General features: G+C 37.8%; 2 protein-coding genes and 1 long non-coding RNA gene across 3 annotated transcripts in view; 2 read left to right on the top strand and 1 right to left on the bottom strand.

Moving 5' to 3' along the window:
• Window positions 1–7,714: 7,714 nt before the first annotated feature.
• LOC139728306 (tetratricopeptide repeat protein 12-like) lies at window positions 7,715–26,052 on the bottom strand. Its single transcript, XM_071639255.1, has 17 exons — window positions 25,923–26,052; window positions 24,074–24,240; window positions 23,502–23,538; window positions 22,207–22,406; window positions 21,200–21,392; window positions 20,365–20,553; window positions 19,597–19,663; window positions 19,145–19,242; window positions 17,793–17,961; window positions 17,175–17,267; window positions 15,640–15,703; window positions 14,899–15,036; window positions 14,240–14,413; window positions 12,823–12,924; window positions 11,952–12,057; window positions 9,794–10,013; window positions 7,715–7,787 (listed from the first exon to the last, which is right to left on the bottom strand). Exons 1-17 carry the CDS (start codon window positions 25,972–25,974, stop codon window positions 7,715–7,717), a joined length of 2,142 nt encoding a protein of 713 aa, XP_071495356.1. The 5' UTR covers window positions 25,975–26,052.
• Window positions 26,053–26,444: 392 nt separating this feature from the next.
• On the top strand, window positions 26,445–58,014 carry LOC139728307 (uncharacterized). The gene is made up of 9 exons (XM_071639256.1): window positions 26,445–26,594; window positions 48,405–48,554; window positions 49,095–49,376; window positions 52,286–52,351; window positions 52,970–53,446; window positions 54,379–54,482; window positions 55,207–55,386; window positions 56,453–56,601; window positions 57,965–58,014. The coding sequence occupies exons 1-9, from the start codon at window positions 26,445–26,447 to the stop codon at window positions 58,012–58,014; spliced, it is 1,608 nt and encodes a 535-aa protein (XP_071495357.1).
• A 9,689-nt stretch (window positions 58,015–67,703) lies between these two features.
• Window positions 67,704–72,089, top strand: part of LOC139728316 (uncharacterized) — a 4,477-nt gene continuing 91 nt past the window's right edge. Inside the window, exons 1-4 of the long non-coding RNA XR_011710801.1 lie at window positions 67,704–67,750; window positions 69,393–69,443; window positions 70,854–70,904; window positions 72,075–72,089. The exon at window positions 72,075–72,089 is cut by the window's right edge and continues 91 nt beyond it. This is a non-coding gene — a long non-coding RNA (uncharacterized lncRNA). The remainder of the gene's footprint in view (window positions 67,751–69,392; window positions 69,444–70,853; window positions 70,905–72,074) is intronic.

Raw genomic sequence — 72,089 nt, forward strand, 5'->3', positions numbered from 1 at the left:
GATCGGTAAAGACATGGTCTCCATGGCGACCGTAGATGGCCTCCGCTGGAGGATGCGGTTGAAGAAGTTTGCAAACACTCCAGGCTGGAGGACACGTAGAAGTATGGCTATTACCATCTTACTCGTAACTATTGTCGTTTTGATGGTGCTCAATTAGATAACGCTTGAAGTAGAATCATCCCTTATATGGCGACTGGTGTGCCTCCTTTATATCGCATTAATCTTCCAATAGGTCTACAGAGAACGGTTTCACATGATTGGCAAGAAAGTGTGATTGCATGGTTGAAAGTTTGATGGCACAATCTGAGAAATGTGTTGAGTGTTAATTAATATGCATTCCCTGACTTGGATGGCAAATTCGGTCTAGAAAGCGATCATGTGAAAGGCAATATTTTGTGTTTGACTTAAGAATGACCGTTTCCAGCACAGAAGCCTTAGGGCGCGTTTACGCCGAGCACGGTAACGGCAACGGTCCGGTTTATGGTGCGTCAAAAGGAACCATGTCTGGTTCTGTTACAATATCACTTCAGATCGAACCAGACATGATTCCGGTCAGTAGTTGCCATTGGTTGCCGTTTAGGGCGGTGAGTTAGCTCAGTCGGTATCGTGTCTGCCTCACGATCCTAAGGACCCCTAAGGGAGACGTTTTCATTTGACGTTTGACTAGGTGCCCAATAGTTTCTAAAGAACATTTTTATTTAATTACAATACAATCTAACCCTTGGCCCCAATCTCTGACTTTGGGCGCGTGTGCCAACAAGTTCACAGGTGAAAGCTTCGCTTACTGAAACATGCATAATGTCAAGTGTTATGTTGATAGCTCAAACGGTCCCCACTGAAGAAAATTAATTAATATGGATAGATGGATGGAAGAAACGGAAGGACGGACTGACGGACCCCCGAAAACATAATGGGGCAATTCCGCGGTTAGTAACGTTACATTTGAACAAATTTAGATATTTGTTTTTTCTACTGAATTACCATTTATTCATTTCAAGCCAAAATTATGTCAAAAACATGTTCATCATTCCCAGGTTTATGATACAGAAAAGAATGAATACAATCCAAGAAATAATAGCTTTGCTATGGCAACTTAAAGGGCTGGTTAGTAACGTTACGAAAAAAGGACATGACAAAAAAATCAATGTCTTGTAACAAAAAAGTGTGCAAAAATTCAAGTTACTTCAAACAAAGTGTTGCATTAATTTCAATTATTGCATCATGACAAATGTACACACAATGTTTTTTAGCAGTTCGACCAATAATTTCTTAGCTAGACCCCCAAAAGCATGGTTAGTAACGTTACGGTTAGTAACGTTACATTTGTCCGGAGTAATTCCGCAGGTCATTTCACCCTTTTGTAATTGACAAAATGTCACATGACTTCTGGAGTATTTAAATGTATTTATCTTTTACCCTTTAGCAAAACTTTGAGGAAAAAATTTCAAAGGAACCCACTGTAATTTGCATTTAAGTGAATTTCAGCATCCCCAGTCCCACATGTACATTTTAAATGATGGTTTTAGATCTCGCAAAATCAATCAATACGAAAGATAAAATCTACTGACTTTGAAAGACCTTTATGATTGGTGAACATCCATGGCATTATTTGATACCTAGATCAAAGAGTAAGATAAAGAGGCACATTTCTTTTATCCATGTCATGTCCACCTAACTGCGGAATTGCCCAATGCCATATCGGTAACACTTCGTGGCTGAGGTATGGCGGAGTGCCCCAAATGCCCCCCCCCCCCCAAAAAAAAAAAGAAGAAAAGTACGCAGGGAAGATTCTATGTATGAAAGAGCGACATTAATTACTGTACACAGTATAAGAAAAGTGGATGACTGAGATTTCAGGAAAATCAGGGCATTACAAAGCAATTTCATTTATTTTTATGCATGTTAGCCACTCATTTCTACCTTTTTTATGTAAACTCATCATTAATTTATGTCGTATTACATATTTCTGCATTATTGTGACAAACAAAACTTGTTTCAGGAATATCTAAATTCATGCAACTATCTATGCAAATATTCATATGAATTATTTAGTGTATGATTACTTTTTCATAACAGTATGTCATGGGCATTACCTACAACTTCTGTAGCTATCTTCAAAGACGGGTAGATTTAACGGAACAACCGCAAAGCTTCCCATTTAATACCTCATATTTTTCATTATGTGGGTATGATGACTGGTTCCTTGAATTTACAAATATTAGTTGCCTTTATTTCATCACTCTGTCTTTTCCGACGCACCGCTTGTTTTGTTTTGTTTTGTTTTTTTTCTATTTCAGTCACTAGATATCAGAAGAATGATAGCAACTCATCTTTTTTATTTCGATATAAAATCATTCTTGGGCCAGTTTGTTCATTATTCCATTTCAACACAAAAAACGGCTTTGAAAGTACAAATGTGTACAAAGATTTTATCAAAGAAAATTCGATTTTTTTTTTCAAACGAGTTAAGAGTTTTTATGAGGTCTGCTTTCCCTTTACATGTTGCGTTTTGCTTGATGCTTTATCTAAATTATACCTATTTAATTGTACTTCTGATTTACCATAATCGCAGTTACATTATATTTCATGCATAGGAATATGTTTCGTGTATGCCTTACATACATATGCGTATATATGGTTTACTTGCAAGGATCTTATGGATTTGCTGAAAAAAAAAGTCAGCTGAGAGGCTATATGTGTTACAAGTACCATGAATATCGTGTGTGTGATGTGAATGTGTATGTGTGCATTTACGACGGTGCACATCGACAATTACTACACTGTGTAATTATCATTTTAAAGTAACGAAAATAAAAAAGTCAGCTGAGAGTAATATATATGTAAGTACCATGAATACCGTGCGTGTGACGTGAGTGTGTATGTGTGCATTTACATCTGTGCACATCGACAATTACTATAATCATCATTTTAAAGTACAGCTGTACTATTTTTTTTATAGTTGCCTTTTTGTGTATTCATAAGAAGCTGTATAATTATTGTTACTTCACATTGTTGAAACTTTGCATGTCTACATGTATGTCTGTCTTCATATTGAACTATTTGATGCATAGTAATTAAACCATTGGATTACTATTTTGCTTTTTTTTTCAATAAACCATTAATCAATCAATAAACTGAACAAAGGCAAGGACAGTAACAATAACTACACTGTACAATGCACTCTTTTTCCACTTTGTGCGTGTTGTATTTGACTTTAAGGGACCAATCAGTCTGGATAGAAAACCAAATGAAGTTGTGTGTTGATGAGCCACGATTTAATTAGGTGATGTTCATAGATATGAAGCCCTAGTGTAATGACTGGGAAATATCTTGTACTTTTCTATAGTGTCTGCCTAATTCTCTGCTTTCATTCATTAAAATACTGAAGTAAAAATGGCTCTTGTGATCGCTGGTGAACAAGAACTGCCTCATTATTCATGGCCCTACAGTCTTAAAGGGATAGCACAATGTGTACAGTATTGGATGAGGTGACGATTTAGCTTTTAACTTTTTGCGAGATACATACATACATATATATATATATATATATATATATATATATATATATATATATATATGTATATATATGTATATATATATATGTATATATGTATATATATATATATATATATATATATATACATATGTATATATATAATATACTTATACTTAGAAATATACTTAGAAATCACTCTACGAAATGTTAAGGAGCATACAATTCTGACAGGAATTGAAAGTTGATTTGATGAAAATTGGTTTTGAAATGGCTGAGATGTTCAAAGACAAAATAAAACAAAGCAATGCTAGTGCCAAAAGGTGCATCCCATTTTTTATTAGGATTGCTCTGTTTTTGGACATCTCAGCCAATTCAAAACAAATTTTAATCAAATAAACTTTCAATTCCTCTTACAATTACATGCTCTTTCATATTTCACCAGAGGTTTTTCAGTATCTAAAAGAAACAAAAGTTGGAAACCAGTGTCCCATTTCATAAAAGATGGTAGGATAGCAACTCATGCTGGAATGACAACTTCCAGTAACAACAGCCAATCAGGAAGCTGGATCCTTGTTGTTACCATGACGATTGCCATTCCAGCAAGAGTTGCTGTCAAATCAACTTTTTATGAAATGGGGCCCAGAAGCCCCATCTCAACCAGGACCATACTATCCCTTTATCTGAACGCTGCTTGGCGGATGGCAATGATCTGCAATCAAAAAAGAATGACATGCCTGCACACACACAGATTAACACACAAATTCATTTGCATTAACTCTTAAAAGTACTCTAGTACTGTATTTTTCACTGTATTAAATTTTTAGGTCATATAACTCACAGATAAAATCCATGTCAAACAGCTACGAACAAGAGATCTATGTGTAGGCCCAAGCACCCGTTACCACTCACATGCTTACGTGTACATGAAATCATGGACCTACTACACATGGAAATTTTGAGAAAAAACATTTTGAACGTGATTTCCTGCTTTGAGCCAGTGTTGTCCACCGACAGCCAGCCTGGATAAAAACAAGACGGCGCTTTGAGAAATCTAAAAACTGCATGCGCAGAAGATAACTACTCTCTTAAATCAAGAAAAATGCATGTGCAGTTGCAGTGTATACTGCGAAATCATTAAAGGGGACCTCCGGATGATTTTCAGACTTTTACATTTGAACAACTGTAAATTAGTCAAACTGAGTACAGAGTTTCAGAATTTATAGTGATTGGGATAAGTAATGAGAATGTTTTCAAAATTTATTATGAATTGCAATGGACAAGGATGATGACATGACAGCCTCACCATAAGAATGCATGAGTTGGGGCTCAAGGAAGCAGAAAAAAAGAAGAAGGTATGTATGGATTTTTCACAGGTGAACTTGTTGAGCAAGCGGTATTGTAATGGAATTACACTGCTACATTTCTGAAATATATGAGGCTCTGATGTCATCATCACTGTTCAGTGTAATTTGTTTAAGATTTTCAATTTATTGGTTTCTCTGCTCAAGGACCACAATAAATTCCATGGATCTATACATGGAGCTGTTGATTTATGTACTACATGATGTGAAATTATGAAAATCGTCCGGAATGCCCCTTTAAAGCAATTTCATTTGCAAAACGCAAGTACTTTACAAGAAAAAACAAATAATTAAGCAGATTGACTATGATTTGTAATCTATTTTTCCCTATTTGTCGCACATTGTGTCAGAGTAAACATGGGCAGTGACAGTAGACGACATGCTTGTCTTGCCATTCAGGAATGTTACATGCATGGCCGCAAGTGGCCGCTTCAGTAATTACTAATTTTGTGACGCAAAATTTGTCCTTGTTTCAGGTTTGGTGCTCCCCATCATTGGTGTTTATTCAAAGGCAGTTGAGTCTGAAAAGGCACCTCAGCCAAATAGGACCGAAATATGGGAAACCGGGTTCTTTTGTCAGTGATGATGCACGATTACACAATCGTCATTGTAGAAACGATCAAAGAAAGACCTCCATTCATAGTCCATATGTGTAGTAGGTCCATGATGAAATTAAGTAGACCACAAAAAAAGAAAGAAAGAAAATGGTGTGAGTTGAGAAAAAACTTTGACTCTCGGGAGAGTCAAAGTTCGCGTGTTAAAATTTGAAGCACTCTCTTCAGTTCAAAGGACTTTGGCTCACTTGAAGTTTAGCGTATACATTTGTAGGCCTTATTCACCAAAATAACAAAGTCTTGTAAGCAATGTTGACACTCAAAGTTTATTCACAGTCAAGCAAGACAAAGATCAGGAAAAACACTACAATACAGTAAAATGTGAAGAAAAAAGTATAAAATTTATAAAATACATATCGCCATATACATACCATTGTTTTGTTTTCCTCAAAACAAAAGGCTTTGTAGCCAAGCTTATGAATACAGTAGTAAAGTGATAGTTTCAAATATTGAAATATAAGATCTTGTCTGTAAATGGTCAATGTCATGATAAAAAAAACACTACTGTATTTTACATTGATTTCATAACTCCATGAAGAGTATAAAATGTCAGATCACAAAATTTGGGGTCATGCTCTAGGTAAACACGTAAGCATTAAAGCTTCTTCCATCACCCTATCTCCCCTAAAGTTCCACCCCACCCCCTCCCCCCCCCCCCCCCGAAAAAAAAGAAGGCATAATCATGATGATTGAAACAAATTATGATTTCTTTTATATGGCCACTACGGAAGAAATGAACATTGGTAGGCAAGTAACCACAAAACCTACAGTATCAGTACCCTCCCAAGGACTGAGCTATGGGGATAAGTACCTTGCCAAGCCAAGGGGTGCAAGGTGCTATTACTATGGGACTCAGAGACCAGGCACCACTTCATTGATGCAGGTAGTTATTGGTTTTTAGCCACTGAGCCTCTACAACAACATAGCAGATGTCACTTTCAAACACTTGAAGTCTTTATCATTTTAGATACTTGATGAGATATTTATATAATATTGGATGCACTTGAGTGGTATATCAGATATATTGCATTCATCAACATGAATATTGCACGAGTCGAAGGCCAGTGCAATATTCATGTTGATGAATGCAATATATCTGATATACCACGAAAGAAATCCAATATTATTATTATTATACATACAAACCACTTTCCACGACAACACCACATTCAATTTAAAAAAAAGATGAAAAAGGGTTTCACTCACATTCGACATGAAAGTGATCAAAACGTCCACAGCAATTCCTTCTCTGTTAGTGTTAGATATGCTCTAAAAACATCTAGAGCACTATTTGTTGCCTTTTGCGTGTTCAACGCGCCTTTTTCTTTCAGAATGTTTTCGAATTCGTCAGAGTCTAGAGTCGCGAACCATGGAGGCCGCCATTGTTGTTTACAAAATCTAACCTTTCAACTTGTATACGGAGGTACACGTACAGTACAGTACAGTACAGTACAACATATCAGCGAGCGACTACCGCAGACTGAGCCGCACCGCACAGATGATTTACGTGTACTCCTATGGCATTTCTCAACCTCATCGCGCATTTCTCAACCTCATCGCGCAATGCCACTGCACTTGCTTTCTTTGCAAGCGATACTGCGCATGCGTATAAAGAGACATTTGAGTGCGTTATTGACAGCAGAGTACAATATTGGAAACAATATTGTACTCTTTTTCTCCATTGATACGGGAAATGTAACATGCATAGGACAGGTATTATGCTGACAATATTGTACGTCTTTAAGCAAACCCCTTGCAGGAATATTGATACATGGCTTTATTGTATCGAAAAAGTGGCTTGTATGTATAATAATAATTCTTAGTGTATCTCACGTCACCTTTCTTCTCCTACTTCTTAGCTTTGAACTTTTAACATGGCGGTCGCTATCAAGCTGCCTTCCTCACCCCCCCCCCCCCAAAAAAAAAGGTTTATAAATATCAAACACACACAGTAGACTCCCGTTATAATGAAGTCCTCGGGAGCGGCATTTTCCTTTCGTTATATCGAAATTTTGTTATAACCGAATGAATAAACAATAAAAATACATAGAGTTGACAATGTTTCGGCCCCAAATTTTACTTCGTTGTAACCGGAATTTCATTATAACCGTGTTCGTTATAACGGGAGTGCACTGTACAAGGCAATAAAATAAAATCAAACAAATATAAGAGGTTCTTGGTCAAGGGAGGCTTCATCCATGCCTCAAGGGGTCGATGACTGCTGAGTTGGATGCAATGCTGTGCTACCTCAAGGCATACTTGGAACAGGAGTGAAGGATTCCTATCCCTCCAAGCTCACGTAACCTCTCAAGGTGCCTGAAGGAAAAGGACAGATAGAGATACACACAGTGAAAAACAATAAATAGATCAAAGGAGTTCACGGTAAAGAAAAAATGAACAGAATATGATTTATTCATATACATTTTTTTTTTTTCAAAGATAATACACTACTGTATATGCCAAATATTTCGCGACGTTTTTATTTTTTCGCAAATTTCGCGAGTCAGGTGCTAAAAGAGTATTCGCGAAATTAAAGACTCATGAAAATATTGACTCTGATCCCGATGTGGATGTGGCGTACGCATGTACATTTTCCGTTCAGTATAGGACTCCGCGATTGCGAATGTAACCACACGCAAAATCGTTGGGAATTCCTGATTCGTGAAAATTTAGACTCGCAAAATATATGGCGCATACAGTACTAACTGTCTTGTGCTTTGTTTGCCCATGGGCACACAGACTGCAGAGCTTAATTTCTTTACATATTGGTAAAGATGTTTGGAAACTAATAATGACCAATGACTAGAGATTATCTTTGAAGCTCCTAATCTCTACTGTGTTCCCACAGCCTTCCAGTTGGTCTTGGGCACATTGCTAAACCCAAGTGGGCTTTGTAATTTACAACTAGGTCAAAGTTTGAATGGGATACTGCATGCCAAAGAAAAACCTTGGCAAATTAACCTACATGTGAATACATGTACTGAACAAGTCAATATTTTCACAAGATTAATTTTTTTTTCACACTGAGCGGCTCAAAATCGCCCATTCTTGAATTCGCCAATATGCACAATTGTCAACCAATTCAAAATATGCAGTAAAAATTGTGAAGACATTTTTGTGGATTTAAAATTTGCCCTAGCCAGAAGCGTGAAATACAAGAAAATTAATGTACCACAAAGAAGTCATCTTTCACAGTAAAGTACTGTTCTTCACCTACCTGTATTTTCTATTCTTTCAGTGCCTCATTAACCCGTTGAAGACGAGTCCCTAGTGTCTATGGGAAATGCGTGTTGTAGCAAAATCAGTTCATCCTTAACCCGTTGAAGACGGTTTTGATATTGCTACAACACGCATTTCCCATAGACGCTTGCCCGAGTTTACTAGGGACCTGTCCTCAATGGGTTAATGGGTTAAAACAAGGCAAGTGCCGTAATGTGTCTCGCCCACAAACGTACAACACCTTTTTTTTTTATTTTGTTCACAAATGGACCTATGGATCGAAACTTAAGAGTCATAATCAAATGCACAGTACATTGGGCCCTAAAAGTTCATTGACCCCTGCCTGTGACCTTTGACCTTGTGGTGACCATCAACTCCCCAAGGTACATCTACCATCCAAGTTTGGTCACAAGTAGACTTACGGATCAAAAGTTATGACCCATAATCAAAACGCGCCCTAAAAACTTAACATTGGGCCATAAAAGTTCATTGACCCCTGTCTGTGACCTTTGACCTTGTAATGACCATGAACTCCCCAAGGTACATCTACCACCCAAGTTTAGTCACAAACGGACTTATGGATCAAAAGTTATGACCCATAATCGAAACGTGCCCTAAAAACTTAACATTGGGCCCTAAAAGTTCATTGACCCCTGCCTGTGACCTTTGACCTTGTAATGACCATCAATTCCCCAAGGTACATCTACCATCCAAGTCTGGTCACAAATGCACTTACGGATCAAAAGTTATGGCCCATAATCGAAACGCGCCCTATAAAAACTTAACATTGGGCCCTAAAAGTTCATTGACCCCTGCCTGTGATTTTTAACCTTGAGGTGACCTTCATACTTAGTAAAAGGTAAAACTTTGTATGACCACTCTTCCCCCCAAGTTTGATTCAAATTGAAGCCCAGAGTACAGAGTTATTCAAGTTTTCATAGCGTTACGGACAGACGACGGACGGACGACGGACGGATGGACGACGGCGGACAGACGCCGCAGGCGATTCCTTAGTCTCCCCTCACCTCCGGTGGGCTCGACAAAAATGGGGAGAGAGTCTTCCATGAAAGGATGAACACAATGCAATGGTGAAAGTTACATACCTTTGGTCTGCAGTTGCCAGCCGTGCTAAGGTGATTGCACAGTTCTGCTTTATGGTCTCGTTGGTAGTGTCCGTCTTGGATAGCAGCGTCTTCACGATGTCCGTCTCAGCCAGACGCTCGCTGACCCCGGCGACCTCCACGCAGTGACTGAGGGACAGTGCGACGTTGGCAACAACCGCGTCACTGGGAGAAGAGAGATGGTGCAGGTAGCAGCTCAGCTCTGAAGGGAGATGTGGGAAAAGAGGGTCAATTATTGATGTGGTAGTTCCTGCCAAAAGGCCTGGGGCCAATGAAATAATCTGGCTTCTCTACAATGCTACATGACTAACTATAGTGTGGCCCTCGTGTAAACACACATTTACCCACACATGAAACAACTATTTTATTAGACCTTTGTTCTGTCTTAGAAACACTTGTATTTATCAAATCTTGCTCTGTACTATAAACATTTGTATTGATCTCGAGTTTGAGCAGCACTAGACTCATCTATTCATTATATTTCATATGTTTGCCCTATACCACAAAATACATCAGGGTAAATCACACCTCATTGAATGTCCTGTTTGCATATGTATGGATCATACAAAATGTTTTGCTCAGTACAAGAAGACAAAGAGAGTACAAAGAGACTTACACTTTCGATCTGATCATTCATCACTTTCAACCCTTAGTTGCAATTTATTATCACCCCCAACCGTATAGGCTGAACTACTCCCCAAACTGTACTGCAAATAGATGCTGAACATCAAAATAGTGATTGGCACCACATACGCAGTAAGTTTTGACATTTTCCACATTCACTTCTAATGGGAACCACACTTGATACAACTCCTTTGGCACTTTTTGAATCAAAAGGGCAAATCATGCAAAGAGAATCAATAGGAAGATCAAAGAAATGGGAGGAAAGTTCATCATGCATTTTACATGCAAGCTATATAATTTTGTTGCCTTCTGAGATCTGTGAACTTGTGGGACATCTTCAGGTTCTGATAAACCAAAGGCTCCCACCTGAGACAAAGATATGATGTCAGAAAAACCATCAGACTGAAACGGAATGGCATTGGACGAGATCTAGCTGTAGGGCTGCCTCTTGCCAAGGCAGGTGTAATGGCCAAATGAGGTAAAACCAGAGTATAGATGTCACTGCTATCCATCGCCATGGAAACTGGCTTAAACAGCGTCATCTGGCCCGGCCTGTGAACATTAGGCCGACTGTTGCTGACCATGCTCACACCTGGTTCCAACCCATGCTGTAACAAAAGACTGTGACTATTCAAATGGATGAAATTCTTCCCTTGAGTTGTTTTTATTGCATATGATTGACAAATTGCCCTACATCAACGCACACTGTAAATAAGTACTGAATCGATCAGTGTCTTTTTGTAGTAGCCATGATAAAAAAATCCTGGGAATTATACTTAAGCAGAATTTGAACCTACGACCCCCTGATCACCGGACAAGGGTCTCATCCACTAGACCACTGAGCTTCCACCCAACAGCGCTAGTGCTCATTCTAATCCTTATAGTATGCATCTGGTACTACGTAATTATTAATCCGTTGAGGATGAGTCCCAAGTCTACTCGGTCAAGTGTCTATGGGAAATGCGTGTTGTAGCAAAATCAGCCCATCCTCAACAGGTCAAATTTGATGAAATTCTTCCGTCGTAATTGTTTTTATTGCAAACTGATTAACAATGAACTGTTGCAACTGATCAGTCAATCAGTTGTAAAGACTGTGGCATCAGCACTTCAGTATTCCATAAAATGAGAGTTTAAAGGTCCTGTTTATCTTTGGGAGCAGTGATTTAAAAAGGGTTCAAGATATCACATTTGATGCATATGTGTACGACAGTTGTATCACAAAACATCCTACCATATGAAAGTTTTGCAATAAAGCATAAAATATAAGGAGATATCACTATTTTTCTCATTAAACCATAACTGTAGACGGTTTAGTCTGGAAACATTTTTATTATAACTATTGTTCACATTTTGTATATTCAACAATACTTAACCTCGATTATACTGGTTCAATTTTTTACACTGGTTGTTTCTATCTTTAACTCACATATTAAAACTTATTTTGAAGCACTACGTAATGCTGGGTTTTTGTTTCATCTGCAAATGTTAAATTATGCCTTTAAAGGGGCACACTCACCAGGGTCTGCCTCCACCACCTGTTGTCTGGCTTCCTCACTGACCTGGGTCATTGCTGCCAGACATCGGCTGTAGGCTGACCTCAAACTCTCCCTCTCAGGGGAATTCTATCATTTCCAAGAAATGGGCAAATAACAGCAACCAATGCATCACTTTTATCAGATATAAGTCACTCACAACAAACAATTAAAAGTTATTTTATTAGCACTGTGAGAACAGTAAAATAACACCTGCATTAATTCTGACAGTGATTTCAATTAAACACTTTAATGCAAACATTTTTAACAATACTTTCCTCAAAATTTATGGACATGAAATAACAACAACGTACAGATCTCCTTGGAGGGACAATTTATGATCTAGATCTGGATGATATACACTGAGAACCTCTCGGCAGAGTATCCCTCAGCACTGTGGAGTGATGTGCACCTAATCACAACAGAGGTGATGCTGGAGTGCATCTTTAAATGCATCCAAATTATGAATCTGTTTGATATTACTTGGCAGTTCATTCCAATCCTTCACTGTTCTGTGTCCTTGTTCATTTGTTTGTTTGTAATTAATGATATATTAATATGATAACTAAAATTGAAGGATCACTTGCCTCCTCACAAATAATCATTTCATGAACAGCAAAAAAGGTGGATGATTTAGAAAGGATTTTTTGTTGTTTTCTTTTAAATCTTTGCTTTCTAAGCTGATCATTTCTGAGACAAGAAAATATATATATATATAAGTACAACTTTAAATTTGTACTAGCCATTTGGGAATGCCCACTTGTGCCGTGCATATGTTGTTTTGCTCAAGAAGAGTATTTTCTTCCTCCTTTTTTTTTTTTTCACAGAATATTATGTCCTTCTCAACATACAAACCTGCAGTGCTTCCAGGAGCTTGCGGGGTATCCCTGCCTGGCAGGCTGCCTGAACTCCCCCAGTAGAGTGTGGCAGGATCCTGGTCAGGAAACTAGCAGCTCTCTACAAGCAGAAACAAGCACATTATTTTTTAATAAATCATGATGAGTACCAGAACTACATCACATAAATGATGACAAATATAACTACGCTACAATTTTGAACCTGAAAAGTCTTTCTTTGCAGTCACATATTACACAGATAATATCACACTCGATTAGAGTTTAGGCACTCCTTCTAAACAATTTCTAATAAGTACTTGAAAGTGAAACTTCCTTTACTTTACTAAAAAGTAATTTGCCTTCAGTTATTAATAGTTACCTTCTACACTTGGCATTAAAAATCAAGCATTAATTCTTCTGCATGCAATTATGTCTATAATTGAAGAGTTTGTTCGCAAAAACCAATAAGTCCATATTTGCCAAATGGAGATATTTGCGATTAAAGGTCAAGAAAAATAAAGAGAATAATAAGAAATGTTTTGCTTCTTTTGACCATAACTTCAAAAATGTACCTTTATATGTAGTGACCAATATATAATTTAAAAGGTATTATTTTGTACTTTATGACAGAGACCGTACTTCAAAATCTTCAAAAATGGACATCGGTTTTTGCAAACAAACTCTTCAATTCCACCCCTCCCTCCCCGCAAACAAGAGTTTTGAAAGAATTAACCTGTTGAGGACGAGTCCCGAGTATACTCGGGCAGGTGTCTATGGGAAATACGTGTTGTAGCAAAATCAGTCCATCCTCAACGGGTTAAGGATAATGGTTAGAAAGGTAAAGTGAAACCCATTTTGTGTGAATCTCATGACCTTCAATGATGCTCGAAGAGACCTCAACCTCAAGCATCTCGTACTGTAAAACGAGGAATGTTCACATGCATTTTAATTTCACAAATTTTGTGAGAGCCGAGTTTTGCGAAATTAAAATGCATGCTAAAGATGTTGACTACACTATATGCAATGAATGTTAGAGGCAACTAGTGAATATTTCATGCTGGGTAAAGGCCGTTGACTCCCATTCGCGAATTTCATGCCATGAAAATATCGTATTTTACAGTAAGTGGGAGTATGTTACACCTGGGATTCAGATCCTAGGGCTATGAAAGCTTTTGGTTACAGATACTCCCTGGTGCTCTCTCAGCCTTAGTTTACGACAAGAGTAAAGTTGGGAGGGATATATCTACATTGTAACCTGGAGAAATTACAGCTGTGTGTCTTTTGAATAGTGGGAGACACACAGCTAGAGCTGGAGAAATTCGAACTCAAATGGGCGATTAAGAGCGGGACATTTTGCAAAAAAATGACCTCAACATGGGAGAGTTGGAGTTTCCAAACTCGTGCCTGAACCGCAATTCTTGAAGCGAGTTTCTCACCTCTCTCATCTCCTCATCTTCAACCTCCATCAGAGGAATCATCAGGTGGCTCAGAGATTCAGCCTGGTCCTTCAGGGCTTGGGTGGTTTCCGTGGAAACATTCAGGAGAAGACCGAGCACGGAGAAGACCGCATCTCTTCTGCTGCCTTGGCTGAGTTTCTTGGAATGAGATTTCTTTCATATGAAATTAAATTTGTGAAAAGATGTTACACATACACATACACTTTCATATAATAAAACCCCACCAAACCACACACAACACAGGCCTAACAACTTGGATACAAATGGGTTTTGGTGAATACAAGTGTATATCTGGTTTTAATGCAGTTTTAAAAGGTAACCTTATACATGGACAGCAAACTTTAACAATCATCTAAACAGATTTGCATGGATAAGATGAAAAGAAAGGTCAAAGATAGTCATCTGATAACACCATGCTGAACAAACATTGTTCAAGCGCTAAGTAAATATGGTCAGTACATGTATATGACAAGAACAAAATTTGTAACAATTGATATGTGCACAGTTTCCAGGACCCTGCCCCATCTTCTCTATTTCACTATCTCAGTGTTTTTATGCTGCACATGCATATATTAGGAACATACATTGTACACACACACACACACAAGAAAGAAAAGTTTGATGAACTGAAGGCTTACCAACACATGACTGGCTGCATCCCAGAATTCTTTCCGTTTTGCAATCTGCTTCCTGATGACTGGGTCAAGGGTCATGTTGCCCATGAAGGAAATGCATGATGGGAAGACGTTGCCATTCTTGGATTTTCCAGCATGTGTCTGCATTAGGGATGGTATTGGTATTTTTTTCAGTCACAAAAAAAAAGTTTTCTGTAGCATACTTCCTTGTCATTACAATCAATTATGTGAATGTTCTACGTTCACTCATGACAAATTTAACACTTACAAAAAACAAATAATTGTTGGTGTCCTCTTAAATGCAAAGCAGTACTAAGTCACAAACTTCTCATAAAGGTGGCTCTTTGAGAATTCATCCTGAAACTTGAATCCTTTCCACTCCTGACTCAGTAGTTAGAGCTAAATTTCAGCCATATCCCTCTACCTTCTTTCAGTGTTTTGGATGTCTCACAGCTATTTAACCAGTCATTACCTGTCCATATGTTTGAGTGAAAAATTTCTACACATTTGACTCTGTCATGAATGGGCTAGTGGGTGAAACATAATTACAGCTATTCTCTCGAGCTATACAGGAATGTGTCATACAGTTCTATCAGAGACTCCTCAAATTGTGTGACAACAGCAGAGTTGCAGCCTGTCAAGTACAAGCATCAGTGTTCCACATCCAAGACTGATGAGAACTGTAACTAAGCAGATAAACTATCATCAAAACTGCACAACAATCCTCTATTCATGATTTCTTACCATAAATCTCTCAAATGCTGGGAGAACATCTTCTTCGACTTTGTTCCTGAACTGAGCTGAAAATCTTCAAAGTATAGAGAAAATAAAAGAATCATATCATCTCCTTTTTTGTAATACTACACTCTCATACACTGCAAACTTATTTGGATAACTGAAATTCCTCATCGTTCTCACTGTTGTTAACGCACATGAGTGTCCTACCTCAACCCCTGTTCATCTAATGATTCAATGTGGAGAAATCCATGCCTAATGATAAGTAAAGTTCGACCTCGATTATCCAGCCATGTCAGGACCGGCGATCATCTGAATAAGCGAATTGGCCGGATATGGGAGACACAATGTTAATGTATACAGCTGCCGTCCAAGCTGCCGTTCCAGTGCACTGGCAGCTAGGTAGGTAGCGTACCCCGCAACGGTGATGTTATCTATGCTGGCCTGCGCAAAATTGTAGTCCCTTACTTTTACGATGATAATGTGGTGTGAATTTATGTTAGTTCTGTCGGGAATATCATAGGTAAATCGTGTGAGTTTTGTAAAAATTTTAATTGAGTTTAAAGTCACTGTTTTTTCTCAATTTTTGGATGAAAAAAAAAAACAACAGTCCTTCACTGCGTGAACGCGCCCAGATAACAGAGATTTCCGGATAAAAGGAGGCCGGATAATCGAGGTCGAACTGTATTCACTACCACCATTTGAGTGTAAAATGCATCACAGGGTTGGCCAAGCTGTACATCTTCAAACAGAAGAGGAAATTCAAAACCTGTTCACCACTTACAGTATACCATATACTAGAAAGATTGAATGAGAATTTCACTTACCTGTTCAAAGCTTTAATCTGAATTCTATTAATAGGAGGGTGATATACTGATATACACTATTCACCTCCAAACTAGTCTCACTGATAAATAATTTCATCCACTGACTGAACAGTGTGTGGGATAACAACCTGACGAGTGCTTGACGAGGAAATCCAGACTCATAACAAATTTTGTATGCTGCCAATCAGCAATGGAACAATTAAATACAGGGCTATTCATTTGAAGAAAAATACTTATAGAGAGAGGTGTTTCACCTTGGGCCCATTACTGTAACAAATCCCTTTATTTCTGGTCACTGCTGGATTTATACTTTAAAAGTGCACATGTGTGTGATTTTAACTGAATAATAGGACTTCCTTCCTGGTACAGTACTAAAACAAAAAGAGAGTTTAAAATCATAAAACCAGATACAAGTTGCAGGCCAGATATTCAAACACTGACAGAAGTCTTGATTCAAGAAATTGAGAACCCTTTGACATTTGAATCCCAATGTTTAACGCCAGTACATGCTACATGAAGCCATCGGCCAGGATTCACAAATGTTGTTTTAAACCTGGGTCTATAATCATGGAACTTTTGAATCAATGTGTACATTGTCATGTAATCACAACTTCTTGTTCCATATCAATATCACAGTAATGTCATTGCATGAAAATAATTTGACATACATTGTATAAGGGGCCTAGTATGCACCCCTCTAACTGCTAGTAAACTTACTTTTTCTCCAGTGCCAGGTTGTTCAGGACCTTAGCTGCTTCTGCTGCTCCAGACTGTGAGGTCTGTAGATAGGAAAACATTCCCACCAGCAAACTGTACACAAGTAAAACAGAACAAAGCATTAAAATCCTGTTGATGAAATGTGTATAAACCTATGCATACAAACAAAAACAAAATAAAAACTATGCAATGAACACCATGCCGACACAATCAATTCTATCCGAGTGGCCACTTGTCTGTAATGGCCACCTGTCACATATGGCCACAAAAAAAGAGAGAAAAATCCCAGCTATAGTAAAGCCAGGTTAATTAAGACCCTGTCTAGAGCCGCCATCTGTCTATTACAACAACTTTTTTCGTGTCCCTTGGGTGACTGTCATGATCATGTTTGACTGAGGTATACAATGTACGTACCTTGTGTTCATCAAAAGCATTTTCTAACTGCATTATATACCTTTTTACAAAATGTCTGTATCAAACTTTTGATCACACACCTAATGGATGCTTCTCATCCATCATTTCACCTTTGTTGAATCCACATGTAAAATAAAGCCATGCGACTTTTTGTTGGTCTCGTGATGAACAATCACAAATGATTTGCAAGCTCTAACAGTGTACCTTGCATTGTCAAATTTGGAGATGAGATGGAGTCGCCCGACGCTGCTCTCCGTCAGGCGAAGGAGAAGGGAAACGCAGGACCTGGAGATGTGTGGGTGACCGCCGCCCAGCAGGCCCAGCAGGTGGGAGGGGAAATCCCCACTCTCAATGACCATCTTACAGTTCTCATCTGTCAAGCACAGTCCACAATGAAAGGAAGAGAAAAGTAGGGAAAATTCAGGACTTCCTTTGATACCATAATGTGTTGGTGCACCACACTGGTAAAAAAAAAAAGAAGTGATGGTTGCATAAAAGAATATATTTCCCCTGAAATCGACATTTGAATGGGATTTATGAGAAATTTAATCAGTATAATTTGCTTATAATGATTTGACACTTTAAACTTTTTTTTTTGTTCTCTCTTGTCAATGTCCGACAGGACAAATAGGCACCACACATGCATTTCTTATCCCCCCCATGTTCCTCTCTTTGTAAATACCCCCCCCCCCCAACTCGTCATTTAAACTATTTGCAAGCATATAGATTGTGTGCACAGGGTTGCAACGATTTTCAAGCTTTAAGCTTATGTTGCAATTCCTTTGCGTGTTCGTTACCTTGAATAATGTAGCTCTCTTAGAGTTGTATACTATTTCTGCAACTGCTTCTTATCAATGTATACTTATCGTATATATTCTATCTCGGCTATATGAGATGTACTTGCATACATTTTGTATGCACTCCTATTTTGTGAACACGCATGAAATCTTGAATAAATAAATAAATAAATAAATAAATTTGCACCCTCTCTCATCCGGTAATGTTAACGCCCTATTACATTGTATCTTGGAGTATCTTAAATTCAACACATAAGGTAATAAACAAGAAAAATGTGAAGAATCTATTTTCACACAGTTTGCAGATACTAGTAAGCATAAACTTCTAGACCTCTCTTTCTAATACTGTAAAGCAAGACATTTTCCTGGCATGACATTTTCGCGAATTGGAGCTTATGGCCTTTTTCACGGCATGAAATTTCATGAATTGCCACTGGCATTCAATGCATATAGTGTAGACAAGAACTTTCCCATGCATTTTAATTCCGTGAATCACGGCTCTTGCGAAAATTTGCAAGATCAAAATGCATGCAAACATTCCTTGTTTTACAGTAACCAAACTGAATATTTCTCATATTACTGACACAGTATCATTTTGATCAGCAATACCTAACTGACTGGGGTCATAAGTCTACTCCGCTGAGATCATGGTCAATGCTTTGAGGTCTAATATGAGACTAGAATGAGAGTGAATACTCTGAGGGATATGTAGAATTTGTACATACACATTCATGTACACATGTTGCCATGACACTTTACCATTTTGGATAACAGTCTGGGTGAGTAAGTCTAGCAGGGCTTGCACGACTTCCAGTACTTCTGATTTCTTTTCTCCTCTGATCACCTGACCAACACAGCTGTGGGCAAATATATGAAAAAAATGATATCCTTTAGAAATCAAGCGGTGAAAGTGTAATACATATTTATCAAACATGCATGTACAACCTTTCTAACAAACAAACCTACACCAACATAAACACATATATATACAATTTTCAGTTTTGAAGAAATTATTCTACATCTTATAAGCTATTGAAAGCCAATCTACTGTAACGTCGTACAATTTATCAATTTGTACATATGTGACTGGAACAATAAAGTGTAACAAACAGGGTGTTTGGAATGGTTAACAACCAATACCTATGCTAAAAGGATACAGACACAACATACACAGTGCTCAATGAGTTGAAACTTCTCCTAGAAGTCTCTACCTTTTGAATGGCTCTCTTTCCAGCACATCATAACCCTTCCCGGTTCTGAATAGCGTTCTTGATGTATCTGGTAAGAGGGGGAACAGAAACACACCTTGAAATAAAATAATAAAATTGATGGCAGTCTAAAAAAATATATATCAAGAATAATGTAAATTTGTAATATACATATGACAGAAATTTCCTTCCATCAACTGTTTTTAATATATTACTCATTTCACCACAATATTATTCTAAAATCTGAAGATGTACATTTGATATCTCAGACTGAGTGCTAAAGGGCATTATAAAAAAAAAAGAACTATTTCCCTGCATGGTTATGTTCTTCTCCTACAAAAGGCAGCAAGACAGTGTTACTTTAGTGACAGTGACTTGTACAGTCAGACATCTGCCAAATATCACGTCTTCCCTTCAGATGTCTGTCAGTAAAATAGGTGCATCTGCTCAAAACCTAGCATTTATGCAAAAATTGCTGCATCCAATCTACATGTACATACAGCTATGTCTGAGAGTTGATAATTTATCACTTGCGTCCTTTTGCCAGAATAGGGAAGTAAAAGTGTGGCGCTTATCATCGTATAACACTCCCTTCATTACCTATCACCATCCAAGCATACATCATTAACACCTTTTGTATACAAGTAACTTTTAACCTTTTGTATACATCTCGAACCTTTCTGTGTGCTTTGACTGCCGACAGGCACAAAAAATTCATAGAAATATACACACTGTCCAAAGTCCCTGGCACAGAGAGCGTTAAAAGCTCACCACTCTTGATCATGTCTTCCAGAACCCTCATGCCTCCAGCGTAGTACATAAGATGCTGGTTCTCCTTCCACAGCTTGGCCAGAACTTCGGTGACAGTCTTTGAGTGCATGTCACCCCCTTCCAGCCTCTTGGAGGCGTTCTCTTCAGCCTGAGCAGCAGTTTGTGCCTGCTTGACCTCTGAGATGTATTCTAGCAGTTGACATATTGGCAGAAAAAGAAGACAAAAACCAATAAAACACACACTCAAGAGAGTCAGGGCTTGGCATTAGCAGTAGCATGGTGGCCTAATGCGACTAAAAAATGATGTCAGGCCACAAAAGTTTTTAAAAAGGTCATCATTTGGTGGCCTGATTGAGCAATTAAGATTCAAATTGGATTGTTATGTTTCCTTTTATTTGGGGTTGATATATTTCATTTTCAGGCTCCCAAAATGTCAAATCTAAAGATATAGATGGCCAAAAATGGCAAAGAGAGAATATATTGAAGTGTAGAGCCATTAAAGTGGAAGAAGAACTAGGATTCTGTTTCATAGAATATAATAAGTACTTCTGTACAGGTACCTGGAGCATCAAGGCTGCTACTGCACATGTAATGATTCATGAACATACACACATCTCATCTGACAATAACAGCAACAGCAACAAAAATGCACACAGATGCACTCACTCAGATGCACAAACACAAACACTTACACACAACTTGTTACATTTATTTTTTCTGATATCCGTTGACTACCTTTTAGTTAAACTATTCCACACTTTAGTTTGTATTTACAACAATGTGACCATTAAAAGTTGAGAGAATCACACACACATACATCGCAGATCTCACTCACCATCCACCATCTTAGTCTTCTTGGAGTCATACTGGAGGATCTCCCGGTAGGCATCCATGGCGTCGTCATAGCGACGCATCCCAAGCAGCGCCTTACCCCGGTGGACATGTGCCTTGGAGTTCTTGGGTTCCAGTCTCAGGATGAGGTCACAGTCCTCCAGGGCTTCCTCAAACCTTCCCAGCTTGTTATAGGCCTGTGATAGATGGAAAAAGAGTGGTGTATAAATACACGTACACCCTGAAAGTCATTTTGCACAGCAAACATAACACCCCAATTCCACAGAGATTTTCTCTCATCGGTCACTCATTGGAAGCTAACTAAACTTTATTGCTTCCAGCCATCCTGCGAAAGTGTACTGAATCGCAGCCTGATGGATCTGACTTGTGTTGGTCGACTATCAGGTCAGTGTCAGATATGTCTGGGGATACTAGTAATCTGATGAGGCAAGATCATCCGATGAGCATCGCACGCGACATATCTGACACTCACTGATACTCAACCAACCAACAGATTCATTAGAGTTTGATCCAATACACTTCGGTGGGTGGCTGGAAGCAAAATAAATTCTTTGCTTCCGATGAGTAACCAATGAGGAAAAACCTCTGTGGAATCAGGGTATCATACACTACATTAGATCCAAGCTATTATGGACCTCAAGGTAGTTGATGCCTTCAAAATACATCTATCCTTTCATGTTATATTTTGAGTATAATTTCCTGTAGCCTTCTTTTAACAATTGAAGACTACCCCCACCTACCCATACACACACACACACATTGCAATTTCATGTGGTGTCCCATTTTCACTGATGTTTTTTTTTTGCATATAATAGACTGGGCTTACAGTTGAGGGGTCATATTTCAGTACCCCCTCACATATATTGTCTCCCCCCCCCCCAAAAAAAAAAAAAAGAAGTGCATGTCAGAATTTGCCTATGCATTTTACGACTCATTGTGATGCACAAATTTGACTAACACATGGCCCAGTTACCACAATACACTGCATACCTGTGCTCTATTGGTGTAGAGGGCACCAAAGTCTCTCAGGTGGTTCAGTCCTTCTGTGTACAGCTCAATGGCTTTCTCATAATTGCCCGCCTTGAATTCTACGTTCCCTCTCTCCTTCCACTCCGTGGCCACCTTCATCTTTTCCCTCCTTCTCTGGGCCCTCTCAGCTGCATCCTGTTCCACTGCTTTCATGAAACCATCTATGGTGATGTGAAAGACAACATACTCATTGTGATTGACTGTGAAATACCGGTATAGCCAAGAATGGAGTTATCTTGGTTCAGTAGACAGCAAAACTACACTGTTAATAATAACCATTGATAATAACAAAAAATGATGGCGATGATGATGATGATGATGATGATAATGATAATAATAATACTAATAATACTAATGCTACAATGTACTACTACTACTACTGGTACTACTACTACTATTACTACTACTACTACTACTACTACTACTACTACTACTACTTATAATAATGATAATAATCATAATATTGATAATAATGTTATGGTTTTCTTTATCTGGAGTAGCCTCTTCAGTGATGGCACTGCTCTTAGAAACACTTCTATAAATAGAGGGCCCAACCATCATTATAACCTTAGCACTGCCAGGCATACAGTTACACTCCTTGATCGAGATGAGCATGGTGGGTAAAAATAACTCAGCGTCACCTTTGGACATAGGCACTTGACAGGGTTTGAGCTCGAGACATCCGACTGAAAGGCAAAAGTCTTGTCCAGGATGCCACAGCGCCCCCACAAGGTTCAAAGTTCAACCTCTACCACTGAACCTGCAGACTTGAGCAAGATAGTTTGCCCTCAGAGTTCATCAATGCAGCTGGAGGGCATTAAAGGGGACCCAGTGGCAGACTGAACTCTATCATACCCCACATCAAAACAAGGAAATAAGTATCATAATTAGGGTGTGTGATTTGTTTTTGGTTTGTTTGTTTGTTTTTTTTTTTTTGGGGGGGGGGTTGTTGCTGTTGTTGTCGTTGTTTTTTTCAAACTACCAATACGGTTGGTTTGGGGCCTGTTTTAGTATTTTTATTTTCTCTGTGCTCCTTTTATATTGTCAGCAACTTTTATCATGGGTATTTTTATGTTTAAATTGCAATACAAACTCGTATATGTATGATTGGATTTCTAAGGGTACATCTTTTTTTTCAAAACTGTACCTGCTATATTTCGTAAATATTCTATACTGTCACTGTATAATCCAAATGATTCCTATTACTGAATATATGTACCGGTACAAATTGAAAAGTTGAAAATGAGTCTGATTACCTTGTGACATTCCGGACGAATAGCTTGTACCTGGTTCCTGTTAATCAAAGAGGAAAATTGGAAATGGACAGTCGAGTTGAGTTCAATTGACTCTGGCAGAACAAAGGGGCATACATAAGTTATCAATTTTAGGTCTATTCTATAAAAAAAAAAAAACACACACACACACAAAACAAAACAAAACAAAACAAAACAAAAACAAAAATAAAAACAAAACAAAAATATGACTAGATTCTAAATGGGGCCTCTTCAAAGAGAACACAGCCAAAAGATTTCACTTGTTAGTTTTAAAAGTTAATTCATTTTACCCCATCTAAGGTGTAGGCCTAATCTTTGCATATTGTGGGCGATGTTTTTATTAAATCATTATTTTAACTGATTCTACAAATCTATGAAAAATTAACATCAGTACACAGTAACCCTAACCTAACAGTAACATAGCACATATTTTGCATGTCACTCGACATGCATTGATTCTCTTTTTCTACAACCATTTGTGTAGACAATATACAGTAGACATTCACCTTGTCATAAACAATATAATTGTATTCTAATTTTATTTTTCAAGTTACCATGGTACTGCCCGGAGGAGGCTGAGGTAGAGGCGGTGTCTTGAAGGCATCTTTGTTGATGACAGTTCTGTTCACTGGCTGCCTGTTCTGCAACCTGACACCTTCCTGGGCCAAGTCAGAGCCTTCTTCGCCTGGTGAGACCTTCAGATCCCCTTTCACCACTGCCTCTGTTGTTTGCAAGGTTGAGCAGGGAATGATGGGACAATGAAGCCAAGGCGTAATGAGTAGATAGATAGAGTCTAGAGTTCTTAGGTTAGATAGGAAAAATCTGGTGGGTAGTGCCACTAGGGCCTAGTGGTAGAAACAGACCCCACATAGTCATAGAATATCGCTTTGGAAACCCATCTAGCATTGCTCTAGATGTCTAGACTCTACACAAGTCTAATCATAAATGAATATTGACTAACGTTAGATTCTACAACATTTAACAATCATGATTCATGAATCCAAACCTTCTCTACAACCTCATCTTGAAATTATACAACCTTCCTGAACATGCTGAATGATCACGGTGCGGCACGTACCTATGTAGACAGAAAGATCCGTCTGTCCGGAGGACTCTTTTATATTTTGCCATTAACGCTGTCCTCCGTAGACAGACGGAAGGTTGTAGTGCCCATTGCTGTGTGGATGTTCTTAACCACTGTCTCTATGGAAAATTGGGTGAGGTACCTCACCCTTCTCGATTGCGTCTAATTCACGGCCCTGGGTCGGCAAATTTAAGCTTGAATAGTTAAATCAACTATTCAAGAATAGACTACACTCACCAGATTAATGAATAATCCAATATTTTAGTACAATTTTCAACGTAAAACACAGCCTGTCGCGTCGTCACGTTCAAACTGCAGAAACACACACTATGAATCTCTTAGCCAATCATATGCGAGGTAGCTTCTACGAGTTTGTTTTACTAAAACACGTACCTCGCATGTGATTGGCTTTCAATGGCTTACAGATTAAAAATGGCGACTTACTGCTTGCGAACGGCGATGTTGCGATATCGATAAAATTTCTGCGTTATAACCGAGTAACTGAGTATTTCGATTGCACAATGTGAGAAATTAACCCCAAATATCGCTGCATAATGTGTCATGTCATGTCAAACTTGTTTGAATGTAAAATAGCTGCCTGAAATTTGGTTAATCGTAACGTTTGATCTGTGTGCTACTGCCACACAGGAGCTGGCATCATTGACTTCGGTCTGTATACGGAGGGGATCCGTGAAGCCAGACGTAGTCTCCGCGGAACATTCCCCGACGGACAGATACAGACCGATCTTTCGGTCAAGTACCTATGCTACAACTGTACAAGTACAACATTTTCAATAAAAAAGAAAAAGATCCAGTCATTATTACTAATATTACAATCACAATACATTTATTTAAATTAAATATTTTGCCATGATATGGGATGTAACAGTTAAATTTTACATAGTTTCTCTATGGACTGTGTGTGTGTCCAAAAACAATGTAATACCCAGTAAATTTAAATTTAAAGTTACTCTTTTCAACAACAAAAAAAGTAGAATTTAAGTATCAATCAACTACAATAAACCTTCTCGCACGCCATCCAACCTCGGTTTTGTTCTACTTCTAGAGAGTTTCCAGCAGTTCTAAATAAATTTGTCTAAGGTTTTTTTTTACGTGCATGCAGGTCGCACTACAGCAGAACTGGGTTTAGTGGGTATTGCCGGATCCCCCAGCCGGACGGCTAGGGCGGCCGGCGGCTGCCGGCGCTGGCGATAGCACTTCCAGCCGCTCGCTGACAAAATACGTGAACAAGCATGAGGTGTAACGTCGTACGTTACAGTAGATCTATGATAACTGTGGGCATTAGTGAAGAAACCTACCTAGTTCATCGACTCTACGCATAAAGTCCTCGAAATCCCCGCTGTCAGCCATGTCAATTCATACAAGATTCGGCTTCGACTGCTGAGAGAGAATTATTGCGGTGTTCTATGCATGCAGACGCCAGTCAGTATCAAGCACCCGGCCGTATATCAAGGTCCAACTAACGACGACCGCCCAAACGCGGCAATCCCTAGCCTTTCGCGAACTTTCTTTATCGATTGACTCAATCAAAACATAAACACGACTTCATCGATAGCCTCTACGTTGCTAATCGGTAATGATCCGATATAATCAAAACAAAAACTTTGATACAAGTCTTGAATCATCTGAAATATTCAAAATACTATTTTAAATATTCAGTTTTTATTCATTATATTTATATTTCTGCTTTTATTAGAATGAAATTACAAAAAAAAAGTTAACCTTACATTGTGATCGATTGACTCGAAAAGTGCGCCTGATTCAAAGAGATTTTCTCCAGTGACTGGTGGGGAGAAGAAAATCTCTTTGGCCCTGTTATCATGGAAACCCATATTTGTGGAAAATCGAGTACGAGTAAATTTCACCGTCAGACGCAACAAAACTTTGGTAAACGACCAACTAATGTCGTACCAGTTGGAGCTTGGGTTGAGCAATACCCAAAGAGCCATGACATCGAGTACACAGCAATTGTGAGTACGGTAGCCTCTCATAGTGTATTGACACTTTGTAGGCCCCATACGTTGTGTTTTGTGTTGTGCGTGCGGTGTTGCTGAATGGGAACCTGTAAGTGTTGAGTGTTGAATGTGTAGTAACAACATAGCATAGGCCTAAGTGTTAGATCTAACACGTTAAACGTTTTAATACAACAATAGCCAGACCAGAGTCCAGCAGGGACCGCGCCGTGTCATGGAGCTACGATAGTCCGATATTCCGATAACATGGAGCTACTGCAGCATTTAGGTACCTCTTCCAATAAAAAATAAAAAAAAATAAAAAAAATCACTAATTTCTGTTGCCCATTTTACCAGAAATGCAAAATACAGTGTAACAGTTACTAGTACTAACTTTACACTGTAAATACCCTTGAAAAGGCCTTAACCTGCCGAAAACTGGGTGCGCTAATATCAGTCCGGGAAACCCGCTCATGAGGACCGCTCCCGCATACGAGGACTGCCCCGCCTCATGAGGACCGCCCCTGTTGTGTTATATGAGCGCACTACATTTATCACAAGTGTACGCATATTCTATGTATTCTATATCTGAGTGATACGGTCAGAGCAGCAGTCATTACATGACGCTAGTTTGTGATAGTGGATTAAAGTTGTTCATTTTATCGTTAAACAACTGAGTCCTCTGTTCATCATTGAATCCGGTCCACTATTACAACATGGTGGCAGCGGTGCCGACACGGATTTATGCCAAATCAGCACGGAACTAAAGTTTTCTTAGGGAAATTCATCATGAGTGACTTGTGCTGAAACCGCCCGAGAGGACACTGCGCACAACACGTCTACGTCTACTGCAGATACGTGCATGGACTAGCTTAACGACTCGTCTTGTGAGTAACACTGTGCGTGAATAAACCGATTATTTTATCATCCATGCTGCTCATCAGCAAATAACGATACGAATACATATCATCGGATTGATGAACGCTTTGCAGAGCATTCTATATTCGTTTCTACATTGTAAGATATAGCTGTGTAGCTCATACAAAATGTTGTCAGAACATTTTCGTCACACGAATCACTGACATTCGCCACATTGGACAGTTGCAGTTCTGTAAACAAGCATTATCGACGCGCACCGTATCCAAGTACGCGCAATACCCGAGCGTTTCATTCAAGGACTTCCATTGTTGACGTAACAATAGACCAAGTTCGCATTACCTGAGCGCACCGTATCCATTGACATCCATTGTTGACATAACAATAGAAGACGCAGATAGACGCGTATTATCCTGGACTGGCCAGAAATGTGTTTATCTTATCGGCATAGCAACGTGTATTGCGACATCATTGCTTCTACAGGGACCATCACTCAGCGGAAGGATATTTCTGACAGAGCATACGCAGTTTCCCTTTATCGCAGTTCATCTACCCTGCAAGCTACAACGTAGCGAGGACGGACAATCAAGACACGGCACGATCCAGACTGAGATTGAATCCATATGCAACCAGATAAAAGAGATGAGAATTAGTACAATTCAGTAAACTATCTCAGACATTTGAACACTTGCGTGTGGACAATTACATACATTCGTTATTTGTGTACATGAATGTTTTGACATATTCCAGCATGTGTATTACTGTGGTAATCTTGACATCTAGACATGTTTCGATGTATTTTGGAGAGTGTACATTATTGATACATACAGTGTATATCAGTAGTGAATTTCTGTCACATATTTCCGTGTTTGCAAACTATTATTGATTTGTTTACTTTGTAAACTATATCTGTAACCATTCAGCCGTAAGTTTGCACAGTTTGACGTTGATATCAAGCATTGTATCATTTGTATCTCCAACTCAATCTCAATCAAAACGCACGATGGCAAAGTATCCAGAAATGAATTGGAATAGTGCTGATGTGCCGGAAGAATTCAAGTTATTCAAACAACGCATGGAGTTATGTTTTCAAGACAACGATGTCCAAGACCCAAAGAAGCAAGCAATCAAAATCAAAATTGCAGTAGGAAATGAAGGTTTGCGTAGAATTAACGCATCCAGTCTATCCAATGAGGATCAAGAAAAACCTGCAATGTTGTGGTCTACCCTTGAAGGTCAGCTGAAAGTCAAGCTGAATTTTCGCATCCACAGACTGGAACTGATGCGATATCGTCAACACGCAAATGAAACTATCGACGAATTTGTAAATAGATGCCGGAGTAAAGCCAAAGAATGTGACTTTACCGAAAATGAGCTCTCAGAACGCGTGACAGAGCTAGTCATTGCGTCTACACCTATCGAGGCGTTCCAGAAAGATCTTCTAGACCAACCCAAAGGCTACAAGATAGCAAACCTTGATGAAGGCAGGAAATACGAAGCCATAGCCGTAGGCAAACAGTGTCTTCGTTCGATCGACTCCTCCGCAAGCAACGTAGATGCTCTATCACATAACCAAGATAGACGCAAGAAGTGTGGTAACTGTAATTTGAATCATCCACCACGAAAGTGTCCAGCCTACAGAGACATTTGCAAAGCATGTGGTTCCAAAGGACACTGGGCTAAATGCTGCAGAAAGACAAAACACGGAAAAGTGCTTCGAGGACGAAGTCCAAGCAGAGGACGCCAAGGTGGTAACCGCAGTTTTTCACCACGAAGACAGAAGACACCCACCAGGCAGCCAACCAAACAAAAGGTAGCCGAGTTCTCCAAAGAGCCAGAAGGAGAAACCCAGGAAGATTTTGAGGAATTTAACACTATCGTACTGGGAAATGACATAGACGCATCTATCGATTCTGTGCATCAGAAAGAAGCATTCGTGAAGATTGGAATTATCTGTCCCAGCAAACGTGGACAACACATCTTACATGCAAAGGTCGATACCGGAGCGAGTGGAAAGACACTCCCTCTACGGACAATCAAGGCCATGTATGGAAGCAGGTGGCAAGCAGTTGTACACCCGACTTCAGCACGTCTTACCGCATACAACGGTTCCCCGATACATTGTTTGGGCACCTTTCAGATCACGTGCAAGTACAAAGACTCCGAGTGGAGAGATCAACTTTTCTACGTGGTCGATGTCTCAGGACCAGTGATAATTGGACTACCTATGTGCAGTGAGTTACACGTGGTAACAATCCATGAGATGCACCCTCAGAGTCGTAGTCCAACTAACAGACGGTCTCCGTTGAAATCTGTCAAGGACCTGCAAGTGCTCTATCCGCAACAGTTTGATCGTATTGGTAACTTTCGTGGAGAAGCAACACTACATGTCAAAGAAGGAGCTGTCCCCACCATTGATGCTCCAAGAAAGTGCAGCGTCCACATCAAAGACAAACTCAAGGCTGAGCTTGACTCAATGGAGAAGCAAGGCATCATCAGACAAATCGACCATCACACCGACTGGTGTAGTTCGATTACTACAGTTCTCAAGAAAGATGGATCCTTGAGAGTATGCCTAGATCCCAGGAGATTAAACCAGAATCTCAAACGATGTCCCCACAAGATTCCAACTCTTGAAGAGGTCAACCCAGCTTTCTCCGGAGCAAAGTATTTCTCTAAGCTCGACGCGAAATCCGGATATTGATCTGTTCACCTATCCAAAGAATCCCAGGAGCTGACAACTTTTCGTACTCCATTTGGCAGATACTGCTACACACGCCTACCTTTCGGACTTTCTGTCAGCCAAGACTTGTTCCAGCAACACATGGACCGTATCGTTGGTCAAGTAGATGGATGCATCTGTATCGCTGATGATATTGCAGTTGTTGGACGTACCGAGGCAGAGCATGACAAAAACCTCCACAGACTGATGGAAGTTGCCCAAAGAGAAGGACTTGTCTTCAACAGTAAGAAGTGTATCATCAAAACTGACAGCATCAACTTCTTCGGCTCTGTATATACCAGAGATGGCATCCGCCCTGATCCACAGAAGATCGAAGACATTCATGCCATGCCAACACCTCAAGACAAAGAAGATCTACAGAAGTGCCTTGGTCTTCTTAACTATCTCGCTCCACACATCGCCAACTTCTCTGAAAAGGCATCACCATTACGTGAACTACTGAAGCGAGATGTGCCATTCACATGGCAAGACGATCATCAACATGCCTTCAACGAACTCAAGAAAGCGATCTCTGCAGAATCTTGTTTGCAGTACTATGATCCAAGGAAGACAACGATCCTAGAAGTCGACGCATCATCAAAAGGCCTAGGAGCTTGTTTGATGCAAGAAGGCAAACCTGTCGCATTTGCTTCAAAGTCTCTCTCATCGTCACAAGCTAACTACTCCAACATAGAGAGAGAAACACTAGCCCTCGTGTTTGGAATACAACGTTTCCACACATACCTGTTCGGAAACCAGTTCACTGTCCAAACTGATCACAAACCCTTAGAGATGATCACCAGAAAGCTACTGAGATGTGCGCCACCACGTTTGCAGAGACTTCTCATCAAAATTCAAGGCTATGACTATGATGTCAAGTACAAGCCAGGCAAATCGATGATCATATCAGATGCTTTGAGCAGAATGCCTAATCCAAGAAAGAATCAAGACGTTCCCCTTGATGTCAATGTGGAAGAGATCTGTGAGGAAATCGACATATCACAGATTGACCTTATCTTCTTTGGACAAAAGAAGAGAAATGAGCTGCAACAAGAGACGTCGAGAGATCCTACCTTGCGAGCTCTGTGGCAAATCGTCACGAATGGTTGGCCAGACACAATCAAGGAAGTACCTAGAGAGGTCAGAACATTTTGGCCATACCGCGATGAAATCGGAGTATCAGATGGTGTACTTTTCAAAGGCAATCAAGTCATCATTCCCACAGACCTCAGACAAGACATCCTGAATCAACTTCATCAGGGTCATCAAGGTATTGAACGTACCCGCAGACTAGCAAGGGAAACCGTGTATTGGCCGAACATCAATAAAGACATTGAGCAAATCTCAAAGAATTGCTACGCCTGCCAAGAAAATCAGGTCAAGCAACAAAGAGAACCCTTGCAACCTCACGACATACCAACTTCGCCGTGGACGAAGCTTGGAACTGACTTGTTTACTTTCAACAAGGAAGAATACCTGTTAGTGACCGACTACCATTCAAAGTATCCAATCGTTCGCAAGTTGAAGGATACATCCAGTGCGGCAGTCGCAAACATACTGAGTGGTATCTTCAGTCTTTTCGGACCACCAGCAACTCTGATATCAGACAATGGTCCACAATTCGTTGGAAGACCATTCCAAGAGATGTGTGAGAAATGGTCAATTGATCACATTACATCGTCTCCACAATATCCAAGATCCAACGGACTCGCTGAACGCATGGTACAAACTGTGAAAGGAATCATGACCAAGTGTACCAGAACTGGACAAGACATCCAGACAGCACTACTACATTTTCGTGCCACACCAATCGACTCCAACCTACCATCACCTGCTGAATTACTCTTTGGAAGACCAATCAGGACAACACTTCCAAGTCACCACCTGACCAGACAATCGTCTACGCCTGATTTGTTGTTTCAGAGACAGGAGAACATGAAACACAATCACGACTTGCATGGAGGTAGAGATTTACCGCCTCTGCACGTTGGACAGAAAGTGAGAGTTCTGAATCCCAAAGACAACACTTGGCTTCCAGCCGAAGTGAGCAAAGTACGTCAGGAACCAAGATCCTACGAAGTAGCAACTCCCAACGGTAGCATCTTGAGGAGAAATAGATCTCACCTGAGAGAGATGCCAACCGGAACGAAGCCAACAGTTCCAAAACGGGTTCACTTCGAAGACGACGACAGGAGTGAGGAAAGGAGACAACATCCAGACAGAAGACAAAGACAATCTGATAGGAAATCAGTCTCTACCCGGTACATAACGCGATATGGACGTGAAGTCAGACCCCCATCGCGGTACCAAGAGTAATGCAATGCTGGAAGATAAACTAGCAGCATTGTCAGTTTAAATAGTATATGGGCAAGTCCAAGATAAGGTCCCCTCAGAAGGCAAAATTTCATCTATGCTCAATGTTGACATGTTTGGTATCATTTTGAAGCTTATGAGTTGAAGTTTTGATTTCCATGGAGGAAAAAATTATATTATGTAAATTTATGCAAATTTCAAGGGCTTCATTTGCATAAATGTGAAGCACAGCGTTACGTATGGGACATTTATAAAAATTCATATTAATTCAAAGGAAAGCAAATGATATTTGATTAATATGTGGACATAAGAAGTTCATCACATAGTTTAACTTTGTATGAAAATTTAGGGATTATGCAAATGATTATGCAAATTAGCTCGTGTCCTATCATGAGATGTCCCATACGTAACAAAATGAGGTCATTTTTTTAGGTTTTTTCTGAAATTGCTATGGTTATTTTAATGCCCTTTTGGAAAGTTCTAATTTATTGTTTAGAGAAATCAAATACCAGAGAAAAAAGAAAAAAAAAGTAAAAGAAATATTTTTTATTAGGCATTAAAATAATGTTACGTATGGGAAAAATGCGTTACGTATGGGACATCCTCATACATATTGCATGTGAATGCATGTAGCAAGCTGGGAAGGTCTCTCAGTACACAAATGGTCTTTGGGCTATTCCACAGGTTGGTGGACATGAGCTTAAAAAATCAAATTCAATATTTTTCTGTGTTATTTTCATTTTTAGTCCTTCACACATGATATTTTCAGGAACCAAAAATAAAAAGTTAATTTTCATATGTTTACTTTGGGAAAAAATGGTTGAAAGTTGTGACTTCCATCCTGTACAAAAATACACGAAAAATTGTGAAAAATGGAATATGGCATATTACCATTTCATTATTGCAACATCATGCCAGTTTATTCATTTCTGAATTTTAGAAGACTCAAATTACCTAAAATACACAACAGCTTTTCAAGTAAATTTGTAGAACTTGTTCAAAAATAAATATTGTAAGCCACTTAGGCGATGTAACGTGAGTAACCAAAAAAACTGACTTTGTTTTCTGAGAGAACAATTTTTCACATTAAATTGGTGGGATTTGAAATTCTCTTCCTTCAAACAAACTTTGACAAGGTGATGACTACCAAAATCACAACAGAATACTAATCTTTATAAAAATGATGAAGAAAAACTGTAACGTGAGTAACCTTGTAACGTGAGTAACCATTTTGTAACGTGAGTAACCAGCAAAAATTATGAATTCAGGTAACATTTACTGTGGGATGGCAAATTTTAAGTCTTGTGGTAAGCTTTGAAGTTATTTTTGGTTCATTAAAAGTGAAATGAGAGTACCCCTCTCTGATGTGACTCTTTCCTCTTCAAAAATAAACAAATAAATGAATAAATATGAGCTTGGTACATGGCATTGTCAATTTTGGAAACACATGCTCTTTTCTACAAGGTGTTCCCAGATGTCAAAGTGGGAAAGTATAGGGCCTAAGTAAAATGTACTGAACTTTGTCTCAATCATGTCCAACTTTCAAACAAGCTTCCCCACAATGTTTGTTTTTAAAATATGTAAATATCAAGAGAACTTCATATTGGAAATTAGTGCTCTTCACAAAGTATCATTACAATGTCCCATTCTGCATGAGCTCCCAGAGATCTAGAGATTCTTGTGTACATAGTGAACCTACACGTAAGTGAGCATGCTGAATGAATGAGTGCAATTTGTGCAAGGATGGTGGAGATTCATAAGAATCATGAACTCTGACAGTGCTGGTACCCAGCAGTACATTTGGAAAACTGTGCACAGAAGACAACGATAAATGAAAGCTGTTGAGGAGAGCACCACACATGACCTACAAGTAGTCGATTACAACATACTGTAGTTTGGTGCCTCAGTTCCTCCAACATAACAAGCGTCACCAGGCATAGTATATGAGGACCAGACATGCAACCAAACAACCAACAATAATTATTCATAAGAAGCCCTCATTTAGGTTCATTTCAGCAAAAATTACACCTGTATTGCTCAAGATAAGATCCAGAGTACCTACTGGAATCAAAGGCAGGTTAATAGTCTTTTTTACAGTGGCAGTGTGGCATTCTGGGTCTCAGCACTCCCACGTCAACACATTAGACAATCTTGCCCACATAGAAGGAAACTGTGCTGGATGGCTAACCAGATCATGTGAAAAAGGATTTCTCTGGTCAGATGGCCCAGCATCATAATTAAAAAACAGAAACATGGCAGCATCACTGTACACACTGCATAGATAAACTCTAGATTTAGTGGAACTTTTTAGACACATCCGATGGCCAGTGACTAGTGGGCAGGATAGCTATATTTGTGATATGATATGTGGGGTAAAGTAAGGATCAGAAAAGCTAATATGTGTGATGCTACTACATCTGTTGCTGCAGTTATGGGCATGTAGGGTGTAACAGTGGCAGTCCTGTCACAAGCTGAGGTGAAGGCTAGAAATTTTCTTCATATTGGTATCATATATGAAGCCACACAACCCATTCCAGGAATCACAAGCATAAATCGTATCTATTTTTTCAAAAGCTTATAGGTGATCTCAAAATTCCTGATTTCCGCGGATGCAGCAAGTCAAGTTTAACCAGAGTCAGAGGAGGCACAAGAGAACCCGTCTATCTATTAGAGACTGGTATACAGTGGAGTAAGACAGAAGAATATGGTCAGTTTTACAGTAAAGGGTGTAACTTTGATGTGGCAAGGGTCAAAAATTAAAGTTGTGTTTCCATTTTTATCTTTGCCTTTATTTTATATAGGAATGTCTATATTTTCAATATTTTGTCATTCCAGAGCTTAATTCTTAGGCTAAATATGAAAAATGAAGTGACTATTATGGAATTTTAGATAAATTTAGGTAAAAACAACAAGAATGTTTTGGTCACCCACAGCAACCAAATGAAGATAAATGGTGGAGGTAATGCAACTTTTCATTTGCTGTGAACATATATTTGAAATATCAAAACACTTTTCCCCCAACAGATATTCGCTCTTGCAATTATTTGGATGTGAACTTCAAATTCCAAGGTAAAAATGGTACCTGACAAACTATTTTTAAGTTAAAAGAATGTTCTAGAAGCAAGAGCCACTCTAAACATAGCCCTAAATTATCTCTTGGTAACAAACATTTATCAACCCAAATCCCAAAGAAATTTGATTATTTTTGACAAAGTTGAAATTTTCAGACTTGTGAGTTTCGGAGGCTTCAGTTAACAAACTAGTGTGTTTCGGAGGCTTCAAAACTGGTAACACAAAGTTCTAGTCCTGTATTCACTTAAAATAATAAAACTACAGTAAGCAACGTGAACTATCACTACATGCTAGAATAAGAACAAGGCATCAATAAAATGTGAATAACAGTATACAGATGTACATTTTATGGCAGTGCATAATGTTTACCCTTCATACAAATTGTACTTATTATTATAAGGAAATTGGCTTCCACAAAAGTGAATAACAAACTGTGTACACTTTGAGCAATGCTCAGTTCGAATTTATGACATTACATGAGGCAATATGATTCTAAAGGAAACTGCAACAGTAGCAATAAAAGTACACTGATTAGGAACTTTTTTTTTTTTTGCGGCTTAAAGTTAGCAGCAACGCATGTTTTGGAGGCTTCATCATGACTGTTAACATGTAAAAATGGTCCATTTTAAGGTGATATGAAGTACTTTAATGCAGCTGATTGTTTCCAAATAACTAACAATGTTGTAACATGTAAAATAGTATTTATTTGTATGCAGAAAAAAGACTTTCCAACATATATGTTAAGAGACAAAGAAAAATATTTTAAATCTTTATGCTCAGTTGTATACATACACTGTATTTGCATATCCATGACTTTGGCAATGCAGAACATGATTAGGCTACACACATATACAGCTGTATGCATTTGTCAAACTTTTCATCATAATGCAGTAAGAACAAGGAAAAGTAGAAATTACGCGGTGCGTAAAATATGTCCCTGCCGGAAGTAGCATTTAGTATCAAAGTGTACTATATAGGTCAAAAGATCAAGGTCAAAGGTCAAAGAAGTCAAAGGTCAACATTCTGTGTAGAAGTTTTGAAGCCCTCACCTGGTGCCATCACATAAAGCAAACGGAATCGAAATCCAGTTAGAAATAGTGAAGGAGTAGCATTTTGTAGCCAATGTACAATATAGGTAAAAAATCAAGGTCAAAGGTCAAAGAGGTCAAAGGTCAAAATTCTGTGTAGAAATTTTGAAGCCCTCACTTAGTGCCATCACATAAAGCAAACGGAATCGAAATCGGGTTAGAAATGGCGAAGGAGTAGCATTTTGTAGCAAAATGTACAATACAGGTAAAAAATCAAGGTCAAAGGTCAAAGAGGTCAAAGGTCAAAATTCTGTGTAGAAATTTTGAAGCCCTCACCTAGTGCCATCACATAAAGCAAACGGAATCGAAATCGGGTTAGAAATGGCGAAGGAGTAGCATTTTGTAGCAAAATGTACAATATAGGTCAAAAAATCAAGGTCAAAGGTCAAAGAAGTCAAAGGTCAAAATTCTGTGTAGAAGTTTTGAAGCCCTCACCTAGTGCCATCACATAAAGCAAACGGAATCGAAATCGGGTTAGAAATGGCGAAGGAGTAGCATTTTGTAGCAAAATGTACAATATAGGTCAAAGGTCAAGGTCAAAGGTCACGACTGAAATTCTGTGTAGAAGTTTCAAAGCTCCCATGTAGTGCTATCATATAAAGCAAACAGAATCAAAATTGGCTCATAAATGACAGAGAAGTACTATAGCAAATTGAAGATTTTGATCACACACGGACGCACACACGGACACACGGACACACGGACGGACGGACGGACGGACACACGGACACACACACGTACGGAGCCCGTTTCATAGTCCCCTGCTCGAACTCGTTCGGCGGGGACAAATTACTTTCAATGAGTTAGAACTGTAGCTATAGACTTAATGCAAAGATTATGTTTGCTTGCTTTATAAAGTGCAGTTTGTGGGATGTATATTGACATAAACCACCCATCATAATTGTTTTATATACATGTGAAATCAATTTCAACTGTTGATGAGAAAGGGATAGAAAATAGACTATGTGATGGCATGACGGTTAGATTACAACATAGCATTGTAAAATATAGAAAGGGGAAAAAAGGCTTATAAACATTCTTTTGCATATGACCATGCCTGATACCCCCTACTATATCTATCAAATGCAGTGATCATGGTCATAGAACAGCAATCTTAAACACCGATCAGCCATTCCATGTAAGGGTCATCATCAAACTGTCATCATCAAAATGGAGTTGGAATAATCAATATATTGGTGATATTATCATGGAGCTCAATAGAAATTGAAATGGTCAAGATCCCATTCATCTTTTTGAATCGCCTGTTGAAAAGATAAATGTACATACCCTACCCATGACTGTGTACGAATTTGAATTTAAAAAAAAAATGTTGACCAAATGTATAGTTCCCTATAATATATGATAGTTAGAATTTTACTTTCTTTTTCTGTGGTATACAAGTCACCCCTGTTTCATATCATTTTATTTTCATTTTTTTTAAATTCTTCAAAGGCTTCTTTTTTTATAGTTATTTTCTAAAATTCCAGTTAGTGTGACTCCTGTGACAGCTAGGAGGCCTGTTTTTGAAGGTACGCATTGAGAAATTGCTAACAGAACTTTTACTGTTTCTAAAAATGACAACCTTTTTAGCAAAAAATTAAAAAGCAGCAAATGTGTTTAAAAATATCTAAGTTTTTTAGAAACCCACAAGTTTGTTTTAAATAGTATAAACCCACAGACTACAGTTTTAACCCTTTGAATTTCAAAATAGTTAGGGGCTTGTAACTTTTTCCAGAAAAGCCAGGACTAAACAGATTATAAAGATTTCAATCATTTCAATATTGTTCTTCATGAACATAGCTTCTCCAGTCACCCACCCATGTAAACTACATGTATCCCATGGCAACAGGCTATTTATAAGTAGAGGTCTATATGTCATTTATAAACAATCCTATCCCAACCATTACTGTCCATTTACTGCACTGAGAACTACATCCGCAAACATGTCATAGAGTCTCACACATGTATGCGAAGAGATTTTTCGTAACACAAGTTACATTTTGTTTGATCAAAAATAGTCAAGTGGTCACTGCCAGCATGATAAAGTATGGAAAATAGGGTATAGTATCAAGATTGTGTTGCACCTTACATGCATCAGATCTGACATACAGATTGATATGAAAACCTGTCTGAATGAAGTAATCAAATGTCAAAATTCCAAAACAGTACCCTGTGATCCAAGTCACACCACAGAAATGATAATCTGCAAGATGTTAGCTATTTTCAAATCCAATCGCAAATTTATTGATTAATTATTTTCCTCCAAATAAGTATTGGAAATGAAAGCCAAAGAACTTGTTAAGAAATGGAAAGCTGAAAAAGTCAAGATTTTAGTATGGCAAAAACAAATGCCATGTGAGTAACAATGGAATGGATTTGTCAATGGGTTATAAATGGACATGTAAAAGATTGTGTTTCGAAACTATTACACTCAGATGATAGTGAGTCGAAAGTGTAAAAATCCAAAAAGTATTTTCCACCATTTGCTCTGGATCATGCATAAAAGATACAACCTTAAATTCAAAAGTAATATATTTCTTAGTTAAGTGTCTGTATGCTTCCCTCTTGAATAACCATCTATTAAAGTCCTTGAATCTTCAGGACAGGAATAGTGTTCAGTTCTTTAAAAAAAAAAAAGTGTATTTAACACTAAATAATCAAGTAATTGTTTGGTCTTCATTATCAAAGTCTAACCAGTCAAAGGAGTGATACAAATATGGTCACAACACTTCAACTTCTCTCAAGAGTGAAAATGAGTTATCCAACTTAAGAACATTGATGTATCCACAACTACTTGCTTTGTTGCACTACTGTTGCATGATGTGGGCATGCACGCAAGCTGGAAGTCACTTTCATTACTCACAATATCTAGCTTGTTTCATTGTTTCAAAAGGAAACCTACAAAATAAATGCTTTTCATACATTTAAACAACTATCTACACCTTGCTTGAGGAATCATTAAGTCTCATTCAGTCCAAACAGTTATTTGATAGACTTAGAATTACAAAATTGTAATCAAAACATTCCATTTACATGCTGTTAACATAAAATGAAGCCTCCGAAACATCTGGAAAATTAATTTGGTATGCCTTATGTTTTTATGAAAATCATGTATGTTATGTAGAAAGTGATGGGTAAAGTGTGTCTTTTCTGGTTGATATACACTGTTTAAACATATTTGTGGGGCAACATCCTCATCTGCTAATATTTTATTGCTGAATGAAAAGGTGAGTTATGTGTGACACGTCTGCAGGGCAAGTCCAAGATAAGGTCCCCTCAGAAGGCAAAATTTCATCTTTGCTCAATATTGACATGTTTGGTATCATTTTGAAGCTTATGAGTTGAAGTTTTGAGTTCCATGGAGGAAAAAATTATATTACGTAAATTTATGCAAATTTCAAGGGCTTCATTTGCATAAATGTGAAACACAGCGTTACGTATGGGACATTTATAAAAATTCATATTAATTCAAAGGAAAGCAAATTGTATTTGATTAATATGTGGACACAAGAAGTTCATCAAATAGTTTAACTTGGTATGAAAATTTAGGGATTATGCAAATGATTATGCAAATTAGCTCGTGTCCTATCATGAGATGTCCCATACGTAACAAATTGAGGTCATTTTTTTAGGTTTTTTCTAAAATTGCTAAGGTTATATTAATGCCCTTTTGGAAAGTTCTAATTTATCGTTTAGAGAAATTAAATACCATAGAAAAAAGAAAAAACAGTAAAAGAAATATTTTTTATTAGGCATTGAAATAATGTTATGTATGGGACAAATGCGTTACGTATGGGACATCCTCATACATAATGCATGTGAATGCATATACGTAGCTAGCTGGGAAGGTCTCTCAGTACACAAATGGTCAATCATCCTGAAGAAAGCATCCCAACATTGTAGCTACTTTTTGAGTTATAGACACTTTAAACAATACATGTACTTGTCTGAACAATTTTCAGAAAGGGGGAGGGGAAAATGGCAAAATACACAATGAAAAATCAGCATTAAAGGGATGGTATAGTTTTTTGTAGAAATGGGGATTCAGTTTTCAACATTTAATGAGATGATTGGAAACCAATTATATGAATTACTAAAGAGCATACAATCCTAGGACTAGAGGAATTCAAAGTTTAGTGATGGAGATCCAATTTGAAATGGTTGTGATATATATTTAAAAAAATATAAAGTAAAATGAATTTTTTTTTTTATTGCAAGTGATACACAAATTGTCCTTATTCAGTTTTCAATAATAGCCACGACAAAATTCATGGGCATACATACTGAGGTGTGACTCGAATCAATGACCTGACTGCTAGACAGACATCATATATCTACTCGATCACTGGGGTTCCACGCAGCAGGTATTGCTTTATATTTATAAAAATTAATATTTCTTGTGTCAAGTTGTTTTTTATTGAAACGAAATGGCAAACTGCCCTTCATCAATGGAAGTTAACACTTTAAACTATTCAATTTTTCAGTAGTAACTATCCTGATAAAAATAGGGCATACATACTCGGGTTGGTCATAAAAATATAGAATATGATTAAATATGATTATGATGGTAAATATTTGGGGAATATTGTTCCCTTGTCAATCTGGATCAGTATTTGAGTAATTTCAACTGATTCCATTTCAATAATTATGCAAAAATTTGCTTATGGGTATTTTGCAAAATTATTTTGCAAAATACCCATAAACATGTCTCTCCACACACTAAACGAATGGGGGACAAAGGGCATGCATACTCGGGTTGGTCATAAAAATATAAAAATATGATTGAATATGATTAGGATGGTGAATATTTGGGGAATATTGTTTCCTTGACAATCTGGATCAGTATTTGAGTAGTTTCAACAGATTTTACTTCAATAATTATGCAAAATACCCATAAACATGGTTCTTCACACACTAAATGAATGGGGGACAAACTGTCCCATACGTAACTGTCCCATACGTAACACGTCATGTCTGTCTTTAATTAGAACCTGTAATTAGAGCTTTTTGCCTAATGACACGAAACTTACCTGTGATAATCTTGAGTGTTGTGACTTTCATCACAGTGAGTTACAAGTTGTAGAATGAAATACTTTCAGAGAGTTTTGAGGTTGAAAAAAATGTTCAAAAAAACAAAATTTTTCTGGTCCCATACGTAACGGCACATATTTTCTCTTCTAAAATATAATTGTGAAGGTCATTTTTCTCCATTTTTTGCATGATTATACTTCTCCTAGATATCAATCACCATGATAAAGTTTAATATGATCAAAAGCCATTAACACTATTTTTCAGGTCATAAAAGTCTCTGAATGTCCCATACGTAACGCGCGCGTTATCTTGGACTTGCCCTGCACTGTTTAAGAAAAATAGGTAAATCGTATAGTAAATCTATATTGGTGAGTAAACAAAGCAGCCAGAAAACTGAATGTGATTAAATATCTTTAGATATGTCATAAGCGATCATTGGGTGGGTGAACAATAAATCTAATTTGATTTTGTCCAGAGAATATCACAAAAATGCAGTGTTAACATCCTTTTGAAGCCTCCGAAACCACCTTTTCTCTATAAAGTGTATTAGCTCAAAAAATTATTGCAGTATCATAATGTTTTTATTATTTTTGTTGTCTGTCTATGTCTGTTGATGATTTCATGGCATAATTTGGGGCAGACACTCAAAGAATTCATCAGAAATGTCAAATTAGATGTTTTTGCTGTTTCGGAGGCTTCAATGCATCTCGGAGGCTTCACGTGTTAACGGAAAATTTGTATTGTCTCCTATTTTCAGAGAGTTTGGCGGATCTTAACTATTTTTGGTCTATTAGGTTAGGGCCCCATATCCTACATTTTGACATATAGATTAGGTCGCTTCTCTTATCTATATTCATATTATTTGACTAAACACTTTGTTTCGGAGGCTTCAAAACTGCTAACGGAAATTTCACTTGATGGAATAAAATTATCACAAAATTTCAAATAGCCCTAGAATCAAGTAAACTTTGATGTAAGTCGAAAGTTTAGCTGTACCTTACTATTTTCAGCATAAAAGAAAGTAACCAAAACACATCCACTGATCATTACTGTCCATCAAAGTTTGTAAACAATTGTTAACGGAAAATGAAGCCTCCGAAACCTCAAATTTGAAGTCATAGTATTCTAAAATAAAGGGCCAGATACAAACCAAACTAATTTGGTCATTTCAATTGACCATACAACTATGCTTTTAACATAAAAAATTAGATCTCTGCAGTTGCTGTAGAAAATTATTAACATTTCAAAAATGTTATATAAATTTCAGTGCAACAAAATAGTCATTTTTAGGGTACATATGTGACTGTCAAAACAAAACGCATCAATACCTGGACCTGATTATGCTACCCAAGGTGGCTACTCATAAGGTGACTCACATGGGAAAAAATCTTTGAGATCTGTAAATCTATGTGTTCAGGGTGGGCCAAAAGGCTAAAAATTGAAAGTTACACCCTTTACTGTAAAACTGACCATATATCCTGGAGAAGTAATTGCTGTTGGCCAAGAGAATAAGTACATATCAAGTATAATGTACACTGTATCTGTAATGGAGCAAGTTGGGATGCATTGGAAATGGCCCAACCCTTGTAATCTTTTACATGAAATAGAAGATGTTTAATGAAAAAAAAAATTGTAGATGCACCAGCTATCAATATTGGCAATAATTGTGGACACTTTAACTTTCAATACAAACACATATCAGCTGGATAGTATGGTCAAAATGCAGGTTAAATGACATGGACAGTAGTATCAAGAACGGAGAGCTCAATGTGAACATTTGATTTGGATTTGTAGTCTATGTCTAGGGTCTATTGTTATAACCAATTTGAAGAGTATTTAATTATGTTTGTCTATTTTTTATACTTACTGTTCTTTTTTAATTGATGCTGAAGCAAGAAATTAAATTGAATGCATTTGTTGAGTTTTTTTCATTTGCAAAGCCCATGCCAGATCTCATACAGTATAGAAATAGCATACAAACTGTCCAATTTAGTAAAAGAGAAAAGGAAACGTACTCAGAATGTTATCTTTAAACATAAACTGGTCTCTGATGTCCTACACACATTATTTCAGAAAAAGAAACTTGAATGCTACACACATTATTAATTTTTTTGTGACGTTTATATTGAGGACCATACATGGACAAAATGTAACGTGAGTAACCGTAACGTGAGTAACCACCTTATCTGCACCCCAAGAAAAATCCATGCGTTTGTTATTTTTCATACTATATACAAAGTTTGTCTCCCTACTGTACTTCTTTGAAATGGATATAATTAACTTTCATAAAGGCTTGGTATGAGGACACTTTTCACTTTTGTCGACTTTTCATTTTATGCATGTCCAAATCATGTAACGTGAGTAACCGACACATTTTAAAGATTTGCCAGGAGCATATCGAAATTTCTCAAGTTTTGTTTTTATACAAAGGATAGTCAGACTGTATACTTTGTTGTGATAAAAAGTTGTTTGGTTCATATCTATAATAAGGGAGTTACAGCTCCAGGAATGAGTGAAGGTTTCTCCAAGTGTAACGTGAGTAACCGTGGAATAGCCCCTATCATCCAGAAGAAAGCATCCCAACATTGTAGCTACTTTTTGAGTTATAGACACTTGAAACAATACATGAACTTGACTGAACAATTTTCAGAAAGGGGGAGGGGAAAATGGCAAAATACACAATGAAAAATCAACATTAAAGGGATGGTATAGTTTTTTGTAGAAATGGGGATTCAGTTTTCAACATTTAAAGAGATGATTGGAAACCAATTACTGAATTACTTAAGAGCATAAAATCCTAAGACTAGAGGAATTCAGAGTTTATGTGATGGAGATCCAATTTGAAATGGTTGTGATATATATAGAAAAAAAATAAAAAGTAAAATGATTTTTTTTTTTTATTGCAAGTGATACACAAATTGTCCTTATTCAGTTTTCAGTAGTAGCCACAACAAAATTCATGGGTATACAATACATACTGACGTGTGACTCGAATCAATGACCTGACTGCTAGACGGCCATCATATATCTCCTCGATCACTGGGGTTCCACGCAGCAGGTATTGCTTATTTATTAAACTTAATATTTCTTGTGTCAAGTTGTTTTTCATTGAAACTAAATGGCAAACTGCCCTTCATCAATGGAAGTAAACACTTTATTAAACTATTCAATTTTTTCAGTAGTAACTATCCTGATAAAAATAGGGCATACATACTCAGGTTGGTCATAAAAAATATAGAATATGATTGAATGTGATTATGATGGTAAATATCTGGGGAATATTGTTCCCTTGTCAATCTGGATCAGTATTTGAGTAATTTCAACTGATTCCACCTCAATAATTATGCAAAAATTTGTTTATGGGTATTTTGCAAAATTATTTTGCAAAATACCCATAAACATGGTTCCCCACACACTAAACGAATGGGGGACAAAGGGCATGCATACCCAGGTTGGTCATGAAAATATAAAAATATGATTGAATATGATTATGATGGTGAATATTTGGGGAATATTGTTTCCTTGACAATCTGGATCGGTATTTGAGTAGTTTCAACTGATTTTACTTCAATAATTATGCAAAATACCCATAAACATGGTTCTTCACACACTAAATGAATGGGGGACAAACTGTCCCATACGTACAGTAACTGTCCCATACGTAACACGTCATGTCTGTCTTTGATTAGAATCTGTCATTAGAGCTTTTTGCCTAATGACATGAAACTTACCTGTGATAATCTTGAGTGTTGTGACTTTCATCACAGTGAGTTACAAGTTGTAGAATGATATACTTTCAGAGAGTTTTGAGGTTGAAAAAAATGTTCAAAAAAACAAAATTTTTCTGGTCCCATACGTAACGGCACATATTTTCTCTTCTAGAATATAATTGTCAAGGTCATTTTTTCCAATTTTTTACATGATTATACTTCTTCTAGATATCAATCACCATGATGAAGTTCAATATGATCAAAGGCCATTAACACTATTTTTCAGGTCATAAAAGTCTCTGAATGTCCCATACGTAACGTGCGCGTTATCTTGGACTTGCCCATATTCATTCATTATGTTTAGTGTAGATTTATTTACAGCACATTTGTGTAACCAAGTGATACACATCATTTTATTTCACAAGACAATATTTGAAATTTAAGTCAGGAACCATAACAACTACGACATATGCTACATTTATCAAAATGTTTGTTGCATGCTATATCTGTGTATTACTGTTAATCACATTTGTGTATTGAAACTATGATGTAGCTGTTCACTAATTTCACATACAAAAGTTAATCTCAACTGAATGTTAAAAAAAACCAACAAACATACAAGCATATATAAATTATTTCCTGTGTTGATGATAATCTGAGTACAAACTCAAATGCTAAATCATTCTGTTTCTATTACATATACTATATACACATTCCATATGAATGTAATTGTTCCTGTCTTATACAATTAAAGATATCACGAAGATATACGTGAAATTATTTGTAAATATGCTGGTGTACGTTAAACTGCATGCATTTTGTGACAATGAGTTTGAATAACGTTATCGTTTTATTCGTCTTATCTTTCGATACCAGATATGTCGAGATTTGTTCAGTATATATGAGAAATGTAAAAACTTATACTGATAAAAAGAATTTCTGGTACATTGCATTTGTGAGACCAGCTGTTTCAAGTAGAATAGATTTTATTTGCCTGCCTGATTGTAATTCAACGTATCTATGCAAATCTCAAACAAGCTTCCTCCATTTTTCAGCATTTTGTGTCAGAGATTCACATTTATAATACTTGGAAGATCAATGTGAATGTTTCCATATGTACAAGTGCAGTTTAAAAATATTCGTCATTGTATCTTTTCAGAAGGAGGGGGATGTTGTGTTATATGAGCGCACTACATTTATCACAAGTGTACGCATATTCTATGTATTCTATATTTGAGTGATACGGTCAGAGCAGCAGTCATTACATGACGCTAGTTTGTGATAGTGGATTAAAGTTGTTCATTTTATCGTTAAACAACTGAGTCCTCTGTTCATCATTGAATCCGGTCCACTATTACAACAGCCCCCACGCCTCATGAGGCCCGGGGGGAACGCCTCATGAGGCCCCCTATTCACTTCTATTCATCTCACATCTGACATATAAATTGTCGCAACTTTGCACGGTGATTTTTTGTTACACACACATGTCCACTATCCATGGTGAAAAGAAAAAAAAATCCTATCTGTTTTTTTTTTTCAAAAATCGAGTTTTAATCAACCGATGCAGAACGCCCATTAAAACACACGTGTTTTTTCTTCTTTTCATCATGGATAGTGGACATGTGTGTGTAACAAAAAATCACCGTGCAAAGTTGCGACAATTTATACGTCAGATGTGAGATGAATAGAAGTGAATAGGGGGCCTCATGAGGCGTTCCCCCCCCCCCCCCCCCCCCCGCCTCATGAGGCTGGGGGCGGTCCTCATGAGGCGGGGCAGTCCTCGTACGCGGGAGCGGTCCTCATGAGCGGGTTTCCCGGACTGATATGCAATGAGCCCCCTCGAGCCCTCCCTCATCCTGTTGTTCATGACTAACATTCAATGACTAGACTACCAAGTCAGTCTAGACCCTCTAGAAATAGTAAATTTGATAATGTATATGACTAAAAATGTAGAAGATCTAATGACAATGTTGCCAGATTGTTGTAGTTTTTAAGAATAAATAGATCTAGTTCTAGACCCTGTAGGCTGTACTAACAGGTACGAGGTACAGTAGCATGGTGAAGAAAGATGGTCTACGTGTATCTGTAGGCCTAGCTCTATATCCCCAATTTACCTGATCATGCTGACAGCGATACTATGATACTGTTATTGATAGATTGTCTAATTTAATGTGAATTGCGATGGATTGTTGTCAAATGACAGTCATGTACAAGGCTGTCCACATCGACGATCGTGGCACATACATGTATTATACTTCTGCAATTTTATTAACACTTTTGATGTCAGAAATTTCTACAGCTAGGCCCTTTATTAGTAACAGTAACATGTTAACCGGTAGTCCAGTTTCTAATCATAGGACTCTACTATGCTAGTAGTACTAGGGGTTTAAACTAGAGTAGAGTACCCTGTAGTTTACAAGTGTATGTGGCAGGCTTTTTACAGCTAACAGGGCAGGGTGCCTATTTTTGGCAAGGGCCATTTCATTCATAGATGGAAAGGCCCAATCTGGCAATCAGGGCCCCGTTTCGTCAAACTTGTTATCAGTGACAACTGCCACATATCTATGACAAATTTGCTCTCAGCCAATCAGATGCAAGGATTTCAGTAGCTTGTCACAACTATGACAACTTGTCGCTGATAACAAGTTTTATGAAACAGGGCCCCCCTTGCGAGTAACTCTCGCTCGTGTTCTAGAGAGGGACTCACACATGATGTTCATTAGCTGTTTTGTTGATGAATGAAAGTGCCCCTGCTAAAAATACAATATGTAGGCACGCTGCCCCATATTGGGTATTTTACTCTACTGCCTGTTCTTCTTTTTCTTACTCTAAACATTAGTCTCCAACACTCAAAGGAACTTACAATGTACACGTAAAGTGACTTGTCTAGTAGTAGAAGCCTATGCAGCCTACATGTAGCTCCCCACGATGTCTTTTAACTTTTGTAGAAATGCTTTGATGTAAGTGTTCACGTCAGAAGAATGTATCTTTTTTAATGTTTTACCAATCTGCACAGTTTGCTGCTCGGCATGAAGAGGAAAGGCTGGAGCGTCTTCAGGCGGAAAAGGAGGCCAAGCTGGCTCGGTTTCGCAAAGAGGTCAAAGCCAGGGTCAGGGAGCTACACAGGATCAAACATCAGCAGCAGCTACAGCAGTCATACCAAGCAGTGAGTCATCATGGTCTAGTAACTGATATGTCCTTTAATTTGCCTTTACCACATGCATAGATGTGCATTTCTTTATTCTTCACAATCCACCACTGTGTACCCCTTTCATTCAGTTGATACCTCAATACCAAATAGATTCAGAACCAACCTAATTCCTTTGAATAAAATAGTCATGAAAGAAAAATACGAACTCACAAACATACATGTGTATAATTGTTTGTCATTATACTCATGAAATTTCTCTGCACTATCATCATTTACACCTCCTCTCTTCTTCTTTTTTTTTTTTGGGGGGGGGGGGGCAAAATTGCTGGAAACCCTTGCATATTACCATTCTTTGAGGGGTTTTTGTGCAGTTTCATTCATAAATTCAGCAATCTCAAAAGTATATTACATGTTAAAACAAGGCATGAGCTGCATAAACTAAGCTCACTAAGCTCACTTTACCACAATCACCGTATTAGGCTCTCTTCTGATTCTTCCACTGGGCCATTATCTAAATGTGACAAACTTTCCTGTTAACTTCACCCTGTTCCTAAGGTTGACCTCCAGGGGCGAGTCATGCACCGTACCACTCACTCAGCCAACCAGCTCTCCCACAGGAAAGACAAATGTGTCTACAAGAGCAGTGACCCCCACGCCATCGGCCACCCAACCCATCCTGGTTTTCCCAGCTCTGACCCGCTAGCCACAACAACAGGTGATGGGTCTGGAGGTGAGGCTACCAGGCAGCAGCTTATAGAGCAGGCCACTCAAACCAGGAGACTGGTGCAGAAGGCTAAGAGAGATCTTGCTGCTAAGCAACTGATGTTCAAAGGAAAGGTATTAAACATCTAGGATATTGCCCTTCTTTGATCGCAAGAACAGATTGTATACACAGCGTGATGTGCAACAGTAGGTGCTATTCATAAACATTTAAATGTGACATTATCTGTGTGTATTGTAATTGGCACTGTGATGTACACATGTAACATTACACCCAGATAATAAAATGGTAATTATGCTATGTTTAGTTTACTTTGCCATAATGCATTTAAGTTTACATAATAAACTGCACATGTGTAGTCTGTACCTAATCCCCCCCCCCCCAACAGAAAAAAAAAGGATGATAACAAAAGAAGATAGGAAAGATTTACATGAAATGGTCCGCAATAAGACTACCATTCATATCACAGCCTAAGCCAATCAGCTGCCAGCTAGTACTTTTACCATCCAAGAATAGTTGTGAGAATTCAACATTTGTGATGATGAGTGGTATTTGTATTACCCATAATGTAAAACCATCTCCCCTCATGTACTGCTGCCGCCATTTGTAGTTACTGAACCCATTCCAGCCCTTATTTTTGTCCCCGCCGAACGAGTTCGAGCAGGGGACTATGAAACGGGCTCCGTACGTGTGTGTGTCCGTGTGTCTGTCCGTCCGTCTGTCTGTCTGTCTGTGCGTCCGTGTGTGATCAAAATGTTCAATTTGCTACTTCTCTGTCATTTATGAGCCAATTTTAATTCTGTTTGCTTTATATGATAGCACTACATGGGAGCTTTGAAACTTCTACACAGAATTTCAGTTGTGACCTTTGACCTTGACCTTTGACCTATATTGTACATTTTGCTTCAAAATGCTACTCCTTCGCCATTTCTAACCCGATTTCGATTCCGTTTGCTTTATGTGATGGCACTAGGTGAGGGCTTCAAAACTTCTACACAGAATTTTGACCTTTGACTTCTTTGACCTTTGACCTTGATTTTTGACCTATATTGTACATTGGCTACAAAATGCTACTCCTTCGCCATTTCTAACCCGATTTCGATTCCGTTTGCTTTATGTGATGGCACTAGGTGAGGGCTTCAAAACTTCTACACAGAATTTTGACCTTTGACTTCATTGACCTTTGACCTTGATTTTTGACCTATATTGTACATTGGCTACAAAATGCTACTCCTTCGCCATTTCTAACCCGATTTCGATTCTGTTTGCTTTATGTGATGGCACTAGGTGAGGGCTTCAAAACTTCTACACAGAATTTTGACCTTTGACTTCTTTGACCTTTGACCTTGATTTTTGACCTATATTGTACATTGGCTACAAAATGCTACTCCTTCGCCATTTCTAACCCGATTTCGATTCCGTTTGCTTTATGTGATGGCACTAGGTGAGGGCTTCAAAACTTCTACACAGAATTTTGACCTTTGACTTCTTTGACCTTTGACCTTGATTTTTGACCTATTTGTACATTGGCTACAAAATGCTACTCCTTCGCCATTTCTAACCCGATTTCGATTCCGTTTGCTTTATGTGATGGCACTAGGTGAGGGCTTCAAAACTTCTACACAGAATTTTGACCTTTGACTTCATTGACCTTTGACCTTGATTTTTGACCTATATTGTACATTGGCTACAAAATGCTACTCCTTTGCCATTTCTAACCCGATTTCGATTCCGTTTGCTTTATGTGATGGCACTAGGTGAGGGCTTCAAAACTTCTACACAGAATTTTGACCTTTGACTTCTTTGACCTTTGACCTTGATTTTTGACCTACAGTATATTGTACATTGGCTACAAAATGCTACTCCTTCGCCATTTCTAACCCGATTTCGATTCCGTTTGCTTTATGTGATGGCACTAGGTGAGGGCTTCAAAACTTCTACACAGAATTTTGACCTTTGACTTCTTTGACCTTTGACCTTGATTTTTGACCTATATTGTACATTGGCTACAAAATGCTACTCCTTCGCCATTTCTAACCCGATTTCGATTCCGTTTGCTTTATGTGATGGCACTAGGTGAGGGCTTCAAAACTTCTACACAGAATATTGACCTTTGACTTCTTTGACCTTTGACCTTGATTTTTGACCTTATTTGTACATTGGCTACAAAATGCTACTCCTTCGCCATTTCTAACCCGATTTCGATTCCGTTTGCTTTATGTGATGGCACTAGGTGAGGGCTTCAAAACTTCTACACAGAATTTTGACCTTTGACTTCTTTGACCTTTGACCTTGATTTTTGACCTATATTGTACATTGGCTACAAAATGCTACTCCTTCGCCATTTCTAACCCGATTTCGATTCCGTTTGCTTTATGTGATGGCACTAGGTGAGGGCTTCAAAACTTCTACACAGAATTTTGACCTTTGACTTCTTTGACCTTTGACCTTGATTTTTGACCTATATTGTACATTGGCTACAAAATGCTACTCCTTCGCCATTTCTAACCCGATTTCGATTCCGTTTGCTTTTTGTGCTGGCACTAGGTGAGGGCTTCAAAACTTCTACACAGAATTTTGACCTTTGACTTCTTTGACCTTTGACCTTGATTTTTTACCGATATTGTACATTTTGCTACTAAATGCTACTTCCGGCGGGGACATATTTTACGCACCGCGTAATTTCTACTTTTCCTTGTTTTTTTTATAAACAAGAAAAGGAGTGAACTATCATCATAAATGTCCACCTCTTGATTTTCACAAAATCATACTAAATGTCAATGTACTTGTATGTGATGTTTTCCTCTCCTGTTCTGTTTCAATGCTTAAAATCAAGCAACATAGCAGTGTAAACAAATACCGGTATTCCTGACATTTTCAACAGTTTCATACTGAAATGTTCATAACTTATACACGAGAGATATCTCTTATACATAAGGGACTTCCGTACCCAGCCATTTTACAGCACTCCTGAATGATACTTCTCAAATTCCTTCATCTGTAACTTGTCTCTTCCCACCGACAGGGAGATGGTGGTGGTGTTCCAGGAGGTTTTTGGGGTCAGTCGTACACCAGAGATAAACCAGCCTCAGTAAGATCTCCAGCATGTCCTTTTAATTTGTTGAATCATCCAGGTTTGACATTTTATCCTGGGTTCTATGATGGTCATGTTTTTATGTAGAAAGGAAATGAATGAATGCTCAGTCTGACAAAGTAAAGTCCTTTATTTGTCAAACATTCACAGGGGGCCCGTTTCGTAAAACTTGTCATCAGTGACAAGTTGTCATAGATGTGACAAGCTACTGAAATCCTTGCATCTGATTGGCTGAGAGCAAATTTGTCATAGAAATGTGGCAGTTGTCACTGATAACAAGTTTTATGAAACGGGCCCCATATATTCCGTATGTTTTATATCTCAGGATGTCTTTAGAGAAACTTGTTAACAATTTTGAGTACTTTGATACCAAGAGGGCTGCCTTTTCATGTCATCCTGCCATTCTAATATTTGACACATTCTTTTTTAGTGAATGAATTTTGGCACAATACTGTAATCATACTATTAATGATACATGTAATGCATCAGAAAGCAATGTAAGATACTTTGTAATCATTGTCTGACATATGTTTCTGTCCAGTATGACTAAAAAGTTTTAAAATGTAACTATCACTTGATGTTAACCATCTGTAATAAATAATGTTAATTTTGTAGGTAGTAGAGACCGAGAAAATATATGAAGCTGATCATGGTTTAGACATGGACCATCCTAAGGCAACCATAGCTGCATCCACCAGCCACCATGTGCCCCAAGAACCAGTAGAAGAGGCGATCTACAGCGACACCTCCAACAATCTACCAGACCGGGAAGATGCCTTCGCAACAGAGAAACTGTACGAGGAGGCTGGGATTGAAAGACCAAAGCGAGTGACCTTCGTACCCGGCCTCACAGGGTCTCCCCAGCTCCCAGGCAAGGTATTGGGTAGCGGAGGGGGAGACTATGTCCAAGGAGTTTCGGCAGAGGATGAGGAATTAGGAAGGACATTTCAAAGGTTATCCACAGGGCCAATGCCTATGGAGGGGCAGGGAGAAGATGGGGTCAAAGTTGATCCCAGCGTATGTGAGCGGCTCAAGGTCCACGGGGTAGCTGAGGTCAACCCTGGGATTGTTGCTGAAGAGCACAGGAAACAGGTTGGTATGTGGAGAATTTGAAGGAAGACCGCACAAGTATACAAACACAGTTCTAATGAAATTCGTGTAACAATAAAGTAAAAATTCAGGTCCCAAAATTATTATCTGCATATTTTTATATACTTAAGTGTTAAGCTATGGAAAAATTTTGACGAAACAAAATAAATCTGCCAGTCTCGAGAACTTTGTTGTATTAAACTGGAGTAGCCCGTACTATTGTGGCTCTTCGCAGAGGCACTTTGAAACTGACAATGCATGTTTACGTAGGCTTGCTGTGTTGTATTTTGTTTAAATCGACTGGATTATTATTTTTAATGTGTCATGTGCCTTATGACTTTAGACTAAAAGTACAGCACAGCACCACAAAGAGGGAAGGGTTGAGGAGCCCTCTGTTGTGGTTTATAACTGAGACATGAACCTAAGCAATACTGAAGCTTCTGGCAAACTATTTTCAGTGTGTTAAACAGAAGAAATCTCTTTTGCTTTGTTCAGAATCATGTGTAAATTAATCTGCCATGCATCTGCCTTGAGATGGTGATTTGCAAAACAGAGAATTTGGCATAAAATTGTCATGGATTCACAGACAGTGGTATACATTAACTCTTTGTTCATGAATTTCAGAACTTTGCTTTCAATGGCAGCTATATTTTCCAGAGCCTGGCCAACACAACAAAATTCTCCATGAAAGACTCCTTCAGTATCAGACTCTGAAAATTGAATGTTTAGTTGATTTCTTGCAATTCTAATCTCCAAAATCAAAATGTATCTTGATGAAAATTTTCCATGATAGACTCCTCCAGTGTTTAACACTGAAGATTGAACTTTTATAAGTTGATTTCTAGCAACACTGCCCATAACCTCAAAGATTTTTTGATGCAAGCATTGTATGGTCGCTGCATTACTATCTTTTCTTCCTATTTTGCCCATCTCAGCTGGGTGTCCAGTTCTCCATGTACCGCAGGCTGTACATGGACATAGAACGAGAGCAGGTTAGGGAGAAACAGAGGAAGAGAACTCACCACAGAAAGATCCAACAGTAAGTCATCACTGGTTTTGTTTCTAGACTCACGCTCTCTCTCTCTGCCTGAAAAGAATAGACTCGTGTTTTATAGGACCATGTGCTAAACTTTCATTTGTGGATGAAGTAATTATGATCAACAGGTGGGCTTCAATCAAGAAAGCTGCAATTAATATAATTTCTGTCTTGTTCAATTTCCAATATTGGCAAAAAACAAAAAAAAAATCCCTCCCCCCCCCAAAAAAAAGATCTTAACTTTAGCTTTGTTTAGACAGTTATATGAAAATTTGTGACTTCAATATCATGTTTTCCACTGGAGTATTAAAATTAAACATTCAAATATCAAATGCTTTTTATGAAATTTATAAGTTTGTAATTGAATGTTGATATCCTACACATAACTGGGCACAAATACCAGTGGAGAGATTGTACTTGATACGTATGTGGCAAGTAACCACGACTTGCTAAATTTTGCCTCATCCAGATGCTGAAAGGAAGGTACAAGTTCGCATTTTGCATTGTAAAGAAGGAGAACAAAGGAACCATAGGACTAACACATTTATTTGTCATTTTCCAGGACTTCAAGGTTGTTTACAAAGAACATGTAAATCAGCAATTTGCCAAAATGGAAGTGCATGAAGTGCGTGAACAGACAGAAAGAAATATGTGGAGAAAGCTCCCTTTTCTGCAATTTCCTCAATCCAGTAGTGGTTAATCTTTTCTCTTCCCTGTCACCTCCTAGACTGAAAAGGGAAAAGGAGCAGGAGCGATTGGAGGTGGAAAGAAGAGCCCAACTCATGACGGAGCCAACCCACTTCATTGGAGAGTCTGAAGCCAAGGCTAAGGAGAGGGAGAATGCCGAAGCTGAGGAGATCAAGAAAATCCAGAGGCAGCTCCGGCAGAAGAATAAAGAAACAAAAAGGTATTTGATTTCAAATCAGGACAGATGTTGTACTTGTCTAGAGATCCGGTATTGGGAAATTGAATACAAATTTTCTTCTAGTGTGTTGATTTACTTCCTGTTTTACTTTTTCTTTGAAAAAAAAGAATGTTTGTATGAATATTCATTTATGCTTCTAGAAATTCTGCTGTGTAACACTGAATTGAGGCTGTCGTTCATGGATGGAAAATCACAAATACCATCTAGTATCGCAGTTTGTATACTTTGCATTGTTATTATGTAACACTCCATGATTGAGGAGGAGTTAAGCTTATCATACAATTCAATGCCATCTAATGTCTCTTTTTTGTCATGCTATTGAAAGCATGTTGGTTCCATGGAGAATGAGGATGGATAAATGATTCGTATGTTTTTCTGTGAAGAGTCTTCCACAGTGCTTTGCAGGAAACCAGAAGTACAAATTAGGGGCTTGTAATCTGCAGTTAAATTGCTTCTGAGGACACAATGAAGACCTACTTGCGACATTAGCTTTTTTCTTTTGATCTTCCTTTTGCTAGAAACAGCCCCATAGAAACAACAACAACAAAGCATTCAAACATATTATCATTATCTTTTTTTATATAACCTAGGGTGCTGGTGACTTGTTGTGAAGTCAGAATCATTTATGGAATCAGCCATAATGAAAGATAAAGTAAACAAGCAGATATTCAGGGCAAATGTGACCTGCTACAACAAAAGGATCCTAAAGTCGCTGACGGATGAGCCAAGAAAATCGAGTTTGAAGTCAGATCACCAAAATCTGACAAATGTTCGGATTTCTGTTTTTACATAATTTTGTAGTCTAATGTATCTTCTATCATCTGCCGAAATTTCGAAGCTAAATGATCAAAGGAAATGCCTGAAAATAGCATTTTTCTGGGCAGTGCTCGGCTCGCCCGTCAGCGACTTTAGGATCCTTTTGTTGTAGCGGGTCACAAATGTTAAGTGCTGTTAACTAAGATTACTGATTGAGTGTGTGCAATCAAGTGAGAGATTCAGAATGTCATCACTGTTTTGAGTCTGACGCCCTCTATGTCCCGCCTGTCAGGTTCATCCGTGCCCTGCGAGCCGTGATGAGGGAACGCATCACCTTGCTTGGGGTCACCCCGCCCCCTCTCTGCGCCTGTGGGCCCACCGTGTGGGACGCCAACCCCGACACGTGTGCCAACAACTGTGTCTTTTACAAGAACCCTAAAGGTAAATTTGGTTCATGCCTGAGAATAGAAAATAATTATAGTCATCATCATCATTGTTACACACCATCCATTTACAGGGGGAGAAGCAAAGTCACATTATGCAACCCAAAAATGATATGTACTGCAGACATAAAAGTGTAACTGATATCTGTATAAAGAGATAATACATATACTGAGGGAAAGATGAAAAACACACTGGCACCTCGTTTTTTTTTTTTATTGAATCATTTCTTTATTCAAGAAAATGTTTATACATAACCAGGTCAATTATCCCTTTAGATAATTGCAGGTATGCGTCGAAAGTTACAAATCACAATTTTAAGAACATACAATACAAATGATATCCTTGAGATTAATGCGCCAGTATCAACAATAGTATTTAACGCTAGCAATCATTATAACATTTATATCAATTCTGTAAAAAAGGAAAAAAAAAAGAAAAAAATATATATATATATCGGACATTTATGGAAACTTTATACTCCGGACGGACCAATAAACGGTCGATGTTCTGCACCTTTTTTTTTTTCTGATTTCGTTTTATACAAAATCAAAAACTTCATTAACTTTCCCATTGAGAAAATATCCATGGTCCTACAATAGAAACTGTAGTGGGCCTTCTTTCAGTGTAATCTAATTCCATATTACATATACCAATATAGAATATTTCATTTATACGCTACTAATTAACAAACTTTACCATTTTGCATGCTGTAGGGAAAGCCCATGAACTGAGATTGAGAGTTGGATTCTGATAAATGTGTATCTATATATATATATACTTTTTTTTTTCTTTTTTTTTTGGTGGTGACGTTTAATCGTCTGCATAAAGGGTATTGATGACCTTGTGTCCGTTGATGACATAACCATGCTTACATAAAAAAAAAAAAAAAAAAAAAAAATATTCCAGGAGAGGGTTAAAACGAAGAAGAAATATAACTGGGGATGGAGGGTTGCCTTGAACGGTACGTTCCCACAAAGGGCCTGAAACATATCTCTAAAGCCTGCTGTACAATCAATGTTGGACATAGCAAGATACCTAATATGAAGAGGTAATTATGGAAGTTCCATTCCTCCTCTTTTCTGTCCTTGATATATCGAGATACCCGTTATTTTGAGTCAATTTCACTGGTCCCACACAGCTCGTTCCATCATAACAGTGTTCTGCTATACATGTACAACCATAGGCTTGACATTGTCTATACGAATAGGATCCTCCAAACTATATTGAAACAAAGACTATTCATGACTATGCACAGTCTTCTCGGCTGTCTTACAAATATGGTTTTATGGAAATCTGTGTGTACAGTATACAAAGTAAGCCTCATTTCTGACCTCTCTCATGATCCTTTTCCTAATTTCAGCGTATGCAAAAGCCCTGGCATCGGTCTTGTCTCTCACTGACACCAACTGAAGAAAAAAAGAATATCATCTACCAACGCATCCTCAACCAACTCACAGACATCCCTCATTCCAATCTACTTCCAGTAACAACATCAAACTGTGGACACTCAACAGCTTCAAGTACCCTTTGCAAGAACCCTACTCTACCAGAAATCATTCTTTCCTGACCCCATTAGGCTTTGGAACTCTCTGCCAGAAGCCCTCATCAAATTAATGTACCTCTGCTGACAGTTTCAGGCAGGAGGTACAGAAACTCAAGCTGCGATAGAAGGGGAATGCTGTTTTGAAGCTGCACTTAGTTTACGTATCATGCAGTTATTTTATATGGTACTGTACATAAACCACATCAGACCTGCCAGACAGTGCAAAAGTGCACCTGTCCAGATGATGGACTGCACTTACTTGGAAGGAGAAGAAGAAGAAGAAGAAGAAGAAGAAGAAGAGGAAGAAGAAGAAGAAGAAGAAGAAGAAGAAGAAGAAGAAGAAGAAGAAGAAGAAGATCCTACTGCTGATGAGCTAGGTGCTGTTTCTGAAACCCTCATTTTGCATCTGATCACATTAGCCCATTGCTGAAAAGATCTAGGTCTGCAGGATTTCAACATTTTCTGGACTGAGAGTGTCTTGGATACAAGCAAAGCTGTTCAGTTCCATGTAGTCCAATTTATTCACAAGTTCATCTGTGTTGCTGTCTATGTAGCCGTCCACATTTGTTGCATTGTCTAATCAAGAGTCCCCCCCCCCCCCCATACATGTCGCAGCATGGTGACATCACATATATTGCATCAGAAAGGAATACATGTATAATTAGGCTTTCTAGAGGCTTACAAAGGTTTGGTAAGATTTGCCTTTCCCAACCTTGATCAGCATGAATGTCAGAAAAAAAAATGCATCCCTCAGTCATCTTCTCAAGAGTTTTGTGGGAAATTTGATAAAGTTATTGCATTCACAAACTCTGAAAGTAATGCATACTTTTTATTGTTTTCCATGTTCCTGTTATAAAAAAAAATCCTCAAAAAAGATGGATACTCATCACGATAAATGTGCATGCCTCTCAGATGATGAGTGCAAGAAAAGGTGACCTTGTGACCGCACCTGGGAAATGATCCACATTATTTCGGAATTGCATTCTCAAACTCCCAGTCTGATTGTGATGTAGATACAGTATTCTGCGAGTGATGCGATACTGTATGCGCCATATATTACACAAGGTTTATATATCTGCAAATTTCGCGAGTCTTGTGCTATTCACGAATTTAACAACACGCGAAAATATCACATCTAATCCCGACATGAATGCTACGTGCACACATACATTTCTTCCTTCATAATCGAACTCCGTAATCGCGAATTTAACCACTTGTGAAACTGTCAGAAAAACCTGATTCGTGGAAAAATAGACTTGCTGAATATATGGCGCAGACAGTTGCAGCTTCAAAAGAATGGGGATTACTCTGGTCCTGCTCCAATTTTACGGATGTTATCTCTATATTGAGTTTATGAAAGAGGTATAAGGGTTTGATATGGCTTTGTTGCATGTGTAAGGACAGCTGCACTCAATGAATGCAATTCTTTAAACATATGAAACAGTATTCTCGAAGGTAGTTTGAATCCAGTCCATTGAGTGTACAAATGTGAATGCATGAACAGGCAAGACGTATTGCATTTCCAAACAAACATCCAATAATGAAAGCGTGTTGACACATGCATTGGCAAGGTACAGCTACTTTGCATGTGTTTTTAGTCCATGGACTAAATTTAACCTATGCATTTGATTTAAAGGAGACCTCTGGATGATTTTCAGACTTTTACATTTGAACAACTATAAATTAGTTATACCAAGTACAGAGTTTCAGAATTTATAGTGATTGGGTTGAGGAATAAGAATGTTTTCAAAATTTACAACAAATTGCAATGAACAAGGATGATGACATCATATGGCAGCCTCACCATAAGAATGCATGAGTTGGGGCTCAAGGAAGCAGAACAAAAGAAGATGGCATGCATACATTCTACCCACAGGTGAACTTGTTAAGCAAGTGGTATTGTAACGGAATTACACTGCTGCATTTCTAAAATATGTGAGGCTCCTATGTTATCAACACTGTTCAGTGTAATTTGTTTAAGATTTTTCAGAGTACATGTATTGTTTCTCTGCTCAAGGACCACAATGAATTCCACAAATCTATACATAGAGCTGTTGATTTATGTACTACACGTACATGATGTGAAATTATGAAAATTGTCTGGAATGACTACCAGTACCTTTATGAATTTGGGTTGCTCAGTCTGTATGTACATTCTTTGCTGCACACACCACTATTTCCAGTGTGCAATGACTTTGTACAACTCCCTTTTGCTATATGTTGAAGTGATTTCGTAAATTTGTCATATTTTGTTCATATACTGCCACCAAGGAAGATACATGTATTCCAACAATCATACATCTTGTCAGAGGTTGTTTCTCACAACCAGGAATCTTATCCAAAGCTTGTCCAATTTACATTGGGCAACAAGATATTTGTACAGGATATTAAAAGAGCAAAAAGTGTGTATAGCCTGCATTCCTGATACAAGAGTGAGAACTGGTCAGTTGAATAAGCCAGTTCCCAGTTCCACTTTGAGCATGAGCAGAAAAAAGGTTATTCGTACCAACAGGCATGTGGGTTTGTAAATTCACTGGGATAAGCATCTGTGATGTAATGATTATTCATGTAATCCTCATAAATGTTGCTTGCCAGCACATCCACCTGACAGCAAAAGTGGTATTTGGCAATATCAATAGAAAGAGAGTGTTAATACATTCAATGCCAAATAATTAAATGGATGCTTTCACATGTGTTAATTGATGGATCATTCTGGCTATCTGGTCACTACGCAAGTTCCTTCTTTGTTTGAACAGGATTGATGAATCCCATAAATTGTTACGTGAAGCTTATGCATTATGTCGCTCTGAAAACAAATGAAGTGCCCCTAACCGACTGAGAAAAAGAAAGGTCATTCGTACCTATGTGCCGTGAGCTATAACTCCGAACTGGCTTATTCATTGCTCAGTTATTACAGTACTCGAGGAAAGCTACCGGTATCCATGAAACGAATTTGAATGCTGTAGTGAACTTGCCCGCTAAAACATTCTTGTTACTTTCCACCCGTACAAGTGACGCTCTTTTTATGATTGCTTGCTACAATTGAGAGAGAGGGGGAAAAAAAATAAAAGATATAGTTTTAAAGCTGTGCTTTGGAATAGACCAGTTTACTATTTAAATATGTACTACAAGTATTCAAAGTTTCTGCATGCCTTTCTGACAGTGGTTCTTCTTGACAACCTGAAAGCTTGCCCGAGATTTGCCAAACATAGCAACAACTATTGTATGCAAACTGGATTCCAAGTACTTGAAAGATGTTTTTAAAGTACAGGATGATGGAATAGCTCGGTGCTTTGTCAGCAGGGAAGAAACATCCATACATTTGAATATGTTAGTAGACTGGTCTATTCATGAAGGTAGCTTGCATCCAATCAATAGTTTATGCAAATTTTAACTGTATTAGTGGGTGTGGCTTGTTACATGCACCAGCAGACAGCCATAATTTTGTTCATACATTGTACTGCTGACAATGAAGAATTCCAGAACAACTCTGCAGCACATTTGAGGTTGATCCGCACAACCAGGAATCTCACAAAGCGTGCTACATGTACATGTCAAGAGCAATAATGCGTGTAGCCTGCATTCATTGTACTGTTGCGGGAACAGGTGAATTGAATACACTGTACATCACTCATTGCTTAGTCCACAGGGAAAAATGTCTGTACATTTGAGTGCACGAGTTAACTGACCTGTGAATGTACTCGTATTCAAGTTATATACATGTATTTCACCCATACAATAGAAGTGACATTGCTATTGCGATTGTTTCAAATGGGAAAAGAAAAGAAATAAGAAGCATGATTTCAATGCTGTGGACATTTGCTACAGAGAAATCTGACAGTGTGGCTGTGCAGTGCCTATTATTGCAACTACTGTAGTAGACTCCCATTGAAATAAACTGTGGGACAAAGAAATATGTTTGCTGTGTTAAGAGTTTGGTAGATGCTTGTATCAGCATAGCCAAAACAAGTGCACAAAGAAATGTTTACCTCTTTGACCAAGAAGACTACATGTACCATGCTATAACAACATTTCTGTTGTACATGTACAGTTTATCTGTACTCTCTGTGCACTGTAACCACAGCATACTGTGTAAGAAAGTCTTCTTCTTGATGCATATATTATCCTTTGTTTTTCATTGTTTCTGTGCTATGATATAACAACATTCAGTCAACCTTGCCAAAGTCAAATCTATATTTGGACTGAACAGACTTGAACAGACCTTCAGCTGCAGTAATTTAACATGTGCGAGGTCGACTTTAACCCTAACCAGGCCGGGCTTTTTTGGGTGTTCTGTGGCCGGGGAGGGGTTGATTCAACCCCCCCCCCCCCCCCCCCGAGATCTCGGCCATCGATCGCGCAATCGCCATGAAATTTGGCACGTGCATTGCCTGTGGCGTATTCTACCACGCTATACAAAAAGAAATGGAAATTTTTGTCGTAATAATTAATTATGCTAATATATGCATAAAATCATACATTTTGCTCTAAATCAGAAATTAAAGCTCCTAGAATTTTCATTTTTGGTGAAAACATTCTTTGTAGCATTCCTAACAATGAACTTGAAAAAAAATTTGGTATCATAATAAATTTCTTATGTATGTAATTGTTTTATGAATTTCTTATGTATTTCTTTGTTTTTTCGACCTTTTGTTTTATCATTTTTTTCCGCAAAATTTATGACAGAACCTATTTCGAGCATAATTATGCTAAAATTAATTAGTTTCAGCCTATAAAAGTGAAAATAATCATATCTTTATGAATAAGAAGAGAAAACTCCATTTGCATAGACTTTATACACAAAATCACGTTTTTGAGCCATTTTTGGCCTGACAGGCATGTATAAAATGTCATGCAGCGTCGTAACGGTATGCGCGATTTTCACGAAAATGGTGTCAAAAGATGCGCAAGACTTGAAAGTAAAAAGTCAGCGAACGGCGCGGTCAAAAAATTTCGCGTGGCGGAGTAGTCGTGAAAAATGTCGAGGGGGGGTTGATTCAAACCCCCCCCCCCCCCCCCCCGGCCTTTTTAGGGTTAACAAGATTTAGTGTAGGGCCTATCTGGCAGAATGTAAATGCATATTCCAGACCTTGAAATCCCATCTTTATATTGTATACTTGACAGTGTAGTCTGTATTTTCAACTGCATGTATCTACCTGCATGCCAAAATGACCTGTGTTTGCAGAAATAGATTTGACACGTGTACTTCGGAGATGCTTTCTTGTGTTCAAGAAGTCTGACTCCTGGCTAGCAGGACTATGTATGACAAAGTCATATTCTTCCATCTTGTAAGTGTTCTTTTGCAGTAGCCATGAGTACAGAATTGAATTGTGTAAACTAATATATGCCCCCAAATATACTGTCCACGTGTGTGAAATGATTTATCAGAACATGAGAGTGACCATGAAAGAGTTGTCAAGGCATTTTGAATAAACTTCCTCCTTGGCCTTGGAGCAATATATGCTCAGGTAGAATGTCTGTAATCATGTTTTGTTTTTCTATGTTGATGTTTATGTGTTTGTGTGTGTGTGTGTGTGTGTGTGTTGGGGGGGGGGGGGGGGAAGCATACGTATGTGACTGTGGCATGTGCATCTGCCTATACATGTTTGTGTGTGTGTGTGCTGTGACAGGAGTGTGCCAGACCCAGGGGGTGTGGTGTGACAGGAGTGTTTGTTTTGTTTTTCTTGTTTGTTTGTTTTTTCAGTGTCGTGAGACCATTTGTCTTGCTTTTATTCCATCCATTGGTGGTGGTGGTGGGGTTGCAGGTTGTTGTTGTTGTTGTTGTTGTTGTTGTTTTTGGGTTTTTTTTTTTTTTTTTTTGGGGGGGGGGGGGGGGGTATGGTGAGACCTTTTGTCTTTTAACCAATCCATGATGCCTGCAAATGTGTCCCCACGATTATTCTTTAGTCAAATAGAATTTCAGCGGTTTCAGTGATGCCATAATGTTAGTTTGTTTCCCAATGGTTTGTGAATGGTATTTCAATGGTCATCTACATGTATATACGTTTTTGTGTTGCTCTCAATGGTACATTAATCCCATTTGGGAAATTTTTGTCAGGGTGTAGGACCCACATTGTATCTCTCTCTCTCTCTCTCTTGTGAATTTCTCTGTGGCTTTCCGGTAGAGTATTAGAACATCTTATTCTTCATTTCCCGACGCTTTTCTAACGGTCTAAAAGCCTGTATTTCCAGCCCGTTTCATAAAACTTGTCATCAGTGACAACTGCCACATTTCTATGACAAATTTGCTCTCAGCCAATCAGATGCAAGGATTTCAGTAGCTTGTCACATCTATGACAACTTGTCACTGATGACAAGTTTTATGAAACGCCCCCCCCCCCCCCCCCCCCGGTTTTCACTTTCCATCAATATTGTGACCAATAGCCTTTTGGTTTTCTGATGGTCAATCCAGTAGAATTCTAATGGTCAAAATACTATAAAAGACGAGGGCACGTTACTTGTTCCTTTTTCAAATTTCGACAACGATTTACTTTCCTATAAGTTGTCAGGATTGTGCGTCAGCTTCGATTGTACAAATTAGAGAGAAGTATACAGTACGCAGTGGTGGATCCAGAGGGGGGCGCAACCGGCGCACGCCCCCCTTTTTTTTTTTTCGTGAAAAACAAAAGAAATAAAAAGAAAAAAATGAAATGAAACCCAGAAGTGCCACCAGAAATATTAGTCACGCTTTAGAGCCCCCTTTACAGAATTCCTGGATCCGCCCCTGGTACGTGAGGCGATCAAGTCACGATGAGAGTGTAAAGCGAGTTGGCCAACATAACAGTGGCGGGTTAATAGCAATCACCAAACTGTCGTATGCGGAGTACGAAAAAGAACGATCTGCACACGGGAAGTGCTTTCCTGCACCAGAGATATGGGGAATTTTCCATCTCCCTCAGCGCACAGCGCACCTTTCTAAGCGCACCTAAATAATTCCAAAAGTGCTCATATAAGTAAAATATGTACAATCGTCTGTGTACATCAAAAATAAGATTATAATTATGGTGTCGAAGTAACCACGCTGTTCATCGAGCTGCAGCTGGTGTGTATGTAGCTTTCCACCGGCCTTTCAGCACCACTGAAAGTCCACTGGTCTTGTTACCTTGTTGGTTCTCGTCATCATTATTAACATTTTGATTTAGAAATTACTTAAGGAAGCTATATTTCCTTTAAAATTTCGACTTTCTTCAGGGATATATATATTTTACACAATTTCTTCTTTTTTTAAGTATTGATATTCTGAAATATAAATTTTTCTGTTGTCCATAAAATGGTGTTTACTTTTTTCTTCTCTTCAACGAGTTTATGCAACTGATAAGAATCATCGTGTGCTACTGCAGCAATATGTGATAATCATTTATGATGAATTACAACATACATGATATGATCCTTTGTGAATCACTTTCTCAGAAATAAAAAAAGAGAAGGAGTTTATCCTGCATTTCAAAAAAAAAAATGAATGAATTCCTATAGTCCCTGATTAAGTAACGCCTACATCTATTGAAAAAAAATAGATCTACGTAAATGCATGAGTAATCGTCATATACCATTAACAAGACCCGAGAGTGCGAATGAAAAGTGACGTGTTTACAGCTGCTATGGGGAGAGAGAGAGCAGTTTTACTTGTCGTTTGAAAATAAGCATAATAACGAGGGACAATTAAACTTATCGCATACTGCCGAATGAAAGTGGCACATTGATTAAAATCAGGAACTAATTAAAGTCTTGATCAAAGACATGCTACATGCGGATGACGAAAGAGCAACAGTTGTATAGGGCGACAGAAGAACGGGATGATGAAACGGACATGTTGATATTGCTATAAATACATTGGCTGTTTGATAAATGACACGTTCATTCTCTTTAGTGTACGCCATTGAGAGATCGATATTTCTATCCGCCCAGTTCAATTTCATTCGTAGAACTTTCTGTTACGGCGTTTTCTCGGATTTAATTAGACCGCTCTAATTAAGAGCGTCTCCTTGCCAGGAAGTTGAATAAACAATCGCTTTCTTTCCGTATAGTGATTAATATACATTGCCTTTTTTGTTACAATATTCCAGTTGAAGGGAAGATAAATCTGGTATAAAATGATATTGTTGTCTCGTCATTTTACATAAGTCGAACGGCCATCATTCCATCGTGAAGCACGTCAGGAACATCAAAACAGAAAGTAACATATTTCTGGCGCAGAGAACAGACGAAAGACATCGCCATGGGGAAAATAAGTGTGATTTTTCTGACCATCTGGTTTACCTACTTTGCCCTTACCGCTCATGGATTCCCCGTGAGTATACCATTAAAATTAATTATGTCTCACACTGCATTATAAGCGAAAATACTGTTTACCATTGGGAGCAGTGATTTAAGAAAATGTTCAAGATACCACATTTAATGAATATGTGTAGGTCTGATGTATCACAAAAATCCTACCATGTAAAAAATTTGCAATAAAGCCTAAGATATAAGGATATATCGCAATTTTTCTCACTAAACCATGACCGTAGACGGTTTAGTCTAGAAATATTTTTATTATAACTGGTGTTCACATTTTGTGTATTTAACAATACTTAACATTAGTTATACTGTAAATTTTTATATTGGTTGTTTCTATCATAAACACATCTTAGAACTATTTTGTAGCACGAAAGCTGAGATTCATTTTGTTTCATCTGTGAATGGTAAATAATGCCGTTAAGCTAGAGTAACAGCATTTCGATCAGGTACCTAGAAAAGACGACCAAATTTTACTTGTTATAGATTGAAACACTAACATTAATCCGATGTAACTAAAAGTGCATATCTCGCATTCGAGGTGTAAATCACAAGATTGTTATTAAGACTCTGTTAACTTCGATATTATATGGAGAAACTCATCCACGTACATGATGTATCAAACTCCCTATGAGGGCAAATATAAGTCAGCTGCTCCCATAATTATCTTAAAACACATATAGTCATGTGATAATTTTTAACAATTTGCCAATTGACTGCAAAAATATTCACTCTTACTTCAATATGTTTGCGGATGACCAGAAATTACTTAATTGTTTTACTGAGTGATTGATCTTCACTTTTCCATAACAAAACATCGAAAGGTTGTTCCGAAACTGTGAACTATTTCAGCAGAATCTGATGATTGCTCTATTTTGCGTTCTTTTCCTCTTTACTGCAGGAAATGCATCTCGATACAAACTCTAATGTCATTCCGGGAAAGCGTGATCCGGTAAGGAAAGTGTTTGTATATGAACGCACCAGTGAGGACTCGCTTGCAATGTTAACTATACAGCAGCGACTACTGAATTTCATTACATTTTCTTTGTTTTCGTTCCTTCATTCATAGTTTATAGATTACGAAATGCATTATATTCACCGAGATTATATATATATATATATATATATATATATATATATAACATATACCCATGCACAGAAACACATATAGGCCTAATATGCATAATAATTGTATTTATATGCATTATATAAGCTCCATATAATATACAAGAGGTGATTGCTCTCTTTTTTTCCCCATTCTTTTCCTCTTTACTGCAGGAAATGCACCTTGATACAAACTCTAACGTGATTCCGGGAAAGCGTGATCCGGTAAGGAAAGAGTGTGAACGCACCAGTAAGGTCAATCCCTGTTGAAATCCCTGTTAGAGTTATATAACACTTCTTTTTTAAATCACGAACCCCTATTTGTTTGTTTGTTTGCTTTTGTTTGTTTTTGACATTTCCGAAAGGGTCCGTTCTCCTAAAATGCCTGAAACCACCCGTCTGACATTTACAGTTTTAAGCTATATTATTACATTTCTGTGTTGTTGTTTTTTGATAGATTAGAAAATTATCATGCAATTTGGAAGCGGCAAAGGTCAACAAAAGTATGTAAGAAGTAAGCGACACACCGTTCTCTTGATAAATCTTTAATAGGCTTTCAACTAAACATTACATAAATTTTGCAAAAATAGACAACAGTGAGCCAATCTACATCATTTAGAAAGTTGTCAAAATGAGGGCAAAATTGCTGTACCTTCCGGGGAACAATAGGTTATCATGCACTTAATCTTCATATTGTTAAATGTATTTCCTATTATATTTTCTTTGCTGTATACATTATGTCAGTCTTCGTTCACTCTCTCTTTCTCTCTCTTATCTCGTTTTCTAGTAAGTATATACACACAGAGAAACATACATACGTTTAATCTTATGCATATGGATATACATGATATTACGGTACATTTTGTTCAAGAGTTGCTGCTCTTTTCGCCTTATTTTCCTTTTTACTGCAGGAAATGCACCTCGATACAAACTCTAACGTCATTCCAGGAAAACGTGATCCGGTAAGGAAAGATTATATGAACAAACCAGTGAGGAATTTATTTGCTCTCTTATTCTCTCTCCGTGTTTTTATCTTTCCCCTAAAATGTACCAGTCTTTGCTTTCTCTCTCTCTCTCTCTCTCTCTCTCTTCCTCTCTGCATAATAGATGCTTAAAGGTAGGGAATCCCATTTGCACGCCTTAAATGAAGAGTTGTATAAATACAGTGGTATGTTGAAGAGAATGTCATTTTAGAAACTCCCACAAAGTATTGAAAGTGGAAGGTAACATTTAGTACAGTTTTTTGACGGTTAGATTTTGAATTGAATTGTTTTCGGGGCTCACCGTAAATTCCAGTACATTACTAGGCTACCTTTGCAGACCCATGTACTGCATGTGTGTCCATCATGTATATTTTGTGAAGAAAGTTCATCAACACTTACAAACATTTCTATATACATTCTTACCACACAGTCTATATGTTATTACATCAGCTCTTGTACTTTTAGATTTGTGTTTATAGATCACAAATACAGAAGAATGCAACAAAAAGGCTTAAGTGTGGCTGACACACAGAACTACTGAGTAGTTGAGTTTTGTGCATTATTCAAATTTTAGATAACTGTTGACTTCCAAATTTCTAAGCAGTGGCCTAAGCAAGTCCGCTGAGGTTCATTTTTAATGTTTTGCTGCATTTTGGGAGGTCTGTAAAAGGTATCCCCTACCTTTAATATACATAATAATTGCCCACACACACACACACACACACACACACACACACACAGAAATATATATATATATATATATATATATATATATATATATATATATATATATAATTTATATTCATTCATGATATTAGGCTCCATATATTATGTCCAAGAGGTAATTGCTCTGTTACTTTGCGTTCTTTTCCTCTTTACTGCAGGAAATGCACCTCGATACAAACTCTAACGTCATTCCGGGAAAGCGAGATCCGGTAAGTGCAGAGTATGAACGCACCAGTGAGGACTTTATTTGCTCTCTTATTCTCTTTCTGTGTTTTTCTCTCCTACCAAAAATATACCAGTCTATGCCTTCTCTCTCTCTGTCTCTCTTCTTATCTTTATAATTGATATATATATATATATATATATATATATATATATATATATATGTATATATACTCACAGAAGGACTTAGAGATAATTTTACTTTATTTTATGTAGGCAGAGGCTAGCATACATTCATTCAAGAGGTAATTGCTCTTTTTGACTCCTTTTCCTCTTTACTGTAGGAAATGCACCTCGATACAAACTCTAACGTCATTCCTGGAAAGCGTGATCCGGTAAGTAAAGAATACGAACGAACCAGTGAGGTCTTAATTCCCTATTAACATCCCTGTTGAGTTCTATATCACTTTTTTATTTTTAATAAAAAGCTCGTGTTGTTGTTTTTTTTTTATTTGCATTGTCTAAATAACCGGACTTTGAGTTAAATCTCTCAGTACCACAAAAAAGTAAAGTACTTGTGGTAGAATAACATTTTCAAGATTGTCTTAATAATTAGTGAAATTTCCGAAAGCGTCCGTCTCATTTCCCCCAAAACGCCCGAAACCGCCTGTCTGATGTTTATAGTTTTAAGCTAATAAATTAGTTTTTTTACATTGATTATATCGATGAGTATGAACGCACCCGTGAAGAATTCACTTGCGATGTCAGCTATACTGTAGCGACTACTGAACTTCATTATTTTCTATGTGTTCTTTCCTTTATTCATTGTTTATAGATTATGATAAATGCTTTATATTTACCTACACTACACACACACACACACATATATATATATATGTATATATATATATATATATATATATATTATGTGTGTGTGTATATAATATTATATACCTATACACACACGCACAAAAACATGCGTAATGATAAATGCATAATAATTGTATTAATACGTATCATATTAACGTACGATTGCCATTTTTACGTTCTTTTCCTGTTTACTGCAGGAAATGCACCTCGATACAAACTCCAACGTCATTCCGGGAAAACGTGATCCGGTAAGGAAGAGTATGAACGTTTCAGTGAGGAATTTACTTGCGACGTCAACTATACTGTAGCGACTACTGAATTTCATGATTTTCTATGTGTTCTTTCCTTTATTCATCAGTGTTCATTGTTTATATAGATTATGTTATATGCTTGATATTTACCTACATTATATATATATATATATATATATATATATATATATATATATATTATATTATATCATATACCTATGCCCACACGCACAGAAGCACGCATAATGATAAATGCATAATAATTGTATTAATATGTATTAAATTAGCGTACATATTTTCGATTTTTTTTTTACGTTCTTTTTCTCTTTACTGCAGGAAATGCACCTCGATACAAACTCTAACGTGATTCCGGGAAAGCGTGATCCGGTAAGCAAAGAGTATGAACGCTCCAGTGAGGAATTCACTTGCTCTCTTATTCTCTTTCTGTTTTTTCTCTCTCCCCTTAAATATACAAGTCTATGCTTTCTTTCTCTCTCTTTTTCTCTTATGTTTTCTATATATGTATGTATATAATTACACATATACATATATGATATATTATGCATAATTAGATACACACTCTCACGGAAGGATACAGAGATACGTTTAATTTATGTCATGTATGATGTTAGCATAATTATTATATTCATTCAAGAGGTAATTGCTCTTTTTGCCTTCTTTTCCTCTTTACTGCAGGAAATGCACCTCGACACAAACTCTAACGTCATTCCGGGAAAGCGTGATCCGGTAAGCAAAGAGTATGAACGCACCAATGAAGCCAATCTCTACAACCCTCTTAGAGTTACATCTCCCGTTTCTTTGAAACAAGCATCCCGGCTGTTGTTTTTTTTTTACCATTGTCAATCCTTCCTTGTTTTATTTTTCTGCCGTCGGGAATTACTAATTCTTCACGTAAATGGAGACAATGGTTAATCACTAGCTTTTTTTAAGTAAGAAAAATCAAATCGTTTCAGTGATACTCGTTACATAACAAGAAATATTATTTAGATATTATTAACGTTGTCACACACATTAATTTCTTTGTTTTTCAGCAGCTTCAATCTCAATTATCCCAGTTCGATATAAATAAGCATACACTTGTATTTGTTTGTTTTTTTCATATATACTCTTCTGTTGATCGCAGAAATATCATTAATTGTAATGTTACCATAGTTTTACCATACGGAGCCCTTGCACTGAAATATGAAGTAATGAGTAACTAGGTTATACTCCAACACACCGCCAGAAGTACATGTCATCATTCACACTGGTATGATCTGATCAAAGATGTATTGTCGCAAGTTAGTGAAACAATGTATTAATCTTATATTGCCTATATGACTACTTTTATGTAAAGATATTCATCTATTATTGCTGGCTGTTGTTAGTTGTTGGGGTTTTTTTCACGCTTACACCATTATTATTCCAGTATGTCGCTGCAATGCATGAGTATGTCGATACAGTATTCGATTTTAGTGGAGTTCGTAAAAAAAGGTAAACTACAGACGATATCTCTATAGACATTGATGGATGTGTTTCCTTATTTCCTATTTTTAGATCTCTGCCTAGAAA

This window comes from Diadema antillarum, unplaced genomic scaffold (genome assembly GCF_040938485.1).
Source record: "Diadema antillarum isolate AM-2024a unplaced genomic scaffold, OU_Dant_1.0 seq00000172_RagTag, whole genome shotgun sequence".
In the NCBI taxonomy this organism is placed as follows: Eukaryota; Metazoa; Echinodermata; class Echinoidea; order Diadematoida; family Diadematidae; genus Diadema; species Diadema antillarum.

Coding starts and splice junctions, on each gene's coding strand:
- LOC139728306 (XM_071639255.1), bottom strand. CDS start 25,974: ATGGCTGACAGCGGGGATTTCGAGGACTTTATGCGTAGAGTCGATGAA. Junction 24,241..25,922: donor GCGTAGAGTCGATGAACTAG/GTAGGTTTCTTC, acceptor TGCAAACAACAG/AGGCAGTGGTGAAAGGGGAT. Junction 15,037..15,639: donor CAGCATTTGAGAGATTTATG/GTAAGAAATCAT, acceptor TCCCTAATGCAG/ACACATGCTGGAAAATCCAA.
- LOC139728307 (XM_071639256.1), top strand. CDS start 26,445: ATGGAAACCCATATTTGTGGAAAATCGAGTACGAGTAAATTTCACCGT. Junction 26,595..48,404: donor ACATCGAGTACACAGCAATT/GTGAGTACGGTA, acceptor CAATCTGCACAG/TTTGCTGCTCGGCATGAAGA. Junction 54,483..55,206: donor CACCACAGAAAGATCCAACA/GTAAGTCATCAC, acceptor GTCACCTCCTAG/ACTGAAAAGGGAAAAGGAGC.